This window comes from Hyla sarda, chromosome 7, assembly GCF_029499605.1.
Source record: "Hyla sarda isolate aHylSar1 chromosome 7, aHylSar1.hap1, whole genome shotgun sequence".
Classification (NCBI taxonomy): domain Eukaryota; kingdom Metazoa; phylum Chordata; class Amphibia; order Anura; family Hylidae; genus Hyla; species Hyla sarda.
In genome coordinates, this window is record NC_079195.1 from 116,747,929 (window position 1) to 116,820,017 (window position 72,089).

The 72,089-nt window shown below is 43.3% G+C and overlaps 1 protein-coding gene across 1 annotated transcript; it reads left to right on the forward strand.

The window, feature by feature from the left end:
* The first annotated feature begins 7,345 nt into the window (after positions 1–7,345).
* HIF1AN (hypoxia inducible factor 1 subunit alpha inhibitor) lies at positions 7,346–39,795 on the forward strand. Its single transcript, XM_056530528.1, has 8 exons — positions 7,346–7,738; positions 23,228–23,478; positions 26,144–26,292; positions 29,611–29,756; positions 32,192–32,298; positions 35,170–35,233; positions 37,609–37,719; positions 39,684–39,795. The coding sequence occupies exons 1-8, from the start codon at positions 7,532–7,534 to the stop codon at positions 39,726–39,728; spliced, it is 1,080 nt and encodes a 359-aa protein (XP_056386503.1). The 5' UTR covers positions 7,346–7,531; the 3' UTR covers positions 39,729–39,795.
* The last annotated feature ends 32,294 nt before the right edge of the window (positions 39,796–72,089 follow it).

Consider the following 72,089-nt stretch of genomic DNA (forward strand, 5'->3'; position numbering starts at 1 on the left):
TGCTGAATACTACAGCGGAAATTCTTTTCCGTTTGAAACACAGAGCTGTCTGCTGACATCACGAACGCAGTGCTCTCTGCTGACATGGTAGAAAGAACAATCCCGGCACTCACTTTAGTCTTCTGCCAAGTGAAATGTGTTTATTGACACACGGTGCAAACACAATGTAACGCGTTTCAGCCAAAGCCTTTATCAGACTGACATACATGCTCAAGACATCATCATGGTATATATATACAAGGAAGCCCATCCCACTACCGGTCATTGGGCATTGGCATGGTTACCAAATTATTTACAAACAATACATGTCACATAATATCAAATGGTCATGGGACATAATAAATTACAAATAATCAAAAAGTATATGAACATATATACTGGTCTTATCTGGCTTGCATGCATCTGACAGAAGCACTAAATGATTGCATTATTGACAAGAAGATGTATGGTTATTTGTCTAAGGAATCTCCAATCACTCCTGTATTTTACACGGTACATAAAATCCATAAGGACTTGAACAACCCTCCTGGGAGGCCCATAGTGGCCTCAGTAGATTCAGTTCTATCCCCTTTAAGTATTCTATTGGAAAAAGTAATGACTCCCCTCACGAAAGCAACAAGGGCATTTCTTTTGGATACTTCAGATTTTTTGCAGGTACTGTCCAGGGTCACCAACATGGTTGGTAACTATTGATGTGTCAAGTTTGTGCACTTCAATAGTACATGAAAGGGGCATTGAATCTGCATGTTGGTTACTAAATTTGAGTGACTACACTTCTGCACAGAAGGAGTTTTTTCTAGGCCTATTGCGAACAGTACTAGAGGAAAATTATTTCATGTATGAGGATACTTTTTATATGCAGAGACAAGGATCGGCAATGGGGGCGAACGTGGCCCCCCCATACGCAAATGCCTATATGGCTTATTTTGAGGAGGTTCAGGTTTATCGTCATGTTCTTTTCCATCAGAACATTAAAACCTGGAAAAGGTTTATAGACGATATTTTTTGCGTATGGGAGGGGCCACATTCACACTTTGTACAATTTTTAGAACATCTTAACAATGTTAGACCTGAATTAAAATTCACAATGGCTAGTGATCAAGTCCAAGTGAGCTTCTTGGACACTATGGTATTGAAAGATGGTAGAGGGGACTTAAAAACTGATCTGTTTCGTAAGGAAACAGATCGTAATAGTTTATTACATTACACCAGTTCCCACCCCCCATCTGTAAAGAAATCCATACCTAGGGCACAGAGAGAAAGGATCCAACAGATTGTTACAGATCCCGAAGTGAGACAACAGAGATTAAGGGAACTGGAAGAAAAATTCCGTCAGAGAGGTTATCAAGAACGGATCTTGGATCAAGCGAAGATACCCCCGAGTAGTAATAGGGAGAGGAATGAACAGGTTAGGATCCCTTTTGTCAGACAGTTTCATCCTGTAGTCCATAAAGTAGATACCATTGTGAAGAAACATTGGCAGGTGTTGAAAAGTTCCTATCCTAAGATTCAGGAATTTGTGAGCCCCCCACTCATTTGTAACAAGAGAGCCCCGAACCTCAGGGACAAATGGGTTCGAGCCAATGTGGGGTCTCAAAAGACTGAACTAAAACAGATGGTCCTGAGAACTCAACACAAAGGCACGTATCCGTGCCTACACTGTGCACAGTGTAGTAATGTTATTAAGCGTGATAACTTATTACATCCACACTCTGGAGAGGTTATCAAACTCAAACATTTCAGTACCTGTGACTCAAAGAACGTGATCTACACTATTAAATGTCCATGCGGTCTCCTATACGTTGGGGAAACCACCCAGCGTGTAGGGGACCGCATCAATAGACATAAATCATCAATTAGATGTAGGAATTTGTTGTATCCCATCCCATCCCATTTTGAGAAAATGGGTCACAATGTGTCACAGCTACGGTATCAGGTCATTGATCAGGTACAAAACCCTAGGAGGGGAGGCGATATTAAATCTTTATTGAGGAAAAAGGAGGCGTACTGGATCCACCGCTTGTCCACTTTAGAACCTAGAGGTCTAAATAGGGATTATGAGGTGTCTTCTTTCTTGTAAAAAGGTTTTTATTGCAAAATTTATTTTGCTATGTTTTTAATTAAGATTTTTTCTTATTATATCTTAGATCCGTCAGTAAGGGGATGTACCAGATCAGATGCATGCAAGCCAGATAAGACCAGTATATATGTTCATATACTTTTTGATTATTTGTAATTTATTATGTCCCATGACCATTTGATATTATGTGACATGCATTGTTTGTAAATAATTTGGTAACCATGCCAATGCCCAATGACCGGTAGTGGGATGGGCTTCCTTGTATATATACCATGATGATGTCTTGAGCATGTATGTCAGTCTAATAAAGGCTTTGGCCGAAACGCGTTACATTGTGTTTGCACCGTGTTTCAATAAACACATTTCACTTGGCAGAAGACTAAAGTGAGTGCCGGTGCATTGCCGTAGAATGAGATTTGCCATAGAATGAGATGGTCCGCCTCCATCATATCCTATTGGCTCACTCTTGTCACGTGACATATTTAAACGTCTCGCATCGATGCGCACAGCAGTGTCAGTTTGGCTATCACAGGATCTCCTCTCCCTGTGATAGCTGAACGGAGCTCTCATGGCCTTTGTGGCCCGACAGAAGTTCACACATTTACGCAGCTCATACGTCTGGCTCATATACATTTACTGTTGATCCCGCTATTGGGATCCCGATGCCCGATGGCGCTGTCATCAGTGTGCGTCCCCGCGAGTGCCCCACGCCCTCAGCTCTACTCCCCGTCCCCCGCAGCTCTGCTCCCCGTCCTGTTAATGCTCAGGGAGCGGGGAACAGAAAGTAGAGCATCGGGCGCAGGTTAAGTTATTCGCGTAGTTCTGCGCATGCGCAGTACTACTTTACCTGTGCCCGATGCTCTACTTTCTGTTCCACGCTCCCTGAGCGTTAACGGGACGGGGAGTAGAGCTGCGGGCGTTGGGCGCTCGCGGGGACGCACACTGATGACAGCGCCATCGGGCATAGGAATCCCCATAGCGCTGTGGATCGCTCCCTGAGCGTTAACAGGGGACGGGGAGTAGAGCTGCGGAGGACGGGGAGTAGATGTGCGGGGGACGGGGAGTAGAGGGGCGGGGAGTAGAGCTGCGGGCGTGGGGCGCTCGCGGGGACGCACACTGATGACAGCGCCAACGGGCATCGGGATCCCGATAGCGCTGTGGATCAACAGTACATGTAATAATAGAGTAAGTGTATGTGAGCCAGCCATGTGAGCTGCGTACATGTGTGACCTTCTGTCGGGCCACAGAGGCCATGAGAGCTCCGTGCAGCTTCAGCTATCACAGGGAGAGGAGATCTTCTCCCTGTGATAGCCAAACTGACACTGCTGTGAGCATCGATGCGTGACGTTTAAATATGTCACGTGACAAGAGTGAGCCAATAGGATGTGATGGAGGCGGACCATCTCATTCTATGGCAAATCTCATTCTACGGCAATGCACCGGGATTGTTCTTTCTACCATTGCCACTTATTCCACGTGCACCACCAAGGGACTCGAGTGCCAACCCTTACCCATTTCTACTCTCTGCTGACATCTCTGTCCATTTAGGAAGTGTCCAGATTAAAAGGAAATCCCCATAGCAAACATATGCTGTTCAAGGCAGTTCCGAAAATGGACAGAGATGTCAGCAGAGAGCACTGTGCTCATGATGTCAGCAGACAGCTGTGTTTCAAAAAGAAAATAATTTCCGCTGTAGTATTCAGCAGCTAATAAGTACAGAAAACATTAAGATTTTTTACTAGAAGTAATTTACAAATCTGTTTAACTTTCTGGCACCAGTTGATAAAAAAAAAAAAGTTTTTCACCGGAGTACTCCTTTAAGGACTGAGCCCTTTTTCGCAATTCTGACCACCGTCGCTTTACGAATTAATAACTCGAAAACGCTTTTACCGAATATTCTGATTCTGAGATTTTTTTTCCGTGACTTATTCTACTTTATTTTGGTGGTAAATTCTCGTCGTTACTTGCATCCTTTTTTGGTGAAAAATCCCCAAATTTCATGAAAATTTTGACAATTTTGCATTTTTCTAACTTTAAAGCTCTCTAATTGTAAGGAAAATGGATATTCACAATAAATTTAATTTTTATTCACAAATACAATATGTCCACTTTATGTTGGCATCATAAAATGGACATATTTTTACTTTTTGAAAAAATTTGAGGGCTTCAAAATATAGCAGCAATTTAAAAAATTTCATGAAAATTGCAAAATCTGAAGGGACAGATGTTACAGAACTACAACTCCCAGCGTGCCTGAGCAGTCTAGGCATGCTGAGAGTTGTAGTTTGGCAACATCTGGAGGGCTACTGTTTGGGCACCACTGTAACAGTGGTCTCCAAACTGTGACCCTCCAGATGTTGCAAAACTACAACTCCCAGCATTCACAGACAGCCTTTGGCTGTCTGGGCATGCTGGGAGTTGCAGTTTCGCCTTCCTAGTGGTTGCCACTGTAAAGATCACTTTACTTTCACTTTCATTCCCCCCCCCACCGTCGTTTCCCTACCTGAGCCAGGATCTCTGCAGTCTCCAGCGGCGATCTGCGGTCACCACGCATCTTCTCCTCCAGGTACCAACCTCCATCTTCTCCCCACGACATCCAGAGGTGGGCAGAATGGGAGGGTGCCTTGGCAACCCACTGTCCTGCCCTGCCATTGGTCAGAATCAGTTCTTACCAATGACAGGGGATAGGAGGGGATTGCAGCACTGCGACCTCACTGCTAGCCCTCAGGATGTCACTGACAGCTCCGATCATCCCTATTTTCCGGGTGATCGGGCCCCCCGGCGACACGATCAGCCCGGAATAGCAGAAAATCGCATGTCTGAATTGACATGCGATTTTCTGCGATCGCCGACATGGGGGGGGGGGGGGTGTCTCAGGACCCCCCTCGGCGATGTGCCGGGATGCCTGCTGAATGATTGCAGCAGGCATCCCGGCCCGGTCCACAACCGGCTAGCGGCGGGGACCGGAATTCCCACGAGCGAATGCATACGCCCCACGTCCTTAAGGACTCGGGATGCAGGGCGTATGCATACGCCCGGCTTCCTGAAGAGGTTAATGTATATCGGCACATGTAACATGACTAGATTTGGGGCATGTGACGTTACTGGATATGGGCACATGTGATGTCACTGGATATGGGCACGTGTGATGTCACTGGATATGGGGACATACAGTCATGGCCGTAAATGTTGGCACCCCTGAGATTTTTCAAGAAAATGAAGTATTTCTCACAGAAAATGATTGCAGTAACATATGTTTTATTATACACATGTTTATTCCCTGTGTATTGGAACTAAACCAAAAAAGGTTGTGTGTATTGGAACTAAACCAAAAAATGTCACACCAAACTCCAAAAATGTGCTGGACAAAATTATTGGCACCCTTAACTTAATATTTGGTTGCATATCCTTTGGAAAAAAATAACTGAAATCAGTCACTTCCTATAACCATCAATAAGCTTCTTACACCTCTCAGCCGGGATGTTGGACCACTCTTCCTTTGGAAACTGCTCCAGGTCTCTCTTATTGGAAGGGCGCCTTTTGCCAACAGCAATTTTAAGATCTCTCCACAGGTGTCCAATGGGATTTAGATCTGGACTCATTGCTGGCCACTTCAGAACGCTCCAGCGCTTTGTTGCCATCCATTTCTGGGTGCTTTTTGATGTATGTTTGGGGGTCATTGTCCTGCTGGAAGACCCAAGATCTCGGACGCAAACCCAGCTTTCTGACACTGTGCTATACAGTGCGACCCAAAATCCATTGGTAATCCTCAGATTTCATGATGCCTTGCACACATTCAAGCCACCCAGTGCCAGAGGCAGCAAAACAACCCCAAAACATCATTAAACCTCCACCATATTTCACTGTAGGTACCACAGAAGGTATTTCTTCTCTTTGTAGGCCTCATTCTGTTTTCAGTAAACAGTAGAATGATGTGCTTTACCAAAAAGCTCTATCTTGGTCTAATCTGTCCACAACACGTTTTCTGAGAAGGATTTTGGCTTACTCAAGTTCATTTGGGCAAAATGTAGTCTTGTTTTTTTATGTCTCTGTGTCAGCAGTGGGGTCCTCCTGGGTCTCCTGCCGTAGCGTTTCATTTAATTTAAATGTCGACGAATAGTTCGCGCTGACACTGATGCTCCCTGAGCCTGGAGGACAGCTTGAATATCTTTGGAACTTGTCTGGGGCTGCTTATCCACCATCCGGACTATGCTGCGTTGACACCTTTCTTTAATTTTTCTCTTCCGTCCATGCCGTGGGAGATTAGCTACAGTGCCATGGGTTGCCAACTTCTTGATAATGTTGCGCACTGTAGACAAAGGCAAATCTAGATCTCTGGAAATAGACTTGTAACCTTGAGATTGTTGATATTTTTCCACAATTTTGATCCTCAAGTCCTCTGCTCCTCTTTATGTTGTCCTTGCTTAGTGTGACACACACAGACACACAATGCAAAGACTAAGTGAACTTCTCTCCTTTTTAACTGCTTTCATGTGTGATTCTTATATTGCCCACACCTGTTACTTTCCCCAGGCGAGTTTAAAGTTGCATCACATGCTTGAAACAATCTTATTTTTCAGCAATTTTGAAAGGGTGCTCTTTATTTTGTTCAGCCCATTTTGGAGTTTGGTGTGAAATTATGTCCAATTTTCTTTTTTTCCTCCATTTTTTGGTTTAGTTCCAATACACACAAAGTGAATAACCATGTGTATAGCAAAACAAGTATTACTGCAATCCTTTTCTGTGAGAAATACTTCATTTTCTAGAAAAATTTCAAGGGTGCCAACATTTACGCCCATGACTGTATGACATAGCAGTATATGGGGCATGTGGCACCACTAAATATGGGGGCATGTGACACTGGCTAAGGGCAAATTTGTTATGTCACTTTATATTGGGACATATGACATAGCAGTATATGGGCATGTGACGTCACTAGGTATGTGATGCCGGTTGCTGACACTTATATGGGTATGTGGCTGGCACGCTTTATGGGGAGGCATGTATATAAAACAGTATGTGGGGCGCAGCATCTGGCTGGCGTTAGTGGGGATCCATCTAAATACAGCTGCAAAAAAAGCCATCATATTAGTGTGAACAGAGCCTATTCATAATCCAATTCTCCGTCTGAAGTTGCTGATTTTACGGGCTATTCATATAATACGCTTTACTTTTTATAAGAGATATTTTATTTTCATGGTTTTCAATATAACCAACAAAAGAAGCAACATGAGATCCCAGACAGCCCCCGTCCTTACTCACAGACACCACACTGCTCCCGCCACCGGGAGGAGGTTATATGTAATATCACAGGCTGTCGCTAGGTGTCCCTGTAGTTTGTGCTGGGACGGTGCCGCTCTAGCTCGCCAGCGCCCATCTCTGTGCTCCGGGCCGGGCTGTTGTTTGGGTCGGTGGTTGTTTTTGCGGGTAACGTTGTTACGCCGCCCGGGGATGGCGGAGGCCGGGGTGTCGGCTGCGGAGGTCGGGGTGTCGGCTGCGGAGGTGTTGGCTGACACAAGGCGAGCAGGCGAAGCAGAGGCCGAGCACCGGAACCCCGGCTGGAGCGAGTCTCAGTTACGTTCATATCAATTTCAGACCCGTCAGATCACTCGGCTCCACCATTCAGATCCAAGGGCGGAAGAACTCATCGATAGCGAGGTGAGGGTTATGTCTGTGGAGGGAGCAGTCCATGGAGCCGGCCAGGGGAACCTTCTGATTGTAGATAGGATGGAATGACCTGGGTGGCAGAGGGGACCAAGGTGGACACAGCTGTGACTGGGTCACATGTGATGCCACTGTGCCATGTCTGGGCGCAGGCAGCGCCACGTCCGGGCCACCCGGGCGCAGGCAGCGCCACGTCCGGGCCACCCGGGCGCAGGCAGCGCCACGTCCGGGCCACCCGGGCGCAGGCAGCGCCACGTCCGGGCCACCCGGGCGCAGGCAGCGCCACGTCCGGGCCACCCGGGCGCAGGCAGCGCCACGTCCGGGCCACCCGGGCGCAGGCAGCGCCACGTCCGGGCCACCCGGGCGCAGGCAGCGCCACGTCCGGGCCACCCGGGCGCAGGCAGCGCCACGTCCGGGCCACCCGGGCGCAGGCAGCGCCACGTCCGGGCCACCCGGGCGCAGGCAGCGCCACGTCCGGGCCACCCGGGCGCAGGCAGCGCCACGTCCGGGCCACCCGGGCGCAGGCAGCGCCACGTCCGGGCCACCCGGGCGCAGGCAGCGCCACGTCCGGGCGCAGGCAGCGCCACGTCCGGGCGCAGGCAGGGCCACCCGGGCGCAGGCAGGGCCACGTCCGGGCGCAGGCAGGGCCACCCGGGCGCAGGCAGGGCCACCCGGGCGCAGGCAGCGCCACGTCCGGGCCACCCGGGCGCAGGCAGCGCCACGTCCGGGCCACCCGGGCGCAGGCAGCGCCACGTCCGGGCCACCCGGGCGCAGGCAGCGCCACGTCCGGGCCACCCGGGCGCAGGCAGGGCCACCCGGGCGCAGGCAGGGCCACCCGGGCGCAGGCAGGGCCACCCGGGCGCAGGCAGGGCCACCCGGGCGCAGGCAGCGCCACCCGGGCGCAGGCAGCGCCACGTCCGGGCCACCCGGGCGCAGGCAGCGCCACGTCCGGGCCACCCGGGCGCAGGCAGCGCCACGTCCGGGCCCCCCACCTATAAATACCTTTTTTATTTTGTAGTCTTCGGTAGCTCAGTTCCCTGCCTGTTGTGAGGGGAGGAAGTGAGCGTGGCCCGGCAGGCGCAACGTCATCTGATGTCTGCCAGGGCCAGCTTCCACCCTTCTTCCTGTATGCTGCGATCCCTCTCCGGAGGGCGCATACAGGATGAGTACATGGCAGGGACGGCAGCTTCTGTGTCTCCTCCTCTGTTTGACATTGCACGTGCCATACATAGTGGAGGGACGTCTGAGGACAGAGCTGCCGTGCCCTACAGGAATCGTTCATGAATATGGTGGGTTCTTTTAGTGTATTAGGGTATAAATATTTAGCCAGGCTGGGTATCTCCTGGCAGTGCTCCTCTCCGCTTCTGCTGCATGTGATCTATATTACAGAAGAAAGGGGGAGATGCAGGGGGCAGGGATATGTAAATTAGGTGCGCGCACGACCACTGCGCTCGCTCTCTGTTTCATATACAGGCAGAGAGCAAGCTGTGGACGGACGTGACTTCCTGGGATGGGACCACTGCCCGGCCAGCAGTGGTCCCAACGTGATCTTGGGGGGGGGGGGGGGGTTAGACATTCTGGACCCAAAAGGGAGACGCCTAGTGGACAGCATTGCAAAGGTGAAAAAAAAGTATGCATGTAGAGTCCCCTAAGGGCTTAAAGAAAAAAAAAAAAAGTGGTAAAAATAAGAGATTAAATGTGAATAAGCCCACACCAATAAAAGTTTCAATCACCCCCCTTTTCCTATTTTTTAAATAAAATAATGTATTTAAAAAAATAATCATGTGGTACCGCCGCATGCGTAAATGTCAGACCTATTAAAACATAAGGTTAGCTAAACCGCGCGGTCAATAGCGTACACGTTAAAAAATACCAAAGTCCCAAATTTTGCATTTTTGGTCACTTCATATACCATAAAAATATTAATAAAAAGTGTTCAAAAAGTCCCATCAAAACAAAAATGGTATCGATATAATCTACAGACCACGGTGCAAAAAATAAGCCCTCATATAGCCCTGTGTGCGGAAAAAAAAAAAATTATAGAGGCTCAGAAGTTCATAATTTTAAACACAAATTTTGGTGCATGTAGTTATAATTTTTTTTAAAGTAGTAAAATAAATCAAACCTACATAAATTGGGTATCCTTGTAACTGTATGGACCTACAGAGTAAAGATAAGGTGTCATTTTTACCGAAAAGTGCACTGCGTAGAAACGGAAGCCCTAAAAATATTTTTTTATTTTTTTCCATTTCACCTCACAAATAACTATTTTTTTGTTTCGCTGCAGGTTATACTATAAAATACGTGATGTCAATACAAAGTACAATTGGTGATGCAAAAAACAAGCCCTTATATGGGTCTGTAGGTGCAAAATTTAACGCGTTATGATTTTTAGAAGATGAGGAGGAGAAAAGGAAAGTACAAAAACAAAGATGGTTTCAAGTCCTTAAAGGGAAACTCTGGTGGATTTTTATTTATTTATTTTAAATCAACTGGTGCCAGAAAATTACAGATATGAAAATGACTTCTATTAAAAAAACATTTACGCTTCCAGTACTTTTTAGCAGCTGTATGCTACAGAGGAAACTATTTTCTTTTTGAATTTCTTTTTTGTCTTGTACACAGTGCTCTCTGCTGACACCTCTGTCCGTGTCTGGAACTGTCCAGAGCAGTATAGGTTTGCTATGGGGATTTTCTCCTGCTCTGGACAGTTCTTGATATGGGCATCAGGTGTCAGCAGAGAGCACTGTGTACAAGACAAAAAAGTTCAAAAAGAAAAAAATTTCCTCTTTAGCATACAGCTGCTAAAATGTACTGGGAGGGTAAAAAATTTTTTTATAGAAGTAATTTACAAATCTGTTTTAACTTTCTGCCACTAGTTGATTTATAAAAAAAAAAAAAAAAAAAAAAAAAAAAAAAAAGTTTTCCACCGCAGTACCACTATAAGGTGAAAATGGGTTTAGTCCTTATGTGGTTAAGGCAGAAGGGGCTTCAGTTGTTTTCTGGTCCCCTCCATGGTGTTCTATGACCTTATTGTTAGAACACATTGGGGGACATTTCCTAATCTAGTCTATTCTGGGTATGCTTATAGACCAGCGTATGTGGTAGTCTCCTGTCTATTGTGCTCCTAATTTATCAAAGGTCTCACAGCCCTTGATAAATTCTGTGCTCAGACTTCAGGGTCTACAGCTTAAACTGCATTTACAATTAACCAAGGCCGTAGCCTGGGGTGCAAAACACCTCAATTTTTCTCCCCCCTAAAACATAACTTTTAATAGTGTATATCTAAAAAGTAACAATTCCAGAAAGTGATAGTTAAAAAATGCAATGTCACATGGGAGGATAATAGTTATTGGAGCAACATGGCTTCCAGTGTACAGGGCTCTGCAGAAGCCCAAACTTCCCAATTGTGACACTAATTAAAACACAAAATTGCCGCCTCTTTTCTGATGAGTTTATCTCTTTTACTGAGCACATTTTATTTTATGGTCGCTACATTGACGACATTTTGATGTTGTGGGACGGGCCAATCACCCTGTATCAGGAATTCGTTGACAAACTTAATACTAACAATATCGGGATGGCCTTTACCTCCGAGATAGGTGGGCGATCTATCCATTTTTTGGATCTTAACATCTATATTGATGAGTCCAACCATCTACAGACGGATATTTTCCGCAAGCCCACCTCTACCAATTCGCTCCTGCACTGGGGTAGTTGGCATCCGGAATCCCTGAAAAGGAGTATTCCGGGTGGCCAATACCTCAGGGCGAGGAGGAATTGTTCAGAGGAGAGGAACTTTCAGAGGGAAAGTCAAAATTTGTATGAGAGATTTAGGCAGAGGGGATACCCTCGTAAACATTTGAAAACGGCGTACAAGAGGGCATGCCAAGCAGATAGGAATGCGCTACTTACCTTTACGCGGACAACAGATACATCCAGACAAGTGAGATGCATTGGCACTTACGATGGACATACCGATCAGGTGATGGCAATAATGCGCAGACATTGGCATCTACTCACACGTGATGAGGATCTGGCTCGGGTGATTGGAAAATTTCCTGGTATCACCTTTAGGAAAGGCCCCAGCATAAAAGACCAGCTGGTCCATAGCCATTTGGGCATAACAAACACAAGGCAGTGTTGGCTGAGGAATACCACAACGGGTTGTTTCCCCTGTGGGCATTGTAGTTTCTGCCAACAGATTAATAAGACCAAAAAAGTGACAAATCCTGTGGACGGCCACCAATATGAAGTCAGACAGTTTATTAACTGTAGTTCACATAACATCATATATATAGCCCAGTGCCCATGTCCCAAGTGGTACGTGGGCAAGACGACACAGGAATTTCGCAAGCGGATATCGCAACACCTTAGCTCGATTAGGACGAGAAAAGATACACCAGTATCCAGACACATGAGAGCTTTACATGGAGGCCGAGTCACGGACTTAAGATTTGTGGGTCTATGTCAACTGAAGTTAGGACCACGGAAAGGAGATATTGACAAGTCTCTCCTACGCGAGGAGGCTAAATGGATATGGAGGCTACATAGTCAGGCGCCAAGTGGCCTTAATGAAGGGTTTTCTTTTTCAGCATTTCTGTAGCATTATTTAATATATTTTTTGTTTTTTATTTATTTTGATCTAGGATTTATGTTACATCCAGATTGTGTAAATTCACAGTCCTAATGGCAATCTATTTAAATAATGGTTATCTATAGTTTACTAGTTGTAATATATTTTTATTATTTTCATCATCTCAGACTGAGAGCTTTATAAATTCATATCGAGGGTTGGGATTTGTTGATATGTGGCCAGACACAAATAAAGCACTTACCACACTTAAAAATTGGTGTGAAATTGTGGCTACACTCAACTTACACTTATGTCTTCACATTTACCTATCTTTGCACTTATTAATTCTATCACCACTTATCACATATATATACATATATATTTTTTATCACTATACTCACCTTTGCACAGTTGGATTGTTTATTCACTTTATATTCATAAATTATTATTGTATTATTATTATTTATTTACTTTTGCACCTTGGGCATTTATATTATATTTCATTTTATTTTATTTTATTCTTATTTTATTTCACTTATTGACATATTCCCAACCTACTCTGGAATTTAATATATTAGCGCTGTACCTTTTATATTCCGCAAGATATGACCCATTATGGTTGTTAGGTATGATGTACTATGGTCATTATAATATTATTTAATATCACTATTAAGGTATTATTTCTATACATACTCCTATGAGAGGTTCCTTTACCTCGCTCCCCCTCTCCACATAAGCGCAGTTGCACTATAGATAGTAGATTGTAATCTAAGTGCAGGAGCATGCGCACTAGCCCTCCTGTAGGCGATACAGTGTCTGAGTGCGGGCGCATGCGCGGACTCATTCGCGGCCGACAGAGGACAAGGTAATACTGGTAAACAGACTGCGCGTGCGCGGCGCACTGTTATGATGCGGAAGAACCCGCTTACGTAGTCCCATCACATGACATATCGGAATGATGAGGGAAGATGAGGTAAGGAGCTCTCTAGGTTCTCCCATTGGTTCCTAAATGGAAGCATTCGGGAAGTGCATCATATCTATTGGATCTTGATTGGAGCAATACTAGAACACTTGTGATAGGCTAGATAGAGATGTCGCTGACTGATGATGATGGGGGAATGGTCTATAAATACCCCCTGCCGCCATTTTGGAGTGATGTTGCCACATATTGCCTCTTGAGAAAGCCGTGTGACGGCGAAACATGTAGAGGCGGCAATTTTGTGTTTTAATTAGTGTCACAATTGGGAAGTTTGGGCTTCTGCAGAGCCCTGTACACTGGAAGCCATGTTGCTCCAATAACTATTATCCTCCCATGTGACATTGCATTTTTTAACTATCACTTTCTGGAATTGTTACTTTTTAGATATACACTATTAAAAGTTATGTTTTAGGGGGGAGAAAAATTGAGGTGTTTTGCACCCCAGGCTACGGCCTTGGGGTTTGGTTAATTGTATTGTTTTGGCCTCATAGCCCCCTTTTGGGTCATTTTGTAGTTTTTGGTTTAAACTGCATTTAGACCTGCTCCAACATGGTCTGACATTTCAGCGTATTTTGGGCAGATGCGACTTGTCGCACAAAAGTCGCACTTGATAAATTCAGCACCAATGCATTTTCCAATGCATTTCCGTATAAAATAGACTTGCATGCATCATGTTCTAAAAATCCTCTACAGCAAAAGTCGCAGAAAAGTCGCACATATTTAGACTGCGACTTTCTGTGCGACAAATTTAGACAGGAAAAAACAGTCTAAATCCTTTGATGAATCTCCCCCATTGTGTCATATGATAATATCCTATAAGGCTGGGTTCACACTACGTTTTGTAACTACGGTTCCCGTATACGGCTGGGAGGAGGGCGGTGGGACTTAATCGCGGCGCCCACACTCAGCCGTATAGGGGAACCGTATATAATGCATGTCTATGAGCTGACCAGAGTGAACTGCAGCCTCCGGTCGGCTTAGTTTTCGGCCATATGCGGTTTCCCGACCGCAGGCAAAAATTTGGTCAACCACGTTTTTGCCTGCGGTCGGGAAACTGCATACGGCTTTTTTCCTCCTTCCATTTTAGAAATCATAACCCTTTCAATTTTGCAGCTAAAAATCCATATGATGGCTTATTTTTTGCGCCACCAATTCTACTTTGTAATGACATCAGTCATTTTACCCTAAAATCTACGGCGAAACGAAAAAAAAAAATCATTGTGCGACAAAATTGAAGAAAAAATGCCATTTTGTCATTTTTGGGTGCTTCCGTTTCTACACAGTACATTTATCGGTAAAAATGACACTTGATCTTTATTCTGTAGGTCCATACGATTAAAATGATACCCTACTTATATAGGTTGGATTTTGTCGTACTTCTGGAAAAAATCATAACGGCATGCAGGAAAATGTATATGTTTTAAATTGTCATCTTTTTTTATTTTTCCGCGTATGGGGTGGTATGAGGGCTGATTTTTTGCAACGTAATCTGAAGTTTTTAGCGGTACCATTTATGTATTGATCGGACTTTTTGATTTTCCTGCATGTAGTCATGATTTTTTCCAGAAGTACGACAATGCGGTTTAATTAACAATATATTTTTATAATTCGGAATTTCCGCACGTGGCGATAACACATCTTTATTTACACAGTTTTTTTTTGTTTTTTATTGCGAAAAGGAGGGTGAATCAAACTTTTATTAGGGAAGGGGTTAAATGATCTTCACCTTTTTTTTTTCACTTTTTTTTTTGCAAAAAAACACTGCATACACTGATCTTTTACTTTGATGAATCGTTTCTCATAGGAAACCATTGATCAATGATTCTGCTGCTTGACTGCTCATGCCTGGATCTCAGGCACTGAGCAGTCATTTGTCGAGCGTACAGCATGGAGAAAGGTAGGGACCCTCCTGCTGTCTTTACAGCTGTTTGGGATGCCGCGATTTCATTGCGGCGATCCCGAACAGCCCCCTGAGCTAACCGGCAGTGCTTTACTTTCACTTTAGACGCAGCGTTCAACTTTGAACGCCACGTCTAAAGGGTTAATAGCGCGCGGCACCGTGATCGGTGCCGCACGCTATTGGCCACGTGCCGATGGCCCTGCGTTATAGAAAGGGAGTGGACTGAGGGTGTATAGGTATGCCCTCCGTCCCCAAGGAGTTAACCTTTAAGGGGTTATCCACCATAAGGTGATTTTAGTACGTACCTGGCAGGCAATAATGGACATGCTTAGGAAGGATCTGCGCTTGTCTTGGGGCTAAATGGCTATGTTGTGAGATTACCATAACACTGTGGCTAGCTTTTTGTGAACTGGTATTTCCTGTTTGAGTTTTCTTCTTTAGCCTACAAATCCCATAATTCCATTTTCTTCCCTCCCACACATCAGCCACCCAATCCATTGAAACATAAATGAGCTGCATCCAGTCAAAAGACCTGTTTTTTCAGTCAGGGTGCCTACAGATGTTGCAAAAATGCAATTAGTTGCAAATTGATCTCTTTCCCACCAAGCGATCGCTCCACCCATTGAAGCAGACAGGCTCCCTGTCATCAGCTGACTAGTGAGTCAGGTCTCAGCCGCATTGCAACCTGGGAAAAATCTTTTTTTTTGTTGTTAAAAATAAAAACCGTCACACACAGGTATAGACACTATATTATGAACTACACTAACTTTACAGCCCCTGTAGCATAGTCAAATAAAAAAAAATTCCTGGAATACCCCTTTAATGGAGAGCAACAATGATAATGGCAATAAAAGCTACAGACACTAGGCAAATGCTTAGTGCTCTGCAATGTTCAGAAGCCCCATAGAGAATGAATGCTGGCCATTCAGGGAACATCTGACCTCCATTCGCAGGATCAGTGGGGTCCCAGTGCTCTGATCCCCACTGATGAGTTATTCCGTTTCGTGTATAAGAGAGCTTTTAATGATAAAAGAGGATTAAGTCTGTTTATATCTGTGCTGGAGTGTAGCAGCATTCTATCCCCTGTCAGAACAGTGAATGCCTTGGCAGAATTTCATGGACCCTTATGTCATTCATTGGAGAAATAAATGCTACCTCTCTAAAAATATGGGCACAAATAATCACTCTGAAAAACCTAGTCACAGTGTTTTAGTTCAGACAATGGTTACATGGATATTATATTCCTCCATGAAGCTGCTACAAATAATGAGGCAGTAATGTTTACCATGTGAAGCACTGCACTTGCTGTAGGTAGACCATTACATGACAATGTAGTTCACATGTCGGATTAGAGCCAGTGATATGTATAGTATGTTTGTCAGTGGTAAATGTATAACAGACTGGTGGCGCTCCCAGTAGTACCGTCCCTGGGGAGATCACGAGCGCGTCTAGTCTCTGTAGGGCACACTTATCAGATAAGGCGCATTCTTGGATCCTGGTTAATGAACCACTACATGTTTAGCAAAGCTTCCAGGTTAATGTGGGTGTTTGTTGGCTGATCTCAGGCAGTTCTCTGTATGTTTCCATGATCATCCTACACATAGACTGGTGCTCACAGGCTTTGTGTATGACGGCGTGTATACGTGTATAAACTTCAGATGACGGCGCAAAAAATTAGTCCTCAAAGCGCCCTGAACACAGAAAAATAAAAAAGTTATAGGGGTCAAAAGATGACCATTTTAAACGTATACATTTTCCTGCATGTATTCATGATTTTTTTCTGAAGTGATACAAATTCAAACCTATATAAGTAGGGTATCATTTTAACCGTATGGACCTACAGAATAAAGATAAGGTGTCATTTTTGACAAAAAAATGTACTGCGTAAAAACAGAAGCCCCCAAAGCTTACAAAATTGTGTTTTTTCATCAATTTTGTCGCACATTGATTTTTTTTCCCGTTTTTTCCCTCTTATTGTAGCTGGACTAGACCAACAGTTTAGTCCATTTTTACCTGTCAGTCTCTGACTTCATGTAATTTAAAGGAATTTGATGATCATTCCTGACAGCTGTCAGATCCCTCCCCACCAAGCTTTGCCCTTTTTATTTATCTCTGTCTCTCCATGTTTAATGTACTGCTGAAGATATTATTTGTGCCTTAACGGGAGGAATGCATCCAGCCACTAGGAGGCGCTGACACTAGGAAAAAGAAAAGTCGGCTCCTCCCTGGCAGGATATACCCGCCCACCTGCAATGAGGCAACCAGTTTTAGCTAGTGTCACTTAGGAGGTAGACACACAGGTCTGGAGCTCTCCAGACCTGGTCTTCTATTATTTTCTTGTAAGGGCTGTTTAGTCAGGTTCTTTACTCCTTTTTGTTTCCCTTTTTCAGGTGGGGGTTCAGGAGCATGGCGCCTACCTGCTCCCCACCAAAAATGTGGCTAAGGGGCACGGGACATAAAATACAAATGCACCGTTAACCCCTTCCCGCCAACGGCCAGTGTCTGGGGTTGCACCCCTATTTTCCCTGCTCGTCTTGGTCTGTAGCAGCATGACGTGATGCAGGTAACTAAAATGCTGGCTGAAGATGTCTCCAGGGATTATTTGAAGATGGGTGAGTATGTAAAGCGTATGAGGTGAGTTTACCCCCCCCTTTCCTTCCTCCCACTCCCTTAGCTGTACGAGCAGTAGTGTTATATCCAGTCCGACGGAATGACTATTTCTGGGGCTGTTTTGGGGAGTCCGGACAGTGAGGGGGTTAATCCTCGCTATATTTATTCATGCAGCCTCGACTGCATCTATTGGGCTCAGGGGGGGGGTTGCTTTTGACTGGGGCCTTCTCCCCTCCGGCGGGGGTCCGTTCTGGGGCACTTCGGGGATCCATGGAGGCATATAGCTCCGCCCTTCTTCCCCCTGATTCCCGCGCGAGTCGGAGGGTTGAACGGCTTCTCCTCTCCGTCTCGCGCGCTGCCGGGGTCTATTTTTCAGTGGGGCTGCGGAATCTAGCTCCGCCCCCTCCCCGCCCCCAACTGCGGGCTCGGCAGCGCTCCTTAAGCTCCCAGGGCTTTAGCCCGGAGGGAGCTTTATTGGTACTCTCTTCTTCTGGAGCCGAGCGGCGGCTTGGCAGCAGCTGCCGTGAGCCGTCGCTGCTCCAGGGGATCCTTCTGCTCATATGCGGGCAGCACTTCGCAGGGCGCACTGCGCCTCATTCAGCGGATTCATGTTTTCGTGTTCATGTTTTCTGCAGCTTGTCAGACAATTTGGCGTACTCTGACGCCCTCTTGTGGCCAATACTTGCATTGCCTTAGATTTGGTTTAGTTTTCATGCCTGAAGTCCTGGGTTCCTTATTTCTCTCATCTAGCGGCTGGCCTACCTGTACCTCTCTACTGTGCGAGATGTCCAACGGAATGACTTGCCCATACCTGTGGGCCGGACAGTCATCTGCACAACTGCTGGGTTCAGTGTGTGGAGGACTGTCCCGATATGTCTTCAGGACCCATACCGGTAAGCCAGACGGTGGTCTGTATGATTTCCTCTGCCGCTTGCCACACATCTCACGGCTGATGTATTGTTGCTGCAGTTCCGATACCCCACTGCTGGGTGCGGTATATGTGGAACTGACTGATGTGTCTTCAGGACTCATACCAGTAAGCCAGACAGTGGTCTGCATGGTTTCCTCTGCCATTTATCACACGCCTCACGGCTGAGGTGTCTGGGGCTGCAGTTCCGTTACCTGGGTACGATGTATGGAGACCTGACTCGATGTGCCTTCAGGACTACTTCGTCTTACTTGGACCCGTCCCTGTAAGTCTGGATGGTTTCCTACGTCACCGGTCACCGGATTCACGGATGATGCATCTGTGTCTGGAGTCCATTTCCTCACTACTGAGCGAGGTACCGATGGTATGTATAGTTGTCTTCTGTGGATCCACGTCAGTAGGCCAGACGATGGTCTGCATAGTTGACTACACTGCCTTTCATGCATCGACCGGCTGCTGTTCTGCGACTGTCCCGCTCTACCGGGTAAAGTACCGATGGCATGCGTGATTGTTTTCGGTGAATACATGCCAGTAAGCCTGACTGTGGTCTGCATGGTTGTCTACACCGCCTGGCATACATCAGATGGCTGATGTATCTGTGCCTGGGGTTCCTGTTCCTCACTACTCTGCGCGGTGCAGAGGGTAAGAGGGTTGTCTTCTGTGGCTCCATGCTGGTTGATCAAACAGTGATCTGCATGGTTGCTGCACTGTCTGTCGATCTTCAGACAGCTAGTGTCTCTGCAGCTGGGTTTCCGGGACCTCATTGCTGGTGGGGTGCCGATGGGATGCATCGTTGTCTACTTTGGACCCATATCAGTACTCCAGACTTTCGTCTGCTCGGTTGTCTTCACCGCCTGTCCTGCATCAACCAGCTGGTGCCTCTGCCTTTTTCGGCACCTCACCATTGTGTGAGGCATCCGTCGGAGTATTCCTTTCCCCGCTATGGTCCCATATCAGTGAGCCAGTCAGTGGTCTGTATGGTTGCCCGCGCCACCTGTCATACATCACACGTCTGATATATCTGGGGCTGGAGTTCCCGTGCCTCACTACTAGCGAGGTGCCGATAATGTAACTCTTCTTTTCTGATCATGTACCTGTCTTTAAGGTAGTGGTCTGCATGCTTTCCTGCGCCATTTGTTACTCATCACATCACCGGTGTATCTGCGTTGGTCTTCCACGACCTCACTACGGTGTGAGGTTTCCGCTGGGATGACTCTGCCCCTTGGGGACCCCCACCAGTTAGCCAGACAGTTGTCTGCATGTTTTTCTTCTGCAGAGTGTCTCACGGCAGATGTTTTTGGGTTTAGGGTTCCAGTACCCCACTGTGGTGCGTGGTATTGTGGACACTTTACGGGATGTCAGGGATGCATTCCACAGTCCCTCCACCTTTTGTCTTAGGTGCTCAGTTGTCTCTGGTCCGGCTGCTCCCTGTGATCGGTGGTTCCCCACTGCCATGGTAGTTTTGCTGTGGTCTCTCCGAGAGGCCTCTTGTGCCTTATGCACCGTGCCTCATACTGGTTACAGGGTTTGCTTGTTTGCCTACTACTGTCTACAGGCGGGTATGTTTCCCCACTGTGTGTCTCCATGTGCGGGACCACATGTGCCTCACGGTCTCTAGGCCCCAGGGCCAGACTGTGTCTGCTGGGTGTTATAATCCACCTGTCACCTCCCTCATTCGGCTGCCACTGCAGCTGTTGTCCGGTGTGTCTCTCCCAGGTGCAGTCCCGCAGAGGGTGTGCATGCGGGTTCTTGGACCCTTCTTCCTGTAGGTCACTCTGTGTCGGTGTTTGTCTGTGGGTTCCAGCGCCTGTTGCGGCAACAGCAGCGTCGCTCTGTTCTTTCTTCTTATGTTGCACTGTTGGTCCGCTGTGGGCATACCTCCCTTCCGGCTGGTCCTTTGGATGTCTGCGTTTTCCCCGTGTCCGTACACCACTGTTGTCGTGAGGTCCTCATGTCTGTGTTCCTACACATGCTAGGACCACGTTGTAGGATTGGAGCAATCTTCCTGTTGCTCGGGGACTTCCGGTGACTTTGTCTCTGCGGTTCCGTGGCAGTTTCAGCACCTCTATTTTGACATGGGGCCTGCTGGGGCGCCTGTCGGTTCCGCCCCTTCCGGTACTTCCGGGTGTTTTCTTCCGGGGTCTCTTCCAGGGTGACTCTGGCACCTCCTTGTCATTTTCTGGATTGATCCTCAGCGGGTCTTGTATTTCTTGTCCAGTTTCGGGGTACGGGGCTCCAATCTCTCTTGGTTCGCACAGTGGCTCCTTCAGGCGGCGAGGGTTGCCACTGGTGCCTGGGGGCTTCGTCCACCCAGTATTTGCATTTCCCTGCTCCTTCTGCGCCTAGTGCGTTTGCGGCTCCCCTTTTCGCTTGGAGTGTGGGGACCAAGGTGCTTGTCGTAGGTCTTTCTACTTGAGTTGTCCTCTGAACCACCCCTGTTTTTTCCTCCTGGAGGGATTCTTTTTGGTTTTTGCTAACATGCATTCAACGGTGGACTTTCGAGTCTGGGCTTGTGTGCTTTCTGTCTATCACCCCCTAGTGCTCTGTATGTCATTCTTACCCTTTTTGTCTGGGTCAGTTATACTGCATTGGCTCCACAGTCTTCTGGAGTAATTGTTCCTATGCCCGGACCCTGGAAGCCCAAGCTGCGCTCTCATTGGTCCTCCTCCATTCCCGTTCTGACGGGATGTTTCTTGATGGTGCTCAGGTCTACTCCGTCCACTCTGATCTCTCACTGTTGGTCCCTTTGATTTGGACTCTGCCCTGCAATGCTGCGTTGTGCCTTCTTTTCAGGGGCTCTCCGATTCCTTAAGCCTTTGTGAGGGTTCAGTCTTGGATTTGTAGCGACCAGCCCCCGACTCCTCAGCGACCTGTTGGTCGGGGTGGTATTTCTGTTCTGCTCTCCTTCCCTTCTTTCGGAGCGTTTTTTTGCGGTCATCTGGTTCCCTTTTTCCTGTGTTTTCTCGTCTCTCTATATGACCCAGGTGCCTTGGGTCTCTTTATTGGATGGACCTTCCCCTGGGTGTTCTGGTCCTTCTCCTTGGATGGGAGGTCTTACGGGAACTCATTTGTTCTGGGCTTTGTATGTATCTGACCTTGGGACTTGTCCATAGTCCTTGCAGGCATGCGAGTTCAGTCTTGAACTGTCTCCTTTTCGCTGGTGGTTGTTTTTTCCCACCCTAGATGACTGCTTTGGTACGTCCCATCAGTTAGGTGTCCCCCAATGAAGAGCGACCAAGAAAAGGAGATTTTTTTGTACTCACCGTAAAATCTCTTTCTCGTAGCTTTCATTGGGGGACACCGCACCCACCCATTTCTTCTTTGTACGGTTCTTGGGTTGTTTCCGGGATTCCTTTCTAGGGTCCTTAGGACGTGTTTCCTCTCGGGCTTCTCCTACTTCTTTGTGACAAAACTGGTTGCCTCACTGCAGGTGGGCGGGTATATCCTGCCAGGGAGGAGCCGACTTTTCTTTTTCCTAGTGTCAGCGCCTCCTAGTGGCTGGAGCATGTACCCATCAGTTAGGTGTCGTCCCCCCCCCCCCCCCCCAATGAAGGCTACGAGAGAGAGATTTTACGGTGAGTATAAAAAAATCTCCTTTTCAAGATTTTTTTGATGGACGTTTAAAACAGAAGTATTTTTATAGTGTGAAAACAGCCTCAGTGTCCAGCTCAGCAACTCAAGAATGATTACTTCTTTATTGTGAATAGTTCAAATGGAGTCACATTTAACACATTGGATACAAGGTGACACGTTTCTGACGATCAGACCATCCAAAATGCGTCACCTGCTTGTATCAATGCGTTATCTGTGATTTCAAGTGAACTATTCACAATAAAGATATCTAGGGAGACTTATCACAACCTGTGTAGAAGGAAAGTTGTCCAGTTGCCCATAGCAACCAATCAGATCGCTTCTTTAATTTTTCACAGGCATTCCTAAAAATGAAAGAAGCGATCTGATTGGTTGCTATGGGCAACTGGACAACTTTTCTTCTGCACAGGTTTTGATAAATCTCCCCCATCATCATTCACAAGCAGCTGAGCTGGACATTCCTTTTTTTTAATTTCTTTTGTAATCCTTTCTGTGTGCATTACTTCTTAAATAATCCCAAACCACTGTAGTATGAGACAGAAAATGTTTTGTCCCACTGATATCTCAGGGCAGAGCTGTTTAGTGTGCAGGGCCACTGTTGGAACATCACTGCTCTAAATGAACCCTGGGTGCAGCAGGGAGATCGGGGGTCCCCAGCGGCGGGACCCCCGCGATCAGACATCTTATCCTCTATCTTTTGGATAGGGGATAAGATGTCTAGGGGCGGAGTACTCCTTTCAGCCTGATGTAGAAGCACAGATAGTTCAGCCAATGTGATTAATAACTTCTGTTTATGCCAACAACAACGGCTTTACTTCTCAACACAATGCATGTGTGGACAGCGCATAAATGCTGGATGATAACTCAACATGATTTTTTTCATTCTTTTTTTGAACCAGGAGCCGGTAGTTCTGACGGATACCAATCTTGTGCACCCAGCGCTAAAGTGGGATTTGGATTATCTGAAAGAAAACATTGGAACTGGGGACTTTTCTGTGTACAGTGCCAATAGCCACAAATTTCTTTATTATGATGAGAAGAAAATGGCTAACTTTAAGACTTTCAAGCCCAAGTCCATTAGACAAGAGATGAAGTTTCCAGAATTCGTAGAGAAGCTTAGAGACATAGAACAAAGAGAAGGCAAAGAAAGGTAAGGGAGCTTTCTGTAATTTGTATCTGTTTTTATAAGTGTCCATCCAAATATTTTTCACAAATGCATCTGCCCCTCGAGTATTTATGGGTACATGCATTGTTCCTACACTTAGGGCCCTTTTACATGCCCTTTGTAATATAGCTAGCAATCAGCAGATGTAAGCAAAAGCTCATCCGCCATTTTGACCTGTCATTAAATCATAGGTTTTCAGCTGCACATCTCCCTGTCCAGTAGGGACAAATAGACAGGTGACACATGCGCGAATCATGCGAGCCCCATAATATGACCATCCCAGTCTATTTTTTGTGGATGTACACTCTTTCCTCACTGGTGCCCTAGTAGGTTTCTTAAGCAGCCTTCTATTCAGCACAGTAGGTGATTAAGTTCACAGGGTGTATTTACTCTTGTATTGTCATTTTCTGGTCTTGGTTTGTGTAGCAACAACACATATTTCACAGTTCAGTTACAAGGGAACAGTATACTAGTCATCACGAGTTCAAAGTGCCATATACTAGGGCTGCACAATATATCACAATCATATCACGATATTTGTTTTGTGATATGTCAATTATGCCCTTGCAGCAGGTCTGTGAAGCGATCCGAGAAGTTAGAGTTAGAGAGAGAGTGTTAGAGAGAGAGAGAGATAGAGAGAGAGATATAGATAGAGATAGAGAGGACGCATGTCTGCATGGGGTGCAAATTTCCCTGCCCTGTACTCGGCTTGTATGCGTGCTCCTGAGAGGGAGCGCAGCGTACAGGAAGAAGGGCGGAAGTCGGCCCTGGCAGGCATCAGATGACTTCGCACCTGCCGGGCCACGCCCACTTCCTCCCCTCGCACACCGCTCCAAACTGAGCTACCGAAGATAGTCAGTCAGGGACAGATGGGGGAGGGGGATTAGGGAAAGTTTAGTTGAGGTACTCTTTTTAAGCTCGCTTCATACCTGTTTGGTATCCGTATATAATACCAGACATTGCTGATATCCAGTGTTTAGGAAATACAAGACTTCAAGAAAGGTTCAGGAATTCATGGGCGCTGACCGGGAGTCTTGAAGTCTTGTCTTTCCTCTACATTACATCAGGAAGGCTGCAGACGGGATACCTGTCTCTACACGAGTGTTGTCCATAGTTGTGTATGCAGGTATACAACCTGAGTTGGTAAGCAACTGCCTCCTCCCCTCCCCCTTCACTAGAATACTGGTGACACTCCACATGGAGCCCTCGGTTTCTCTTTTTAGATATCCAATGTTTGGCATTATCCCTTTAGACCAGTTGTCTCAAACTCAAATTATCCGGGGACCACTGGAGGTAGCAGCTGGGTGAGGCTGGGCCGCATGCTCCCATTACATATAATGCCCTCATCATATGCCCCTCATCATCCACCAGCAACACCCTCCACCAGCAGTAGCACCCCCATCATCCACCAGCAACCCCCCCATTCCCCCTACCCCGTGTGGTAATAGCATGGGCTGACTGATGATGGGGGTGCTACTTCTGGGGGTTCCCCACATTAGGTAGGCTGGCCCCACATTAGGTAGGCAGCAGGTTCCCCACATTAGGTAGGCAGCAGGTTCCCCACATTAGGTAGGCAGCAGGTTCCCCACATTAGGTAGGCAGCAGGTTCCCCACATTAGGTAGGCAGCAGGTTCCCCCTAGCATTGTCGATTACCCCCCCACCCCCCGACTCACACACACAGACACCCACACAGACACACACGCACAGGACACAGAACTGCTGCAAGACACAGTTTTCTTCACTACATACCTTTCGTTCCGCGAGCTGCAAACTTTCGATCCGCGAGCTGCAAATGACCCGCGGGCCGGGAGTTTGAGACCCCTGCTTTAGACACTGCGATCAAAATTGATCTCGGCGGCTATAATACTGATCAAGTTCCATTAGCTTAGTGGAGCTGATCACGACACCAATGGCAGAATCCTGGTGTCCAATCAACTGAGAGGACAGGTGGCGGTCCCTACCTGCCGCCTCCCTGTTCGATCGGCGCTCCAATGGTGCAGGCAGCCCGCATTAATGGAGCGCAAATAACAATATGGACCAATTTCAGTTATTCTATATACTTTTATATAGACTTTACTGGATATATTGTTAACAATTGTCATTTACATGATGTCCAGAGCACCACATGTTTTTGTTTGGCCAACTCTACTTCTTTTTTTGATCATATGGTCTCTGCCATTACTGAGGAAGGAGGTTTGCCTCCGAAACGCGTCTTTTGGTAACAAATAAAAAGTGCTTCCCTGCACTTTTATCCTTAACCTGGTGTCCACTTGGATTCTTCTGAAGTTCCTAACAGCGCCCTCTGAAAAGGTTTTTTTCACACTTTATTTTCCTGTTTATTATGGGAGAAGGTCACCTTCAACCCAGATGTACCTTGGGCTTAGCAGTTTGGACTGAAAGGATCTCTTCTAACCCCTTTTAAAAGGGGTGATTTGCGCTAAACTACTATAGTCTGGTAAGCCATTCTATAGAACCTATGTTTCCCTGCCTCCAACAGGGACTGCGTTACCTGCGGTAATACACGAGGCGCTGTCCTCTGTTTTTCTTCTTTTTTTCTTTTTAGGTTCAACATAAGAAATAAACAGATTGCATACTTGACATATGTTCTAAATGGTTGTTCTTCAGTCTTTTTTTGTTTCCCTCTTGCAGGTTATATTTGCAGCAGACTCTTAATGATACTGTAGGTCGTAAAATTGTGGTGGACTTCTTGGGTTTTAACTGGAATTGGATTAACAAACAACAGGCGAAGCATGGCTGGGGCCAGTTAACTTCCAACCTCCTTCTCATTGGCATGGAAGGTAAAGAATAAGCAATGTCCTGGAATCGCACCACAATATATCTGTATATGAGATCAGTAAAACCGTTCTGTGGAAAGTCTTCAGTTATTTATTGTCTATAACAATGTGTGAACTGTAAACCAGAAAGCCAGTAATGGGACATAGAAGGAAGTTATTTTTGTATATTCACCTCAGACACAGTAAAGAATGTTTACAGCCATTGTAATACACCACATACACTCATCTATGTGGCCTTGGCAAGGACATTTGTCATCATTCTGCTTGGTCAATTCTGGTGTGAGCAGGGGCTGGATGACCATGATGATTTTATATAAAAGACAAGACATGGTTCACCAACATAGTGTTCACCCTGGTGGTCACATATGCCTCTCTGGGCAGTAAAAAACCATATTAGGCTGGGTTCACACCACGTTTTTACAATACAGTTCCCGTATCAGGTTTTTGATTTAAAAGGGATTCCTCAAAACCTGACTAATCTGTATCAAAACGTGTGTACATATTTTATTCCGTATATGGTTTGAAAAATGATGTCCGGTTGTATCAGTTTTTATTATTTTTTTTATTTTTTTCAACTGTAATTATTTAGGATTTTACATGGGTACAGAATCAAGGAAAGGGCAAAAAAAAAAAAACAGGCAGATAGCTACTGGGTCTTGACCCTTGTATAGTTAACAGGATAATAATATATCATGGACATATAACAGGAGCCGTAAAAGGCCCATAACAGTACTAAAGCAAAGTGAACGCCCCCGAACCAGGGTCGGACTCTAAAGACAATAATGCGAACCATTAAAGAGACTTATGAAAATTAAAGCCAGTTCCCCAACAGAGATATTCGAATAGGCCCGAAGTGCCACAAACAAGGAGGGGAAAGGGGAGGTGAGGGGGGAGAAATGAACAAGCAGGGGACTACATAGACATACACACAATCAATCACAAGACCAAAAGGGAAAAAGAGAGAGAGATAAGAAAGAGAGAAGCAATAAAAAGGGTAAGGCAGGAGAGATCAAGGTGGTTGTCGATCAGAAAAGCAGTCCCATGGAATGGAGTTATGTAGAGAGGCTATCAGGTATTCCATAGAGCGGATCTCTCGCAGAGGGGTTAACAGATCAGTCTCCGAGGGCGGAAGAGTCCTCTTCCAGCACTTGGCTATTAGGGTTTTTGCAGCTAAAGTAATATGCATGAAGAGCTTAAAAGGCTTTTTAGAAAGAGTAGGATGAGATAGGTTAAGAAGGTAAGTGAGGGTCCAGAGGGACAGAAACGCCCGGGGCTGCAGAGATTAAGCTCTGCATCATTTTCCAGTAGTTTACTATAAGAGGACAGGACCAAAATATATGGAACACCGTACCCAACCCTACCCCACAACGCCAGCACTGAGGGGGAATAGTTGGATTCAGTTTATGCAATAGCTCCGGTGTGTGGTACCATCCCAAAATCATCTTATACTGGGTTTCCTTATAGACGGTGCAAATAGTGGCCTTGGATGCCCGTTCCCAAATAACACGCCATTGAGGTAGGGTACTGGTTGTACCTAAAATGTCCTCTCAGCGACTCATGTAGCGGTGTAATGGAGGATCACCATCAGGTGTGCGGAGGAGAAAGGAGTAAATGTTGCATCCGTTTTTTAAGGAAAAAAAGTATAAGTTTTTAAACTTTTCCTCCATTATGAATAAAGTTTCACTTGTTTGATTGAAATTCCAAGAAAAAAAACTATGCAAAGTCAAAAACTGTGTGGTGAAAACCAGATGGAACCTTACGCATACACGGTTCTGTACAGTTCCCATTGATTCCCATGTTAAAAAAAAAAAAAAAAAAAAAAAAGGTGTTAAATACGGTTTTTCACCAGGACCGTACAGGATACAAAACAGATGCAACCTGATTCATCTTTTGGCATACGGTTTTCAATGGAGAGTCAATTCATACAGTTTTCCATACGGTTCCGTGCGGTTTTCAAATTAAAAATGTACACGGGAACTATATTGCAAAAACGTGGTGTGAACCCAGCCTTACAGGGAAAATATATACAAATTGTCTTCAAGAGTAAAATACACCTTTTGAGAGACCTTGGCCCAGATTTATCAAGCTATGTGAGAGCAGAAGTGGAGTGATCTTCCCACAGCAACCAATCACAGCTCAGGTTTCACTTTACCAGAGCTCGTTAGCTGAGCTGTGATTGGTCGCTGTGGAAAAATCTCTCCATTTTTTTTTTCTCACACACAGTTTGATACATCTGGGCCATTGTCTTACTACAAGTCTTCTGAGAGGGGAGAACAAAACATAAATAAAGGGGTTTCCAACATATAACACGTATCCCCTATCCTGTGGGCAGGGGCTAAGTGTCTGTTCATGAGACACCTCCAACCACTGGGACCTCCGTGATCTCGAGTAACTGTGGATAGGGAATAAGTGTTACCAGGTGGAATACCCCTTTAACCAGAAAAATAAATGACACCAACCCTGTCTGTTTTAGACACATGTCAAAAGTTTTAATTTCTTTGTGTCTGTGTGTTCAGACCCTGACCAATCACCAGAATAAGCTGCCACTCTCCCCACTCTCCCCACTCTGTATCTATGGTCCTATAGACTTACATTATAAAACCATCTCAGTCACGTGACACTGAACCAGGAGAGACCACACAAAGCCAGTGTTTCCCAACCAGGGTACCTCCAGGTGTTGTAAAACCATAACTCCCAGAATGCCTGGACAGCCAAAGGCTAAGCATACACTTCTTATTGCTTGGTAAACACTCCGACCCTGACCGATATATTTGACATTGAAATTTTCCAATTGAGTTCTCTGGTCTGTTTGATCACACACACACTAACTTTATGCCCTTTATTGTTACGATTGTAACATTAAGCTTCAAGCCATTTTTTCTTGTGAGAAAATTTACCATGTTTAAGCATTTTTTGCAAACATTGTGGAATGTATTTTGGGCTATAAAATACGCCCAGTCACCAACAGACCTATAGCTTTTGTTCTTGCCCAAAAAGAAACTGAAAATACAGCTGAAACAATATCAGGAACATGTCCCAAAAACAGCCATTTTCTGAGCAGTAAAAGTGTGAACATAGCCTAAAAAAGAAAAGTCTGTATGAAAAAAAAATCACTGTAGTAAGTCCTGGAAGGAAAAAAGTGAACATGCTAGCAATGAAGTGGTTAATGGTGACATTTTTGTGTCTAAATATTTTCTATGTGAATCAGTAAATATTTGTTATTGCATTGAGATCAGTGAGAGGATCTGTCACATATCGGTGACAGTGTTAGGATGTTTCTTCCGCGGACGTGTCTAAACTCATGTTGCTGTTTGTGTGCAGGGAATGTGACTCCAGCGCACTATGATGAGCAGCAAAACTTCTTTGCCCAGATTAAGGGATACAAACGCTGTATCCTCTTTCCACCCGAACAGTTTGAATGCCTCTATCCTTATCCTGTTCACCATCCCTGTGACAGACAGAGCCAGGTGAGAATCATATTTTGGTCATTCTGCTCTGACTGCAGATGCCTAATGTCCATGTGAACATATCGTATGTTCTGGTTACCGTGAGAAGATATTCCAAAGCTGCATCTCTGAACCTTAATGCGTTATTAACCCCTTCCAGACAATTTTTTTTTTATTTCAATTTTTTTATTTAATGCCTGCTTTCCAAAGGTTATAACTTTTTGTTTCTCTGGCAGTGCGGCTGATGATAATGATTCTTGCCTATCCTCGATCCATGGCCTTGTTCGCCCATTATTCTTTTTATTCAGGTGGCAGGCTTGGTGCACAGGCAATGCTCATGGGGCATGCTGATTTCACTGCTTCTGCTTTCCCAAGCTGCCTAGCAGCTGGGCTGAGTAAGGAAGTGTTGACATTGGTATGCTCCTGGAACAATGCCTATGCACTAAGCCTTCCCCTGTATAAGGAGCATAACGGGTCATTATCATTATTGTCATCTGCACTACCAGCCTATACCAACATGTATGACAGATATTCTTTAATCGTCTGTGGGCCAATTACAAATTCTGGTATTTTTTTTTTTTTTACTGTTACAGCCTTTACCATGCAGGATAAATATGGTTATATTTTAATTTACATTTTTTTTTTTTGGATGCATCAATGCCAATTATGATTCCCCCTTTTTTTTTGTAAAAATTTCTAAATGTATAAAATAGGAAATATTTTATTATTTAATACATTTACTATATACTATACACCCTGTTACCAAGCATATTAGAATACTACTTAACTACTACTCAATTTCTGAAAACTTTTCTTTTTCTATTTTAGATAAGCTTTTGGTGTTAAAGGGTACCTTTCATCAAAAAAAACTTTTGATGCATTATAGATTAATGTATGCAGAATAACTAACTTTCCAGTAGCATGTTATTAAAAAATATGCTTCTTTCGATTTAATTTTCCACTTTGAAAAAATGACCACCAGTGGTCTCCCTACCAGTCCTGGCCGCAAGCCTTTTTTTAAATTTTATTTTATAGATTTCGGACTCTCAGACTGTAGCCAGGACACAGACAAGCTCAGCACTGCTCCCTGCCTGTGAATTAGACAGGCAGGAGCCAGCACTGTGCTCATAGCACAGCAGGGCATACTCCTGACTCTGCCTTACTGCATGCCCTGAGCTCCGATCTTTCTTCTCTGTGCACATGCAGTTGTAAACAGAGAGGAGAAGAGTCAGAGCTGCCGGCTGCTGTGTTCATAGCCTCTATGCTGGACCACGCCCCCTTTCTCCCTCACACTAGGATGGCTGAATGAGCAGCCAAGAAGACAATAAATTAGGTAGAAAGAGGGGGTTTTGAATGAAAAGAAACACAGGGGTAGTGTCAGTGAGAGTCAGGGACAGATGGGGGATTTGGGAGAGTTTAGATCATGATAGGCACACACTAAGTATATGGTAACTCCTGACTTGTGTTGTATAGATTTACATATAGATCTTATGGCTGGGAGAAGTTTGTTCTCCATAAAATCTCTATTACATATACATTGGGCAGCTACTGTACTATTTAATTACCTAATAACTGAATATTGGCTTATCATTCACTAGCTAAAAGCAAACCTGTAGGTTAGTGTATAAGTATGAAAGTTGTTTTCTCCCTTGAGTCATGTCAGTCAGTACCTTCACTTCAGTTAGCAGTGCCTAGTGTTCTAGCATTACAGGTGATAGTCGCTACCCAATGGGACTCTTCTAGCGCCACCATCTCTGCTTTGTTTTACACGACTGTGGAAACGGCAAACAGCACTCAGATTCTGTTCTTACAACTTGGTTGTTTTAAAAACTCGGCAGTCCCTAGACTGGGCATTTAGGTAGGGGTTGGTCTAGCATAGAAATAAAAATATTAATTTTACCTTCATTCCACCATAACATTTGGATTGATGTTTCAGAATGCAGTGAATGGTTAGGTCAGTGCCTCCAGCTGTTGCAAAACTACAACTCCCAGCATGCCCGGACAGCCAACGGCTGTCCGGGCAGGCTGGGTGTTGTAGTTTTGCAACAGCTGGAGGCACCCTGGTTGGGAAACACTGGGTTAGGTGCTAGGTAGTGACATCACTATCTCTGATTATCTGTTTCATTTACCTTGCAAACATCTGTTGCAGGTATCTGAGACTACTGTTACTCCCCATATTTTCACTGGAGCTGAGCAGTAGTCTGAAAGTCACGGTGACATCCATCCCCAAGACTATCTAAGTCTAGAGATTAAAATGTACAGTCTCTCATTTACAGCATTCTTGCAGCAATACAGTTATGGCTAGTGGCTCTTGCAGGTATTGGGGGCACTATATATTTTATATATTTTATATATTTTTATTAAGCAATTTTCATACAATACAAAAACAGCATCATAAGGAGAAATGAACACTTTCCAATATTTTAATATTTCCTTTTTTCCCCCTGACATGATAGGTGGACTTTGACAACCCTGATCTAGAGCGATTTCCTAACTTCAGAAATGTGCATGGTTACGAAACGGTTGTGGGGCCTGGTGATGTTTTGTATATTCCAATGTATTGGTAAGAGGTTTTCCTTAAAGTTAATGACTGTAGGCAAAAAAAAATGGGATTGTATTTTTTTGTAAATGTTTTAGCTTCTTTCTATTTTTCCTGAGGCGATCATGTTGAAGAGACACACGTTCTACCTGTATTGTCTGTTTTGACAGTACAGCAGAGTATGTGTACTTAATGGCACTTGCCATGAATAGAGTCAGTTAACAGAGGGTTTCACAGAATACAATGGTCTCCAGTAAGTACTAATAGAGAAACAATAGTAAGCGCTGATAGGGACTTTTGATGAATAATGATGCAGTATGTTGTTTGTATATACAGGATCTATACACATACCTGATAGTGAAGAAGTGGAGGTTTTATCGGAAGAAGATTTTGAAATAGTGGAATTGAGGTAGATGGATGGCTAGCCGAGCATTCTGTAAGGCTAAAGGTTTCAAATAATAAATGGCGAGTATGTATGATTGAACTCACAACTGCACAACTTATAAAATAGGGTACACTAGCATTGTACCTTGAAAATTGTTCTGCCCGGCGTACAATCTAATCTGCCAGAGTAATATTCCCTAGATATGGTGTGGCTGCGCAGGGGATCACTAATGCTCTGACAAGAAAAACATAGACAGCGTCCTGTGATTAGTATATAGTTCCGTTAAACATGCGCTGTCACTCGTGTATGGAATACCGCAATAGGCACCTATAGACAATCCAGCAATGAGTACATCCAATACGTTACCGACCGCTGCCACGATCCCGTTTGTTGTCCTTCCTGTGATTCTACTGTGGTCTCGTGCATGGTGTCTGGTGTGGTAGAAATCCTCAGCAGTAATGCAGTGGGAGAATGCCCCAGTTGGTGGCATCTCAACCAAGCTGCGTCTGACTTCCAAGCTAGCGGTAAGTAGTGACGTCTCTACGGTGGCTCCTGGGTTCCACAATACCTTCGAAGGTAGTGATGTCACTACTCACCGCTAGCTTGGCAGTCAGACGCACCTTGGTTAAGACTCCACCAACCGGGCATTTTCCCACTGCATTACCGCTGAGGATTTTCAACCACACCAGACACCACGCACGAAACCACAGTAGAATCACAGGAAGGACAACAAACGGGATTGTGGCAGCGGTCGGTAACGTATTAGATGTACTCATTGCTGGATTGTCTATAGGTGCTTATTGCGGTATTCCATACACTTGAGTGACAGCGCATGTTAAACGGATCTATATACTAATCACAGGACGCGCTCTGTGTTTTTTTTAGTGGGAGCATTAGTGATCCGTATCTACACCATATCTAGGGAATATTACTCTGGCAGACTAGATTCTACGCCGGGCAGAACATTTTTCCAGGTACAACGCTAGTGTACCCTGTTTTATAAGTTGTGTAGTTGTGAGTTCAATCATACATACTCCATATTTATTATTTTAAACCTTTAGCCTTACAGAATGCTCGGCTAGCCATCCATCTACCTCAATTCCACTATTTCAAAATCTTCTTCCGGTAAGACCTCCACTTCTTCACTATCAGGTATGTGTATAGATATATACAAATAGCATACTGCATCATTATTCATCAAAAGTCCCTATCAGTGCTTACAATTGTTTCTCTATTAGTACTTCTCATTCTTAGCACGACATACAGGGAGGGGTGCTCATAGTATAGCGGCAGATTGGGCACTACAGTTTATTAGATACAGTTATATATCAGTCTCCAGTAAGTGATGGAGTACGTAATCACAGACCAGGGAGTGACAGAGATGCTGCCTTATCTAGCGGCCTTTATTGTGCCCACCGTCTAATGATAATGTCCCAGCCTATACAGCAATGCTAGCAAGTGAGCTACTGAAAACTGGCAGCATCAGCCAATTGTGACTATTCAATTGGTCATTGTGAAAACTGGTATATTTCAAGATATATAAGTGCAAACACTTAAAATACCACTGAAACTACCCACACTTACTATCTATAGCTTATGGGTGAAGAGGCATGGCCTAAATGTGATTCCAGCAAAACTGCATTGTGTAAGGGCACACCAAAGAGCGATTTACATTAAAGGGGAGATATATCATGTACAACAACTTATCCCCTATCCGCAGGAACGTGTTAAACATGTTCATTCTTTCAGCGGAATCCTCTTGGAAATGCATTGCTGTCTAAGGAGATGGCACATTTCCCAGTGGTCTTAGAATTGCTGGTTATATGAAAGAAATAGACCTGAAAATGGCTTCCACACACGATCCCCATCGAACCTGACAGCTTGAAAGGATTCACAGAAAAGAATTGCAGAACATCCCCAAATCCTGGTGTACAAACCTTGTGGCACCATATTCAAGAAAACTGGAGGCTGTAATCACTGTCTGGTCTTTCAGCTAAGTACTGAGTAAAGGGTCTGAATACTTATGTCACTTTAATATTTAAGTTTTTTCTGTTGTCATTATGGGGTGTTGAGTGCAAAAAGATGGAGGAAAACTACACACAGATGAATAATTTGTCTTACCTGGTTCAGGACTTGGCCTTAGCGCTTCTACCCTTGGTGATAATGTGAGTGTGTGCTCAGCCTAATGTTTAAGGCAATTGCATCCCGTCATGTGCTGTCAAAATAGCAACATAAACCCAACAGATTGGAGACTAGCGCTACTATAACCATAATGTACCACATTCAAACAATATATATTTGTGAAGCACGGTGGGTGATCTAATAGCATCTACCCTTGAAAGCTGATTACTTGGAATCATGAATTCTAGTCTCTGACTCCTTTGGGTGAATTTAGGTAACAGATGCTATTTAAGAACGGCCATCCTTCTGAACCTCAAGGCATACTCTTATTGTAGATTGTCTAATATAATCAGAAGCATATTGTGGAATCAAATACTTTACTTTTACAGGTGGCACCATATAGAGTCACTTATAAATGGCGGGACAACAATAACAGTCAATTTTTGGTACAAGGTATGTTTTATACAGGTGTTATATGCTGATCTGCACTTACTGATGTTGTCGGGCAGTGTTTATAAAGCCTTTTTCTTACCATTTACCACTCTGTGTCTTGTCAAGATATAACAAATGACAACTATGCAACCACACAGAGGTTTTAATAAAGAGACCGCTTTCATATTATGTACTTGAAATAGACATGCTGACCTCTTCCAGTATTAAATATTGTATTAAGAAATCAGGTAGGTCTGTTTTTTTTTTTTTACAATGTGCAGCCAATTTTATTATATGAATTATTATTCACGAGCTGACCTGGTTTATACATCTGGTGTATTTATGGGCCCAGCACTGCCCCTGCTGTCCTCAGTATTGTCAGGTTCTGTTTCACCATTGTATAGGAGCAGCCGTCCGAGTTATTCTTTTAAAATGATCCTGTCCCACTGAACCTTGAGTACTGCATAGACCTCTTCAACCCCTGTAGCCTGCATCAGTCAGTTATATAGAAGGCACTATGCAGGGATAGGGTTAAGACAAGATACTGATATATAGACACTACATAGGCTCTATGGTGCTGACATTTCTTAAAGGGGTTTTTGACATAATGCATGCACTTTTTTCCAAATTAGTAGTAAACTCTGTTGTTACTGCAACAAATATTGTATATAGGGTCTCATCAGGACAACGTATGTCATTTGTTCTTTTAGGGTATATGGATGTAATGGATGGGGTCCCTCGCTCAAAACCCTCTTGTGTCTGCCAGCTAGCAAGCATCAGCACCCACGCTAGTGGGCTCAGGCCAGCAGTCTTAGTAGCCTGACCATTTGCTATAAGTCGACTGCTCTGTTGGACAAAACGTCTACTGTAGCTCTTTTGATTAGATATGCCATCAGTGTCTGACAGGTGGTGTTCCATAGCTGGCACCATCACCATATGCCTAGAAGAAAGGTCCTTTTGGCTTGTGGTCATGATTATATTTCCTTTAGTATTCCTTAAAGGGGCACTCCGCCCCTGGCATCTTATCCCCTATCTAAAGGATAGGGGATAAGATGTCAGATCGCCGGGGTCCCGCTGCTGGGGACCCCGGGGATCGCTGCTGCATCAGGCTAAAATTTTAAGCCTAAAGTCTGTGTGCGTGTTATACGCCGATACACCCCCAGGAAAGGCAGGGGGAGAGAGGCCGTCGCTGCCGGCTTCTCTCCCCCCTGCCTTTCCTGGGGTCTAGAGCGCTGCTGTCGGCCCTTCTCACCCCCTGGCTATCGGCGCCGCTGCCCTTTTTTTCCCCCTGACTATCGGTGCCGGCGCCATAATTACCTGAGTCGGGTCCGCGCTGCTGCAGGCCTCCGGCGTGCGTCCCCGGCGTCGTTGATATGCGCTGAACGGCGCGGCGCATGATGTCAGTGCGCCGCGCCGTGCATAGCAACGACGCAGGGGACGCGCGCCGGAGGCTTGCAGCAGCGCGGACCCGACTCAGGTAATTATGCCACCGGGGATGGGGGGAGGCAACGGGGCAGCGGCGTCGGCAATGGGTGCCACTGCCCCTTCTCTCCCCCTGGCTATCGGCGCCGGCAATGGGGCGCTGGCACCGATAATCAGGGGGACAGAACGGGCAGTGGCGCCGATAGCCAGGGGGTGAGAAGGGCCGACAGCAGCGCTCTAGACCCCAGGAAAGGCAGGGGGAGAGAAGCGGGCAGCGACGGCCTCTCTCCCCCTGCCTTTCCTGGGGGTATATCGGGGTATACACGCGCACACAAGCACCCTCATTTTACCATGGATATTTGGGTAAAAAACTTTTTTTACCCAAACATCCTTGGTAAAATGAGGGTGCGTGTTATAGGCCGGTGCGTGGTATACCCCGATAAATACGGTACTTATTAGCTGCTGTATACTACAGAGGAAATTCTTTTCTTTTTGTATTTCTTTTCTATCTGACCACAGTGCTCTCTGCTGACTCCTCTGTCCATTTTAGGAACTGTCCATAGCAGGAGAAAATCTCCATAGCAAACCTATCCTGCTCTGGACAGTTCCTAAAATGGACAGAGGTGTCAGCAGAGAGCACTGTGGACAGAAAGAAAAGAAATCCAAAAAGAAAAGAATTTCCTTTTGTAGTATACAGCCGCTAATAAGTACTGGAAGGATTAAGATTTTTTTAATAGTCATTTACAAATCTGTTTAACTTTCTGGCTTTCCACCGGAGTACCCCTTTAATGTGGCATTAGCCCTCTGCTTTTATTCTGTTTAGTATAAAATAGTTCTGAAAATCGCCAAATAACTTACCTTTATGCAGTAGCATTGCTGGTTTCCAGACCTAATTACTAAGGCCTAATTTAAAGGGAATTCTTTTTTTAAGCTGTGTCTTTTTAAACTGATCTGTATGGTTCCAATTTATATAGGGTGCACCGACTCCAAAAAGAATAGAATACCCTCTCAAAGCACACCAAAAAGTGGCAATAATGCGAAACATTGAAAAGATGCTGGGGGAAGCTCTAGGAAACCCACAGGAAGTAAGTGACAAAAAAAGCATTTAAAAAAAAAAATTACATTAGGATGTAGCTATCGAGACTTTTCTGGCTTTTTTCTCTCTTTACTACTTTAATGTGAAGGGGCATTATTTCCTGTAACACTAAAAGTGTCTGTCATCTTCCCTTAAAGGGGTTATCCAGGAAAAAACTTTTTTTTATATATCAACTGGCTCCAGAAAGTTAAACAGATTTGTAAATTACTTCTATTAAAAAATCTTAATCCTTTCAGTACTTATGAGCTTCTGAAGTTAAGGTTGTTCTTTTATGCCTAAGTGCCCTCTGATGACACGTGTCTCGGGAACCGCCCAGTTTAGAAGCATATCCCCATAGCAAACCTCTTCTAAACTGGGCGGTTCCCGAGACACGTGTCATTAGAGAGCACTTAGACAGAAAAGAACAACCTTCACTTCAGAAGCTCATAAGTACTGAAAGGATTAAGATTTTTTAATAGAAGTAATTTACAAATCTGTTTAACTTTCTGGAGCCAGTTGATATATAAAAAAAAGTTTTTTCCTGGAATACCCCTTTAATCTGAATTGGTACTTATAGTGATAGTTGAAGCCAAGATGGCCCCATAGTCGCATAGTCTTTCTATAGTCAGTTTGTTCATGAAGTATAAATGGGAATACCAGAAAAAGATTAAATTCAAAATACTGAGAAGCCCTACAATTGTTACTTCATGTTAAAAGAATTATTCACTAGAACATTCATGTCCTTAGAGAGTACAGGTCTCCTTCAGTCACTGTGACAGTCCAGTTAGACCATCTGGGTGATGTCTTCAAAGAGCTATATTATTACATGTAATTACATCCAGTAAATGGCCCTCAAAAGTACCAAAGAAGGGTGTGAGAAGAAAATACATTGGGGGATTTACTATGCATTTATGCCAGGTCTCTGGTAGAGTTTTACTCCGCTGCTCAGCATTTGGAACCCGCGATGTCATCGCCCCGCCCCCTCATGACGTCTCACCCCGCCCCCTCAATGTAAGTCTATGGGAGCGGGCGTGACAGTCGTCATGCCCCCTCCTATAGACTTGCATTGGTGGGGCGGGGCATGACATCATGATGGGGTGGGGCTATGACGTCACAAGCTGCCGGCTCCAGTGTTCGGAACGGTTTGTTCCAAACGCTGACCAGCGGAATACCCCTTAAATGGGCCAGCGCTTATGAAATATGCTTAAGCCAACGATAGGGGAACTTAGGTAGGACTAGCGTGTGATAAACGCATTGGGGGACATTTATCAAAACCTGTTCAGAGGAAAAGTTGCTGAGTTACCCATAGCAACCAATCAGATCGCTTCTTTCATTTTTTACAGGACTTTTCAAAAATGAATGAAGGGATCTGATTGGTTGCTATGGGCAACTAAGCATCATTTCCTCTGGACAGGTTTTAATAAATCTCCCCCATTGTGTCTAAGAGGGATAATGTGATGGAACTTTTCTCTCTACCTAGAGCACTGTACAGATTAGCCTCCAACAGGCTGTTAAGATTTTTACCATTGTTTGTAGCAGAACAGGAATATACTCTGTACAATATATTCTGCTGATTTTCCTTAACCTCCTTCCCCAAACAGCATTTTTGGTCACGTTTTTAACACCACACCTTTTAAGTGCCATATACAAAAGGCTTTGGATTTCTGCAAGACAATTTGTATTTTTTAAGGACACCTTTAATTTTATCATTGTACAGAAAAAATGTTCACCTTATGCAAGACTTTGTTTTTGCATAAATATCTGATATATGCAGGTCTAACATCTGGGACATACGCCTACCTCAAGTTCAGGGCCCCCCCTGCCTTTAGGTTGGAGGGGTCCTCGATCTAAAGATAGGTGCAGGTCCCAAAAGGAGTATCCACATCTATAGCATCCTGTAGATAGAACATAAATGTCTAGATGGAAGACCCACTTATGAATTTATTTACTATTGTGTATTCTTTCTCTTTTCAGGTTGGTCCTTTGTTAAACACAATGATAAAGGGTCGCTATGATTAATGCTGGCTTATTGAGCAGTGACTGTGTGTATGAGACTGCTGCCGCTTTTATGATTTACTTCCGAGATGACTGACAAGAAATAATGCAGATTGGAAGCACTTAACAGGCCATCTGTTCTCCTGTACATTGGTTTACACCACTCACTACTGTGTTTATAGTCTTTTTTTTTTTTGTCCAGTCTTTTTTTTTTGTTAAACAATGTTTTGGTCCGCAAAGAGGAAGAAAACAACCAACAAAACAATGCAACATCTGAAGTTGTTCTTTGCACTCTGTACAGGCAGTGGACATTAGGGCTGCGGCCTGTCACCCACCCTGTCGGCATACGAATAGTGTTTACTTCATCCATTCACTGCATCAAATACAGTATCCAAAGACCTGGATATGATGAGCTTTTGCTTTAACCAAGGCTTTCTCCATGGACTTTTTTTTGTTGTTGTTGTCCTTTCTAGTTCTGTTTAAGTAGTCCATGAACCTGTTTCGGATTTTTAGAAGTGAAACTTGCACCATACAAAACTAAAGAAAAGTAGACGGTTTTAAAGAAGGCAAAGGTGACTACTCAGGCGATTGTTTTTTATTCTTTTCTGCTACAAACTTGACACTTTCCCCCTTGGCAAGCTTACACATAAAGTTTCATGGTAGCGGCTGCTTTACTCATTTCTAGGACCTTTGATTTTGATGGAAATTCTAGTTTTTATCAGCTTTTAAATTGTAAAGCTTACTGAATGGTAAAATCCTATTTGTACCTTCTAATGCTGCTCTTGAGGTGTTTGTATATCAGAATATGAATGGGTGAAACCAAACTGATGATCTTCCCAGGGTCTATAACAGCAAATCCTCCAGGCAATCGACACATCACTATGCCCATAGTCCCACCTCACAGGAGTCCTGATATAGTCAACTAGTGGGAAGACTTTGTGCAGTAAAACATTTCTAGCTAGACATTCTGTTGGTTGAGCAAGTATTCAAGGGAACTTACCGTATTTTTCACCGTATAAGACGCACTTTTTCTTCCCCAAAACTGAGGGGGAAAAGTTGGTGCGTCTTATACGGCGAATACCTGCGGCCATCAACTGCCGGGACCCGCGGCATATACAGGACATCACCGATCGCGGTGATGCCCTGTATTAACCCTTCAGACGCGGCGATCAAACCTGACCGCCGCGTCTGATGCAAAAATAACACTAACCCGGCTGCTCAATCATGAAATCGCGGCGTCCCGAACAGTTTACAGGACACCGGGAGGGACCTTACCTGCCTCCTCGGTGTCTGCTCCGTGCCGGGATCCCTTGAATGGCCGGCGTTCTCCTTCATCGTCATCACGTCGTCGCGCACGCCGTCCCGTCATCCAATAGGAGCGACGTGATGACGGCGACAGAGAGCGTGGATCCCGGGGAAGAAGACATCCGGAGCGTCGGGGACACCACGGGGACGCGGCGACAGCGTTGGAGCGACATCCAGGGCAGCGGTGACTGGTCCGGAGCGGCGGGGACACGTGAGTATTACCTCCTATACCATGCTGGGAGTTGTAGTTTTGCAACATCTGGAGGTCTGCAGGTTGAAGATCACTGTTGGGTTCAGAATCTTTTTTTTCTAGATTTTGGACCTTTAAAATAGGGTGCGTCTTATATGCCGGTGCGTCCTATAGGGCAAAAAATATGAGATATATATATATATATATATATATCGATTATAACCAATAGCCTTTTGAATTCTCGTCCTTCTTTATAAATGTTAGTTATGAAGTGCCTCAGTGGTGTCAGTAATGACTTGACCTGAAGTTTTCCCACAAGTATTGGTCCATTCCACAAAATGGCTTTGTGTAGGCTACAAGTGTTAATGGAAAGAAGCACAACACCTACACTTATGAAAATGTTTAATTCGGCAATAATAGAGAAAATACTCCTTGCCTCTTCTGTGCCCTCAGTTCTCTATCAAGTGTACCCAGTGCTGCAGACGTTAATATTCAGACAAAAACTGGTTGCTGGGGCAATGCTGTCTGACATATTAATACAAGAGGATCTGGTTCCTAGGCAGTGTTTGGCTCAGCATGAACTGGGAAATATGGATGTCAGATCACACCGATTGAGGATGCAAATTTATTCAGATTTTTCTGAATCTATAGTTTATTGGGGAGTCTCTGCCAAATCTTCTAATGGTAACTCAATGTGCCCCACCTTGTGCCAGTCTTCCTATACATTGCTGTTTTGTACTTTTGCAGAGTCATCTTATTCTTTGTAACGCAACATTTTCATTCTGTGGATACAGTGCTTATTGGATGGTGTTCTGATGTCATTTACTGTGAAATAATGGGGGCTTTAGTTTGCCGTGCAAATTTATTTATATATATATATTTTCTGGTGAATGTTGATGGGATTTTGGCTACAACCCTGTTAGGAATGTGCGTGATTCTCTATTGTGTGAAAAGCCGCCGCGAATGCATAAATAAATTTCTCTATTTTATAGCGATTGAACAATTATGTTGTGAATGATTTGCTTAATAAATCATTGGTTCCTCACTATGTATATTTTATAATTGAAGTTTTCCTGCCACATACAGATACAGAGGGGATTATTGAACCTGAAAAAATCGTCTAGTTGACAATGCTTAAGGCAGAAATGAATGTTTTGCTCTCCTCTCCACAGATATTAAAGTGAGAACTTCTGTCATAGCAGATCTATCAGCCTAATCTATGTGTATTGGTATTTTCTAATCAGTAGTTTTAGTATTAAGATATAATAATAAAGATATAGATGCAAAAGAATCCGGTTAAAGCAGACTTCCCCTTTAAAGGGGTACTCTGGTGGAAAACTTTTGCCAGAAAGTTGGAAAACTGGTGCCAGAAAGTTGAACAGATTTATAAACTACTTCTATTATAAAATCTTAATCCTTCCAGGACTTTTTAGCTGCTGAATACCACAGAGGAAATTCTTTCTTTTTGGAACACAGTGCTCTCTGCTGACTTCTCCGTCCGTTTTAGGAACTGTCCAGAGAAGCAAATGTTTTCTATGGGGATTTTCTCCTACTCTGGACAGTTCCTAAAATGGACAGAGATGTCCGCAGAGAGCACTATGCTCGTGATGTCAGCAGACAGCACGGTGTTCCAAAAAGAAAATAATTTCCTCTGTAGTATTCAGCAGCTTATAAGTACTGGAAGGATTAAGATTTTTTAATAGAAGTAATTTACAAATCTGTTTAACTTTCTGGCACCAGTTGATTTAAAAAAAAAAAAAAAAAAAGTTTCCACCGGAGTACCCCTTTAAACCGCTCTCCTCATAAGCCATATACACAGGGATCATTAAAGGGGTACTCCGGTGGAAAACATTTTTTTTTAAATCAACTGGTGCCAGAAAGTTACAGATTTGTAAATTACTTCTATTAAAAAATCTTAATCCTTCCAGTACTTATTAGCTGCTGAGTACTACAGAGGAAATTTTATTTTTGGAACACAGTGCTCTCTGCTGACATCACGAGCACAATTATCTCTGCTGACATCTCTGTCCATTTTAGGAACTGTCCAGAGCAGCATATGTTTGCTATGGGAATTTTCTCCTACTCTGGCCAGTTCTTAAAATGGACAGAGATGTCGGCAGAGAGCACTGTGCTCGTGATGTCAGCAGAGAGCTCTGTTTCAAAATGAGTACCCGTTTAAATCGCTCTCCTCATAAGAAAAATACATAGGGGTCATTAAAACTAATATATGGGGTGTGTTGCTTTTGGCCCTGCAGGTTAAGAATATTCTAAATGAACAAACATAACTGCAGTGTTGGCTCCAAGATACAGGAAAAGTGACAGAGCAGCTTTAGAATGTGAGTACCCTTCCAAAAGCTCCCATATCTTAGTTCTTAATAATTCTGTGTGTCTTGTAAATGGACGACTGATTATAAAGGGGTTTCCTCTTCATAGACAGACCCTTTTCTTATGGGAGCTGTCTCGCCAGTCAGCTATTCAGTACAGGTCTGTCTCCAGAAACATGTCGCAAACAGCTGATCGCGCCAGGGCAAGACTGGCAGCCAGACATTTTACAGGGAAAATGTAGTATTATGTGGCAGCCATTCATATGAATGTTGTATTCTTTTTATAAATGGACTGCCTAGAGCAAGAGATGTTGTCTGCCCTGGCCTATAGAGGGAGGTCTTGAGCAGGGGATGTCTCTCTATGGCAACTACTATATACATTCCTATTGGGACAAAAAATGTCTTGATAGGACAAACGTTTTCATGTGCAGCTTGATTTGCCAAGGACACGGTTAGCCGTTCTATGTGGCTCACGTTTGGACAGGGCTGCACAATATCATGCAGGCATAGAGCATAGGTCATTGTTTGCCAAGCGGGGTACCTCCAGCTGTTGCAAAACTACAACTCCCAGCATGCCCGGACAGCCTTCGGCTGTCCGGGCAAGCTGGGAGTTGTAGTTTTGCAACAGCTGGAGGCACCCCGGTTGGGAAACACTGGCATAGGTAGTAGCTATATGTCTTCACCTTGTATCCTTAACCATAAATACGCTTGCTGCTAGCAGGGATTTTTGGCAGCAGTCCATCAGGTACTTGTTCTTACGATACTTATGGATATTGCCTTGACATTATTTTTTATCAGATATCATGTAGTGTAAGTAACGCTGGTACAAAATAAAAAGCTATCTTATAGCTACAGTAAATCGGCTGGGTTCACATCACGTTTTTACCAATACGGGACCGCATACGGCTTCGGGGGGAGCTAAAACCTTGCGCTCCCATATCCCATATGCCGCCCATATGAAATTCATTTCAACGAGCCGACCGGAGTGAAACGCTGACTCTGGTCGGCTCAATTTTGCCCCGTATGCGGTTGTCCACTGGACCTCAAACCGTGGTCGACTACGGCTTTAGGTACAGTGGGAAAACCGCATACGGGGCAAAAACATGGTAGTGGTAAAAACATGATGTGACCCCAGCCTAATCTAACTTTAAAGGGGTACTCCAAACTCAGGTACTCAGAAAGTTTAACAGATTTGTAAATTACTTCTATTTAAAAAAAATCTTAATCCTTCCAGTACTTATTAGCTGCTGAATACTACAGGGGAAATTATTTTCTTTTTGGAACACAGAGCACTGTGGTCATGATGTCAGCAGACAGCTCTGTGTTCCAAAAAGAAAAGAATATCCTCTGTAGTATTCAGCAGCTAATAAGTACTGGAAGGATTAAGGTTTTTTTTAATTTACAAATCTGTTTAACTTTCTGGCACCAGTTGATTTAAAAAAAATAAAAAATAAAAAAAAAGTTTTCCACCGGAGTACCCCTTTTTAAAGTTTGCAGTTCCTCTAGAATCCTGCCCTGATCACTGCAGCTCCATGTCAGGGATTGCTCTCATTGACTTGGGTTCCCAATTGCATTGGTTTAATGTGCACATTTATTTAATGTACTTTTTGTATTGGATTTTCAGCCCTCAATGTTAGCCGCTTTTTATTGTATTTTTGATTATTAAATAATAAAAAAAATTACCCTGACTCTTTGTAACTGGTGGGAAACATTTTGTTGCCTTTTATATCGCCATGTGTTTGGAATGCATTTCTACCTCCTATAATAAAATGTTTGTAATTTATGTTTGTTTATTTTCAATGCATTTAATTTTCGCCTGAAAGACTGGTATAGGTATAAATGTGGACGCCAGTGACACCAGTCAGGCCATTTTGGACATTATCTGTGTTAATTTATTTCTATTTTTCCAGACTGAAAAGCGCATCAGACTTTTATTTTATTTTTTTTTCTTTCAGGCAAAGAATCCGATACTATCCAAAAATGAACCGACTGTAGTCATAAGCTGACTATCTAATTAATTAAAATGAATGGGATATGCCCCAATATGGTGTGAATGCAAATATATGTCAAAAGGAGCCACACAGCAGGCATTAAGAGTAGTAGTACAGTGAAAAATTACTTATCCTGTCTGCTGTCTCCCCACCAACTACAACTCTACATAGTCAGGGACAATGGTAAGAATATTGTGGGTGCACTGCCTTTAGGCAATATTGTTTCCCAACCGGGGTAACAGTATTGTTTAGGAACATTATCATGTTGGAATAAAGCCCTGCGGCCCAGTCTCTGAAGGGAGGGGGAGATCAGGCTCTGCTCCAGTATGTCACAGTACATGTTAAATATGGATAAAAGGAAAAAATGTGCGCTGGAAGTGGTGCTACGTCTGAATATATCCCCCTGGACTCCTCTGTATTTTGAAGGTATCAATGTGTTTATTGACACATGAAAACAATAAAATGAGTACGCACAATAGAAATGACGCATTTCAGGAGATCTCCCTTCCTTCCTCAGATTGCGGGGGTACATGGTTGATGTACAGAATCACTGCTTAAAGGAAAACTGTCACCTGTTCACCCGCACGATAACCCGATACAATGGGTTATAGTGCGGGTGAACAGGAGACCGATGCAGGGACTCGGACTGCTATACCTACCTGCAATCCGGCACCCCGATCCTCCAAAGGTCTCCAAAGAGCAGGTAACTGACAACCCCTACAGGTGATTGACAAACTTCTTTTAAAGTGGGTTTTCAGCCAGAAAATTTGATTTTTTTTCACTAAAATGCTTGTCACCCCAAATTTTTTATTTTCACGAGGGGTAATAGGAGGAAAATGTCCCCCAAAATTTGAAACCCATTTCTCTCGAGTATTGAAATACCTCATTTGTGGATGTAAAGTGCTCTGTGGGTGCACTAGAGGGCTCAGAAGGGAAGGAGTGACTTTGGGCTTTTGGAGAGCGAATTTTGCTGAAATGTTTTTTGTGGGGCATGTCACATTTAGGAAGCTCCTGTGGTACCAGAACAGCAGCAAAAAAAACATGGCATACTATTTGGGACACCCTACAGGTGATTGACAAACTTTTGTTAAAGTGGGACGTGAAAATGAAAAAAAATAATAATAATTTCACTAAAATGCTGGTGTTACCCCCCATTTTTCATTTTCACAAGGAGTAATAGGAGAAAATGTCCCCCAAAATTTGTGGGAGGTTTAACTGCTGGGATTCTTAGAGAACCTGTGGCCAACGAAAAATTGAGATTTTACATTCATTAAATAGCTTAGATTGCCCAGACCAAACTTTTTATTTTTTTTATTAACAATTTCTTGAAATGTCCTCCCATTCTCGAGATATGTTGGTTTATATTTTTAAAAATGTCTGAATATCTGGTAACAAATGGGATCATACAGTCAAGGGATGTTAAAGGAGAACTCTGCTGAAACTTTTTTCTATCCATTGTGCCCGGGCTGCAAAAAGTAAAATAACAAAGTTTAACTTACCTTCCTGTCTTCTGGGCCCTGTCTTCTTGCGCACCCTAGAGCCCAACGTGTTACACTGTGGTCAGCTTATCGTCGGGGGCATCAATGTCCCACCTCAGCTGGTGATACACTGAGCATGGTGTCATGTAAAAGGCCTGGGCAGCGCACACATCGGGCTCCAGGATGCTGAAGAAGAAAGGGCCCAGAAGACCGATATTGGCACAACGTGGTAGTGGAGGAAGGTGATTAAAGGGGTACTCCGCCCCTAGACATTTTATCCCCTATCCAAAGGATAGGGGATAAGATGTCTGATTGCAGGGTTGGGCCGCTCGGACCCCCACACTCTCCGGCTCGGCACCCCAGCATTCTGAACATTTATGTTCAGAACACCGGTTTGGGCGGCTGTGGTCGTGGCGTCACGATCCCTCCATTCATGTCTTATGGGAGGGGTTGATCACAATCGTCATGCCCCCTCTCATAGACATGAATTTGAGGGGTCATGACGTTGCGACCACGACCGCCCAGACCGGTGTTCTGAACATAAATGTTCAGAGGGCCGGGCCGGAGATCATGGGGGTCCAGTCACTGACCTTTGGATCGGAGTTAGACGTCTAAGGGCGGAGTACCGCTTTAAAGTTTTTTGTTTTACATTTTGCAGCCTGGGCACAATGGATGAATAACGTTTCAGTGGAGTTCTCTTTGAATGTTGCTCACCTATAACATGACAGTCACTCTTTTTATTAAAATTAAGTTCACACCCATCTCATGGATTCCCTCATATCTCAGGAACAGAAGGGTGTAACAATAAACTGAAAAAGGTGTGTGATCAGGGCACCCTAAGCTATTTGATGATTATGCAGGTTCATTGTTTGGGGGAGGTGCCCACAGCTCCTCTTTACTGGAGCGGTACTCCATTCTTTCTATATGGGAGTGCCTGAGATTGCCAAGCGCTATAGTTGGCTCTCTTCTTCACTTCCATAGACAATGCAGTGACAGTCCAGTCTGCAACTGCTGTGAGCTATTTGGATTTCTTGTACTTGTACCTGTTTGCTCAAAAGCCATCTTATGTGAATTGAGAGCTTTATAGGAGATATCTTGGTCTGTTTTTGCAGGAAAAGGAAAATACTGAAATATCCCTCTTAAAATATATGGCAAAAAGTAGAGGTATGGTGAACTAATAAGGCATTCACTGCTTTAATATTCTTCCTTCAAATAATAAACTTGTGCTTGACAATGTTGCAACTATTTCTTTTATTAGTCAATCTATTTTCAGTGATATTTGGTTAGTTTTACTTTATGTTGATTATTTAAAATAGATCCAGTAATCCCATAATTACCAGAATATTATTTTTAAGTATATATATATATATATATATATATATATATATATATATATATAATTATTATTAAGCATACATAAAACTCACCAATCCCTTTAGTTTGTTAAAAAAAAGTTTTAAGTTAAAGTTTAAGTAAAAAAGAGTTTGCAGGGGTATAACAGTTCCTCTTCAGCACACCTACAGTACCTTGGTTGATCACTAGAGGGCAGAAGCAGCAAGCTGTCAAATTCTTCTAGGCACTGGGTTCTAGCTCCTTAGTGAAACATTGCATTTCATGACTCTACGATTTTTACTTCAGTATTGAAAAAGAATAAAAACTGAAAGTTTGTTAAATAATAAATGTTCAAAAAGGTTTTGTGACCAGATCTTATTCCTTCATAATATAATGTACTGTAATATGGAATAATTTTCGCTTGCAACCTTTATACTATTCAGTGTAATGTAACATTTTAAACAGCTACACAGTGAATTTGGTCATGTGACATAAAGATTGCAACGTTGCATGTGACATCACATCTAGTGATTGCCAATGTGGCTTATGAAATAACTGCGATACAACAGTCATCCAAATCCAGTTGTGGTACCAACCCCTAGAACTGTGGTCTCCAAACTGAGGCCCTCCAGATGTTGTGGCCCTCCCTCTCCCCATTGGGGGGGGGGCTCACTATTTACCCATCACATCAGTATGCTTTATAGTATGGGAGGAAGCCCACACAAACTCCTTGGTGGGATATGAACCCAGCACAACAAGGCAACAGTGCTAACACCTGAGCCACCACCTTGTCCCACAGTTTTGTTTTGCCACTTTCCAGGAGACATTGGGGAGATTTATCAAAACCTGTCCGATTGCTTCTTTCGTGTTTAAAAAGGCCATTATCATGTTGGAATACAGCCCTGCGGCCTAGTCTCTGAATGTGAGGGGGGGATCATGCTCTGCTCCAGTATATCACAGTACATGTTAAATATGGATAAAATGAAAAAAATGTGCGCTGGAGGTGGTGCTACGTCTGAATATATCCACTGGACTCCTTTGTATTTTGAAGGTATCAATGTGTTTATTGACACATGAAAACAATCAAATGAGTACGCACAATAGTAATGACGCATTTCAGGAGATCTCCCTTCCTCAGATTGCAGGGGTACATGGTTGATGTACAGAATCACTGCTTAAAGGAAAATGGTCCCTGTTCACCCACACTATAACCCGTTACACCGGGTTATAGTGCTTGTGAACAGGAGACCGATGCAGGGCCTCGGACTGCTATACCTACCTGCAGTCCGGCACCCCTATCCTCCAAAGGTCCCCTTCTTCCAGCGCTCTCTTGCGCTCTGAGGCAGTAGATTTAAATATTCTAGGACCAAACCCATTATGACCTTAAAAGGGTACTCTGCCCCTAGACATCTTATCCCCTATCTAAAGAATAGGGGATAAGATGTCTGACCGTGGGGGTCCTGCTGCTGGGAACCCCCACGATCTCTCCTGCTGCACTCCTGTACATCAGCAGCCTGGAGCTATGTTTGCTCCATGGCTGATGACGGGCGATACAGGGGACGGGGCATTGTGACGTCATGGCCCTGCCCCCTCTTGACGTCACGCCCCGCTCTCTCAAAGTAAGTCTATGGGAGGGGGCGTGGTGGCCATCATGCCCCCTCTCATAGGCTTGCATTGAGGGGGCGGGGTGTGACGCCACGATGCCCTGTCCCCTGTATCGCCAGTCGTCAACCCCGGAGCAAACATAGCTCCAGGCTACTGATGTACGGGGGTGCAGCAGGAGAGATTGCGGGGGTCCTCAGTGGTGGGACCCCCACGGTCAGACATCTTATCCCCTATCTGGGTATTTGGACTGGGGATAAGATGTCTATGGGCGGAGTACCCCTTTAAGGACAAAAGCATTTTTTTTCAAATCTGACCACTGTCACTTTAAGCATTAATACCTCCGGGATGCTTTAACTTATGAATTTGATTCCGAGAAAGTTTTTTCATGACATATTCTACTTTGTTAAAGGTACATTTTCGTCGATACTTGCATAATTTCTTGGTGAAAAATTCAAAAATTTCATGAAAAATTAGAAAATGTTGAATTTTTCAAAATGTTAAGCTCTCTGCTTGTAAGGAAAATGGACTTTTGCAAATAAATAATATATTAATTCAGATATACAATATGTCTACTTTATGTTTGCATCATAAAGATGACATGTTTTTACTTTTTGAAGACATTAGAGGGCTTCAAAGTTTAGCAGCAATTTTCCAATTTTTCACGAAAAATATTAAATCAGAGTTTTTTAAGGACCAGTTCAGTTTTGAAGTGAATTTGAGGGTCTTTGTTAGAAATACCCCATAATGGACACCATTATGAAAACTGCACCCCTCAAAGTATTCAAAATGACATTCAGAATGTTTGCTAACCCTTTAGATGTTTCATAGGAATAGCAGCAAAGTGGAAGAGAAAACTCAATCTTTTTTTTACACTAACATGTTCTTGTAGACCCATTTTTTTTTTCATTCTTACAAGGGGTAAAAGGAGAAAAAGCCACCAAAATGTGTAACCTAATTTCTCTTGAGTAAGGAAATACCTCATATGTGGATGTAAAGTGCTCTCTGAGTTCACTACAGAGCTCAGAAGGGAAGGAGCGACAATGGGATTTTGCAGAGTGAATTTTGCTGAAATGGTTTTTGGGGGGCATGTTGCATTTAGGAAGCACCCATGGTGCCAGAACAGCAAAAAAAAAAAAAAAAAATATTTGGGAAACTACACCCCTCAAGGAACATAACAAGGGGTATAGTGAGCAGGTGTCTGACAAACCCTACAGGTGATTGACAAACTTTTGTTAAAGTGGGTTTTCAGCCACAAAATTAGATTTCTTTCACTAAAATGCTGATGTTATCCCCAATTTTTTTTTCCACAAGGGGTAATAGGAGAAAATGTCCCCCAAAATGTGTAACCCCATTTCTCTCGAGTAAGGAAATACCTCATTTGTGGATGTAAAGTTCTCTGTGGGTACACTAGAGGGCTCAAAAGGGAAGGAGCGACTTTGGGCTTTTGGAGAGTGAATTTTGCTGAAATGTTTTTTGTGGGGCATATTGTATTTAGGAAGCCACTATGGTGCCAGAACAGCAAAAAAACAAAACAACATGGCATACTATTTGGGAAACTACACCCCTCAAGGAACGTAACAAGGGGTATAGTGAGTCCCTACAGGTGATTGACAAACTTTTGTTTAAAGTGGGATGTGAAAATAAAAAATAAAAAATTTTTCACTAAAATGCTGTTACCCCAAATTTTTCATTTTCACAAGGAGTAATAGGAGAAAATGTCCCCCAAAATTTGTAACACTGTTTCTCTTGAGTAAAGAAATACCTCATACGTGGATGTAAAGTACTCTGTGAGGGCGCTAGAGGGCTCAAAAGGGAAGGAGCCACATTGGCCTTTTGTAGCAGATAAGGAAATAAAAAAAGAAAGCGATACGCGCCCCTGGTGAAGTACACCACAGTAATGTGCAGTAGGTAGATGGAAAACCCCTTACCAGATGGTGTTGTGCTCAAAGCACAACACCTCAGAAGACCTTTAGATAGAGATATGGAGCCTGCAGCCTCAGCTCGTCCGGTCCTAGCTCCGCTGGTCCCGTAGGAAGCCAATTCAGTAAAAAAAAGTAAGCTTTTTCTGGGCACTGTTTCTCCAAAATAAGCAGTTGGACACGGTTTCAAGTCCAAAAGATATTTTATTGCACTAAAAACAACGTGTTTCCGGTCCGGACAGGACCATTCCTCAGGTAACAGACATGTGAGACACTGATATACCCTTGCAGTGTCTGGTAAAGGTCACATCCATTTAGGTATTCACCAACATTTCTTAAATTCGTAAATCATTCGAAATATATTAAAACAAAAAGTGGTATAAGAGCATATGATAAAAGAATGTAAACATTATATTAAAATCACATTTTGTGTAGCTTAAACCTTCATATCTTCATATTAGTGCAGATCAGTGTTTCCCAACCTTTTTTGGGTCGGGGCACACCTCGGAAAAAAAAACCCTACTGAGGTTGACGAGCAAAAAAAAAAGAGGAAACAACGGTAAAAAAACGCAATGCACTATATCTATTTATCAGTGGGTATGTAGTACAAATGATGTCTTCTCTAATTTGCATCGTTGCCTTCTCTTCTCCATCTAGTCCGGGCCATCATCAAGATTTCTTCCACACACAATTCTTCACTGTTAAACCTGCAAAACAAACCTATTAGGCTCTGCACTTTTTTTTGACATGGGTGACAGAGGGGTGTAGAGGAGTGTACATGGGTGACAGAGCGGTGTAGAGAAGTGTACATGGGTGACAGAGGGGTGTAGAAAAGTGTACATGGGTGACAGATGGGTGTAGAGGAGTGTACATGGGTGACAGATGGATGTACATGAGTGACAGAGAGGTATAAAGGAGTGTACATGGGTGACAGGGGTATAGAGGAGTGTACATGGGTGACAGAGGGGTGTAGATGACTACATGGGTGATGGACGGGTGTACATGGGTGACAGGGGTGTAGAGGAGTGTACATGGATGATAGATGGGTGTACATGGGTGACGGGTGTAGAAAAGTGTAGGGAGGTGTACAAGGGTGACAGATGGGTGTAGAAAAGTGAATAGGGGTGACAGAGGGGTGAATAGGGGGTGGACATGGGTGACAAAGATGTGGTCAGAGGGGTGGACAATGGAGGGTGAACATGGGTGACAGGGATGGGCACGGGTGACAGAGGATTGGGTGGGGGGGTGGACATGGATGACAGGAGGGTGGACATGGGAGACGGGGTCAGAGGGGTGGACAAGGGGGTAAAAGAGGGACAGGATTGACAGAAGGGTGGACTGGGGTGACAAAGGGACAGAAGGGTGGACATGGGTGACGGGGTAGACTACGGGGGTAGACGGGGGGGTAAACATGAGTGCCAGGGATAGACAGGGGAGTGGACAAGGCGGACATGGATGACAAGAGGGTGGACATGGGTGACGGGGATGATAGGAGGGTGGACATGAGTGACAGGGGGGTGGACATTGGGTGACAGGGGAGGACAGGGTGGTGGACATGAGTGACGGGAGGGTAAAGGTTGGACCTGGGGGGGGGGGTTGGACAGGGTTGAGAAGGGGTAACAGAGGGGTGGAAAGGGTACGGTACTTTAAGCAAGCCAGCCCGCAGCTTGCAGTTCCACGGCAGGCACGGGAGTCTGGCGCAGAAGGGCACCATTTTCGGCTCACTGCGCCGCAAGGGAGAGGAGGAAGCAGGGGGATGCTGTGTGCACAGTGCTTTCCTTCCCCCGTGTGCCATCAGTCATAAGCGTGCAGACCTGGGGCAGGACATTTAAAAAGGAAAAAAAAATCACGGCAAAATCCTGCGGCACCGCGGTTGGGAATCACTGGTTTAGATCTTGGTGATTTTGATTATAGATGTATAATAATACAATAATATAGAGATTGCGTATCTTACGCTGATTGCGTAAATCCTAGTGTATCAGGAACGCAATCAGCGCAAGACCTAATGTGTCAGAGTGTCAGGAAATAGAGGCAGGGATCGCTGGTACGCGATCTCAGGATTTTGCAGTGGGAGCGCTACATAGCTGTAGCGCATCTAGTGGTGGGCGTGGTGAGCCAGTAACTATTGAATGAAGGAGAGGGTATTCTCAAACCCTGCGCTCACTGCCTCGAGCGATCCCCAGCAGTGGTGTAGCTAGAGGGAGGCGGGGTTATGTGTGTAACTGGGTGATGCTGCGCTCGGGACCAGAGCGATATGCAGCAGTAACGTGGCTAACACGGGGCGGGATTACCATAACTAAATGGTATCAGGGAGAGAAGGGGATGGACCGAAAGGGCCGCTGGAGCCACTCAGAGACCAATAGGTAAGTAGGAAAATGCCGGACCGATGAATTACAGGGGAGGCAGGGCTGGATTTACGAGCCGGTTCAACAGTATGATGGTATATATGGATTCCCTGTGATCTATATGTTGGTATACATAGGCAGGTTTAAATTATGCAGGTGATAGCAACATATACAATTATATATCCAAATATCATTGGATTAACAGCAGATACCAATGACTATAAGTTGGTTTAATGTTGTATTGATTCTAGTGGTTAACTGGTGTTTGCTACATAGAGGTTATTGTGATTCCATACAGGTAATGTATTCCATAAATGAACAGAGGAGTAGTATGAAATGGGTATATAGTGTTTAACGGATTTGACTGGAGATAATGGTGTAATTTATTTCTGGAGGGTGTTTTTATTTTTTATTTTTAAAGAATGGGTGGACTTAATTCGGAAGAAAGATTTGGAGTATTTGTTTACCGTAAAGGTCATATTAGGAAGGTGTTGGGGCAGAGATTTTATTCAAACCGAGTGGTTGTAAGGAATTGCATTTGTATATCCATTAAGACTTCTAATTTCTTTAGGAACTCAAACTGATTAGACTTGTTTTCCAGAACGGTAATACCCCAATCATTCTGGTTGATATCTTGAATTAGAGTTCAATTCAAGATATCAACCAGAATAATTGGGGTATTACCCTAACCCCCAAGTATTCAAAAGATTCTATCGAATTCCTGGATCTTCTTATTTCCTCACGAAGAAAACAGAATTATTACATCTACATACTTCAAACCGGTTTATTTGAATAGTCATATTCCATTTTCAAGCCATAGGGCCAGTTTCGCAGAATCAGAAAAAACTGTACTAAAGATTCAACTTTCCACTCCCAAGCGAAGATTCTACAAACGCGCTTCAGTGAAAAAGGCTATCCGAAACAACTAGTGGAAGATGCTCTAATTAAAGCCTCCTTGCTTACACAAGATGATTGCCTTGCGATCACTTCCCTGACCCTAGTTCCCAGGAGACTGATGATGGAAATGGAGAATCTGTGAAAATAAAACAGAGGAAAAAAGATAAGAAAAGGCATCAAAAATGTACTACAAATTTTGTTACAACCTATTCAGGGGGACATAAAAAGATAAAAAACGTCCTGACAAAATACTGGGGTATTTTAAAATCTAACCCCTACTTGAAAGAGATTCTACCCTCTAAACCAGGCCTCACGTTTCGGAGAACCCCATCATAACAGAACCTTATTGCACCTAGTCGGATTAAAAAACAGATGAAACATACTTCGAACATAATGTCCCCTTCTAGTGGTCAAAAAGGTTTATTCAAATGTAATCGCTCTAGATGTAGATGCTGTCTAACTATTGAGGACACGAAAACTACTTTCTCCATCACACACACGGGGGAGGTTTTTTCCATAAAACATCACATGTCATGTCAGTCATCATATATAATTTATCTAATCAACTGCAAGTGCGGCCTACAATATGTGGGTCGCATGACCCAAAAACTGCATTGTCGCTTGAACCAACATCGCAATAACATAAAAAAACTATTTATGCTTCATAGCCTTTCTCGGCATATTACACTAGCACACAAGGATGAAAATATTGATTCCGTTATTTCTATTATGCCTATTGAATTTATCCCCCCAAATCTACATAATAGATTTGAAACCCTATCCAAAAAAGAAATGTTTTGGATGTATAACCTACACTGTTTACAACCATACGGTCTCAACGAGGTGACCAAATTAATTCATTAAAATTAGACTGCTTATTTTTATGAGTATTCTTTTTTAGATGAAGCGCGAATATTGAACTAAATGAAAGATATATTGATTTTAACTAGTTAAATGAATGGTCACCATCTGAGCTACCCCTTGAGGTTTTTCCTTGTGGTCCCCCATACAGTCTGCTGCCGTGGTGCTACCTGCTGCGGTTGTTTCCTAAGTTTGGTGAACTATGCACTGAGCCTCCTTACTGATGCTTTTAATATCTGGTTTGAGGTTGGCATGGTTTAGCTAACTTGATAATCATAGTAGGGTTTAATCTATTTTATGTTTGTTGTTTTTAAATTTTTATATTATATACATATATATTTTAGAGGCTCATTACCCATATATTATGCTGCTATACTGTTTTATGCAAAAAAAAATCTGTTGAAATGTGCTATATTTTCCTTGGATTTACCTGTCCATATTTTCCTGTTAACCCACGGATCGCAGGCTTTTTTCCATATATATTGATGTCATGTAATGCTGATAGATCACTGGACCTGATGAAGAGAGGGTCCTGCCCCTCGCAAAGCGTAGTCCCTTATTAAATAATCTTTGTTTCTTTATTTTATCTGTCCGCATCGGTTATTGTACACTGAGGCTATACATACCTCTCCCGGCTACCGTCAGCTAACTCCGAGTGAGCGCCGCAACGAGGATCTTCTTTCCCGGACCCACGGGACACCTTCAGCATTGAAGTCAATATAACTATTTGTGTCAACTTTTTTGAAAAAAACATTTCTTAACCAGATAAAAGAATTCGATACTTACATTGACGGCCTGGAGGGTGAAAGCTATACCCCAGTTGTTATTAATTAGGTACTCCAGTAGCATGTTGGTGGTAGCTGGTGGTCCTCGCTAGATGAATATCAGGACATCGATATATCGACGATAGCAGATGATATGTTTGAGAAGAGTGGAATTTTTCCAAATATATTCAGCTTCAAATGCTCCCATAAATAAATGAGTTTCCTTTATTGGTATATGGCTCCATTGTATGTAAAAATTTTATTTTCTAGGATGTATCTTAATCCTTGTAGATGGAAACTGTGTTGTGATTCTGGTAGCTCATCATCATTTTGCAAAAAGGATTGGACCAATTGATGGTCAATATTGGTAGACAAAGACATGACATCGAACATAACCATGGTATACGCAGGGTCCCAGGTTAGACTTGACAATTGAGTGATAAGCTGTGGGTAATCACGTAGAGAACTGGGTAAGGAGAGTACATATTTCTGTAAATACAGATCAATATAATGAGCCAAGTTGCTGGTAGGAGAATTGGTGCACGCTATAATAGTTCTACTGGGGGGTTGGGTTAATGATTTATGAATTTTTGGTAGGTAATAAAAATACGGATTATTTTAATGATTGGTGGTGAGGAATTCCAGTTCTTGCTTGTTAAGGATATTATCCTGGGGGGCTTGTTTGAAGAAGGTCTCAAGTTCTCTAATCATTTTTTTGAAGGGATCCACGTGAATTCTCTGATAGAATTCAGACAGTATTCTTTGCGCTTCTTCATGATATTGAAGGTAGCAAAAAATTACTAAGCCTCATCCCTTGTCCGCTGGACGGAACACTAGTTCCGTATTTTTGGGGAATTTTCTCAGGGCTTGTTTTTCTTATTTACTCAGATTAGATTTCTTTTGAGTATTTGCGGTAGGAGTAAGACTTTTTAGTTCACGGGATATGATCTCATGGAATGCGCTAATGAACAGTCCTCGTGTGTGGACAGGATAGAAGGTGCCTTGACTGGCTGATGGATGATATTAGAGTTGACTGTCGTTCCATCCTCCTTTTCTTTTTGTCCCCCTTTGGATAGTATGTTAAAATGTCTTTTCAGGGTTATTTTACGGGTGAACCAGTGTAAATCTAGGAATAATTGAAACTGGTCCAACTGATGGTTGGGACAGAATGATAGTCCCTTTTTTAAAAGGAATAATTCATACGGATTTAGATGATATTCTCAAAGGTTAAATATTTTAAAAGACTCAGTTTGGGTAAGTGTTTCTTGGTCAGTTTTTTCTTTTTCTCCTATTCTTGTGTCAGTCTTACTCTTTTTACCTCCTCTTTTTCCTCTTGTTCTTTTTTGGGTTTTCACTAGGGTTTTCTGAGTCCCGAAGATTGGGGCTATAGGGGGAGGATCCATCTTCTTGGGGGCCAACCCTAAAAAATCTATCTGTGTTGATTCATTTCTTTCAGCTTGGGTGCTCCCTGGGGGGCCTCTTGTAACTGGATTGAGGAAAGGTACCAGCGCTCGGGAATCAATAGAATTATCAACGGTAATCACACGTGTCGTGGGATTTTCTTTCGGGGTATCTCCCATTCTTTCAGTGCACTGACTCTCACTTTTTTCATGGATAGCTAGATCAAGCAGTGGTTGTAACATGCATGTTGGATCTTTGATCGCATTTGATGGGGATCCTAATGGTGATAAGCTATTCTTCTGCAGTATGGCTTCGTATTTCTTTTTAAAGCTTAGTCCTGCTTAGAGGAGCTTAAGTATAGGGGTGTGTGGTTCTTCTGGTGTTTCAATATTATCCTGATTTATTCCTGTTGCTGGGGTATTGAATCTTGGAGGGGGTGGTTATTTATGTATTGTCACATGAGATGTGGATCTCTCCATGGAAGTCTTTATGACCTCTGGTGTCTCAGTGTCATTCATTACTTCCTTGGAGTGATGTTGGGGCTCGTCCTTTTTTTCTTTTGAAGTTGGTATTAATGAAGGATTTCGAAGTTACAGCTCCGTTTTCTAGTGGTTTCTTGCTGTGGTTGAATCGATAATCTCGATTCCTAATTTCTCCTTCTGGCTTCAGATTGTATGGGCCAAATTGATTCCTGGGTCCTTTGTTGGCCCCCTTGGTGAGATTTTCTCTGGCGGGATTTCTCAGGGTCCCATCTCCAGGGGGTTGCTGATATCTATTGTTTTTGTGAGTGATGGATTTCCCGGACATATAATCTCTGGGGATTGGGGTGACAGTGTTCTGAGACCCTCCATTTTCTTTCCATTTTCATGTATTATCTTTTAAATAATCAGCCCTATCTCTCTTGAGTTTTTGCACTTTTTTTTAATCAATGATATCTGACTCGAGTTTGATAAGCCTGCTGGTGAAATTCTGATTGAAATGTGAAGTATTGTTGGAGTTTACTAATTGTGTCTACAATGTGATCATCTGCATTTTTACCCAAATGTAACCTTTTATCAATAAACATTTTCATCATATTAAATGTACTTTGATCTAATAATTTATACCAGCTTTTTTTTAATACACTTCATCATCAGGAAAAGCTGGATTTACACACAGTCTAAGACCCCTTGGGGTGATGTCCTCTTTCAAGTAAATGTTCAGAAATGAAACCTCAACCTGATCTTGTAGTTCAATTTTCAACTGTTCGACGTTATTAAAAAGTTCAGTCATAGTTTTGGTCTCTATATCAGTAAAGGTATTACCCGTATCCTTGACCTCTTGTGATAGTTGATGCTGTATATTTCCTTTTGTTAGACAGATGATCTGTTGGTTGCGAAAGTCCTGTCTATGCTGGTAGTAATCCATATTGAGGGGCTTCCAAGGTCACACCTGGGACAGCGTTATCCTGAGCTTCAGCTCACACCGGAATGGATAGAGGATCCATACAGTGAATTACAGGGGAGGCAGGGCTGCATTTACGAGCCTGTTCCACAGTATGATGGGATGTATGGATTCCCTGTGATCTATATGTTAATATACATAGGCAGGTTTAAATTATGCAGGTGATAGCAACATATACAATTATATATCCAAATATGATTGGATTAACAGCAGATACCAATTCACTGGTACAGCATTTTCCTCCTTACCTATTGGTTTCTGAGTGCCTCCAGAGTGCCCTATCCGTCCATCCCCTTCTCTCCCTGATACCATTTAGTTATGGTAATCACGCTCCCTGTTAGCCACTTTACTGCTGCATATTGTTCTGGTCCCGAGCGCAGCATCACTCAGTTACACACATAACCCCGCCTTCCTCTAGCTACGCCACTGCTGGGGCTCGCTCGAGGCAGTGAGCGCAGCGTTTGAGAATACTCTCTCCTTCATTCAACAGTTACTGGCTGACCACATCCACCACTAGCTGCGCTACAGCTATGTAGCGCTCCCACTGCAAAATCCTGAGATCGCGTACCAGTGATCCCTGCCTCTATTTCCTGACACTCTGACACATTAGGTATTACGCTAATTAGGTCTTACATGTTCCTGATACACTAGGATTTACGCAATCAGCGTAAGATACGCAATCTTCGTATGTATATCTATAAGTAAAATCAGCAAGATCTAAACTAGTATGAAGGTTTTAGATACACAAAATGAGATTTTAATATAATGTTTATATTTTTTTTATCATATGCTCTTATACCACTTTTCGTTTTAATATATTTTGAATGCTTTTATGAATTGAAGAAATGTTGGTGAATACTTAAATCGATGTGACCTTTAACAGACACGTGAAAAACAAACATAAATGTGTCCCCGAGGGTCTTAGGGTAATTCAATACTAAACAACCTTTAAGGGGTTGCCCCCTCACGGGGATAAACCCTTACTAGATACCCTCCCCATAAAACAGACTTTATTTGAATTTGTATTAAAATTCCTATTAACCCCTTCACACGTTTTAAAATTATCAGCAATGCAGTAACTGGTACTTGCAGTGGGGGTATTATAATAACCCTCTACTGAATCAGGTATCACTGGAGCTATGGTATCCAATCTGTATATGTGATTGGTGTGCTAGATATACCTGCATCACCTAGCCATAGACTACCAGTCCTGTTACTATTTTTGTGTCTGCCGCTGGTTAAAACAAAGACAAAAGCCTCCCCGACGTTTCGCGGATGAATCCGCTTTGTCAAGGGTTGCAAGGGAATCCGCTTTGTCAAGGGTTGCAAGGGTATTTCAGTGTCTCACCTGTCTGTTAAAGGTAATCACCTTACCTGAGGAAGGGTCCTGTCCGAACCATAAACGCATAGTTTTAAGTGCAATAAAATATCTTTTCGACTTGAAACCGTGTCCAACTGCCTATTTTGGAGAACCAGCCCCCAGAAAAAGCTTACTTTTTTTTTACTGAATTACATTGGGCTTTTGGAGAGCGAATTTTACTGAAATGGTTTTTGGGGGGATATGTCACATTTAGGAAGCCCCTGTGCCAGAACAGCAAAAAAAATAAACAAGAAAAAAAAAACACATGGAACGTAACAAGGGGTATAGTGAGCCTTAACACCCAACCCACAGCTGATTGACACATTTTTGCTAAAGCAGGATGTGAAAATGAAAAACTTTATTTTTTCACTAAAATACTGGTGTTACCCCAAATTTTTCATTTTCACAAGGGGTAATAGGAGAAAAAGCCCCCCCCAAATTTTGTAACATCATTTCTTTTGAGTAAGGAAATAGCCCATATGTGGATGTAAACTGCTCTGCGGGCGCACTATAGGGCTCAGAACAGAAGGAGCACCATTGGGCTTTTGGAGAGAGAATTTGGTCGGAATGGAAGTCGGGGGCCATGTGTGTGCCAGAACAGTGGACGCTCCCACATGTGACCCTATTTCTGAAACTACACCCCTCACAGAAAGTAACATGGGTTGCAAAGAGCATTTAAACCCCACTGGCGTTTGACAGATCTTTGGAACAGTGGGCTGTGCAAATGAAAAATATATATATATTTTTTTTTTCATGGACCACTGTTAAAAAAATCTGTCAGACACCTGTGGGGTGTAAATGCTCACTGCACCCCTTGTTACAGTCCGTGAGGGGTGTTGTTACATTCCGTGAGGGGTGTAGTTAGTTTCCAAGAGGGCGTCACATGATGGGGGGGTTCAATGTTCTGGCAGCATGGGGGCTTTGTAAACGCACATGGCATTCAATTCCAGCCAAATACTCTCTCCAAAAGCCCAATGGCGTTCCTTCTCTTCTAAGCCCTCTAGTGCACCCGCGAAGCACTTAACATCCACATCCACATAGGGGGTATTTCCTTACTTTTTACTCCTTACAAATTTTGGGGGTCTATTTCTCCTATTACCCCTTGTGAAAATGAAAAATTTGGGGTAACACAAGCATTTTAGTGAAAACATTTTTATTTTTCATTTTCACGTCCAAATTTAACGAAAATTCAGCCACCCCTGTGCAAATCACCAATTTAGGCCTCAAATGTACATGGTGCGCTCTCACTCCTGAGCCCTGTTGTGCGCCCGCAAAGGACTTTACATCCACATGGGGGTTATTTACATACTCAGGAGAAATTGCGTTACAAATGTTGGCGGTCTTTTTTTTCCTTTCACGTCTTGTGAAAATTAAAAGTATGGGGCAACATCAGCATGTTAGTGTAAAAAAAATTAACACTAACATGCTAGTGTAGACCCCAACTTTACCTTTTCATAAAGGGTAAAAGGAGAAAAAGTCCCCCAAAATTTGTAACGCAATTTCTCCCGAGAAGAAATACCCCATATGTGGCCTTAAACTGTTGCCTTGAAATACGACAGGGCTGAGAGAGCGCCATGTGCATTTGAGGCCTAAATTAGGGATTGGCGTAGGGACGGACCCGGATGCAAGCATTACACTTGCCTCCGCCACCTAAATACCCTACAGCAGTGTTTTTCAAACAGGGTGTCTCCAGCTGTTGCAAAACTCCCAGCATGCCTTGACAGTCAGTGGCTGTCCAGCAATACTGGGAGTTGTTTTTAAACAGCTGGATGCTCCGTTTTGGAAACACTGCCGTACGAGACGTTTTTTATTTTTAATGGAGGGGGGATACCGATAACTGTGTAAGCATGTGTATATGTAGTGTTTTACTTTTTTTATTTTGTGTAAGTGTAGTGTAGTGTTTTTAGGGTACATTCACCAGGGCGGGGGTTCACAGCAAGTTTCCAGCTGGAAGTTTGAGCTGTGGTGGAAAATTTGCCGCAGCTCAAACTTGCAGCGGGAAACTTACTGTAAACCCCCGCTCGTGTGAATGTACCTTGTACATTCATATGGAGGAGGGGGGTGTAAACCTCCAGCTGTTGCAAAACTACAACTCCCAGCATGTACGGTCTCTCAATGCATGCTGGGAGTTGTATTTTTGCAACAGCTGGAGGCACACTGGTTGCAAAACACTGAGTTAGGGAACAAACTCTGTGTTTCACAACCAGTGTGCCTTTAGCTGTTGCAAAACTACTACTCTCAGCATGCATTGACAGCCAAAGGGTATGCTGGGAGTTGTAGTTATGCAACAGCTGGAGGCCCACTACTACAACTCCCAGGATGCTCTTTGGCTATCTGTGCATGCTGGGAGTTGTAGTTATGCAACAGCTGGAGGCACACTTTTTCATGGAAAAAATGTACCTCCAGCTGTTGCATAACTACAACCCCCAGCATGCACAAACTACCAAAGGGCATGATGGGAATTGTAGTTTTGCCTCCAGCTGTTGCACAGTTACAACTCCCATCATGCCCTTTGGATGTGCATGCTGGGATTTGTTGCTAAGCAACAGCTGGAGGCCAACAGGCCTCACCTCCTGCTGTATCCTGATGCCCGCACCGCTGCCGCTGCTGCTGCCGTCGCCGCTCCTGAGGGGCAACGGGAAGGTAAAAGACCACCGCCTGCCCCGACCGCCACCCCGATCACCGCCCAGCACCTGAGCCACCTCACTCCTGCTGGGTAAGGGTGATTGGGGCTGTCTCGGACAATAACCCTTTTTCTGGGTCACCGGAGACCCGATTGAACCAGAATTGCCGCAAATCGACGGTCTGAATTGACCGGCGATTTGCGGCACTCGCTGACATGGGGGAGGGTGTCCCAGGATCCCCCAGGGCTTTGCACGGGATGCCTACTAAACGATTTCCATTCAAAGCCTGGTTACCGCCAGGGCATACAGTTACCATTACCGGGTTACCATTCAGGGCATACAGGTATCAAAACCTGTCCAGAGGAAAAGTTGGTCAGCTGCCCATAGCAACCAGTCAGATTGCTTCTTTCATTTTTGAAAAGGCTGCTGAAAAATGAAAGAAGCAATCTGATTGGTTGCTATGGGCAACTGGCCCAACTTTTCCTCTGGACAGGTTTTGATAACTCTCCCCCTTGGTCCTTAAGTCCCATGACGCGAGGGCTTATCTGTACGTCATTAGTCCTGGACGGGTTAAAATACTTAAATGTATAAGTAAATATTGACATTCATGGTTCCATAAATGTACTGTAGCTCACCTGCAAGCAGCCCCAGACCATGACACTTCCACCACAATGCTTGACTGATAGCTGTAGGTTCCAGTAATCCATGTCCTTAGTCTGCTTGTCTTCAGCAGGCTTTTTTATGGGACAAACAATTCGATGCAGTGTGCAGAATATGGTCTGAGCACAGACAGGCTGACCCCCCCCCCCTCTTCCCCTTTCACACGCCTTTAACCTCTGTAGCATTGCTGACAGCATTTATACATCTGTTTTACCAAAGACAACCTCTGAATATGACGCTGAGCATGTGCACTCTACTCCTTTTTGTCAACCATGGCGAGGCTTGTTCTGAGTGGAACCTGTCATGTGAAACTGCTGTATTGTCTTGCCATCATGCTGCAGCTCAGTTTCAGGACGTTGGCAATCTTCTTATAGCCTAGACCATCTTAATGTAGAACAATAATTCTTTTTTTCAGATCCTCAGAGAGTTCTTTGCCATGAGGTGCCATGTTGAACTTCCAGTGACCAGCATTAGAAAGTGTGAGAGTGATAACATCAATTATAAGACACCTGCTCCCTATTCACCCTTGTAACACGAACAAGTCACATGATGCTAGGGAGGGAAGATGTATAATTTAGACACTTCCACTTAGTGGCTGTGTATTAAGTTATTTTGAGGGTACCATGGTATACAGGCTGTGCACCCACTACTTTACATTGTAGTAGAGAGTCATTTCTTCAGTCTTGACACATGAAAAGATATAATAAAATATTTACAAATATGTAAGAGGTGTATTCACTTATGTGAGATAATGTACATATATACAACTTTAAAGGTGAACCATTTGTTACATTTTATCATGGAGACTAACCAGATGTCCGATGAAAATCCGACTTGTGGCTGGATAGGCGCACGCCCGAGGATGGACACAGAGCCGAAATGGATAATTAAGGCTTTATTTCTGGTGTGGATATATATATATATATATATATATATATATATATATATACATACACATGTTACAGGAATATTAGGTAAACTCTAACAAGACATTTGTGTCCAATAAAAAATGGTGAGCACTGTGAAAAATAAAACCTATATATGATATTTATTTCCTAGCTAAAGCCCCTTTCTCAGTACCATTGACATCATTCTTAGATTGTGGTCCTTTCTCTTGACAATCCATCTCCTTCTTGTAGCCAGTGAGATATACTTGAGTCACCATCAATGTCTGCTTGTTTTTCAGAGTGAAAAACCGAACTCAGCAGTTTCTCTGCCTCACTGCTCCTGTTGTCCTATTGCCGCTGCGTTAGAGCACAGATGTGCATTGCTATGCAGATCCAATTTACACAAAATAAATCACGTGTCCATGGATCCACAGGTTTCTAAAAATGTACCTTTAATGCCCTTGGAAAACTTGTTGGTTATGGCCCAAAAACTTCAGACCTGGGCTTCATCTTTTAATAACTCATCTTGGACTTTATCATTATTTTCTGGGACAATGAATAGTCAGTGGTTAATACAGACCTTGAGTTGTACTCTTAAGTAAAATACAAAAAAAACCTTTAATGATAGTTTGTTATATTCATGCCTCAAAATTATAGAGGAAAACTAGAGGTTATGTTCTCACACACTTTTGTGGCTGTAAAATTACCTAAAAACAGCTGAACTCGATGGAAAAAATGGCCTACAGACATTAAAGGGGTATTCCAGGCCAAAACTTTTTTTTTATATATATCAACTGGCTCTGGAAAGTTAAACAGATTTGTAAATTACTTCTATTAAAAAATCTTAATCCTTCCAATAGTTATTAGCTTCTGAAGTTTTCTGTCTAACTGCTCAATGATGATGTCACGTCCCGGGAGCTGTGCATAATGGGAAAAAATCCCCATAGGAACTGCACAGCTCCCGGGACGTGAGTCATCAGAGAGCAGTTAGACAGAAAACAACAACTCAACTTCAGAAGCTAATAACTATTGGAAGGATTAAGATTTTTTAATAGAAGTAATTTACAAATCTAACTTTCCGGAGCCAATTGATATATATAAAAAATGTTTTGGCCTGGAATACCCCTTTAAAGCAGTAATAATTATAGACATAGAAAGGGGTATTCCAGTGGAATTATGTTTTTGTAAATGAACTGGTGCTAGAAAGTTATATGGATTTGTAAATTAATTCTACTTACTGTCCAAAGTAGGAGCAAATCTTCATAGCAAACCTATCCTGCTCTGGACAGTTCATGACATGAACAAGGTGTCAGCAGGGAGCACTGTGGTCACACTGGAAAGAAATTCAAAAAGAAAAGAACTTCCTGTGGCGCATACAGCAGCTGTACTGGAAGGATTAAGATTTTTACAAAGTAATTTACAAATCTGTTTAACTTTCTGGCATCAGTTGATCTAAAACAAAATATTTTTCTACCAGAGTACCCCTTTAAGGGTCAGGAACTACTTTGGGCAGGTAATTTCATGTATATTTTGGGACACAAAAGCTTCAAAAATATCCCAGTGAAAAACATGTTTTGAGCTATCACTTTTTGCTGTAGCCCACAATAGATGTATACAAATGTGCCCCAAAAAGAGGCAAAAACATAGCAAACATTTCTGAATGAAAAACTTGGTAACTGCGCAGCAAATGGCAGAATTATAATAAAGTTATGCTCTCTTGAGTCTCCATTATCTGGCGGACCCCTACCTGATCGCCAAGGGAGACAAGTAGTCACACACGTGTATTTCTCCCTTTAAAAGTATATGGGAATTTCTGGCTCAGCTGCTGCTATAACTCCTGTAGACTTCAGTGGAGAGGGCCTTGTGGCTACATCCTATTCATAGTCAAGTGGAGTCTAGGTAAAACCTGAAAAATCAGTTCTATGCAGTATTTTAACAGCCCATTTTGGCCATAAGGACAAAGCCAGTTTCTTTTTTTTTTTTGCGCCGTTGATCTGTAGTTTTTATCTGTGACACTTTTGCATATATGTGACTTTTTGATTACTTTTTATTTCACTTTTCTGGGATGTGATGTGGTCAAAAAAGCAGCAATTTCTGACTTTTATATATTTTTAACGTTTACGCTGTTCACCTTACAGGATTATTAACATATTTTGATAGTTTGGACATTTACACACGCACAAATATCAAATATGTTGATTAATTATCTTTCTCTTTTTACACTTTTTTTTAGTAAAATTTGAGAGGGGCTTTTTCTTCACATTTATTTTCACAATTACTTTACACTTTTTATGTCTTCATAGGGGACTATTTATAGCAATTATTAGATTGCTAATGCTCTTCAGTGCTATGCATATTATTGGCGATCTTCTTCTCTGGTCTGCAAGAAGGTCAGACCAGAGAAGAAGACCCTGGGATGATGGCCAGAGCAGGTGAGGTAACCTCCGTCCGCCATCTTGACTGATCTGGTCCCCATGGCCGTGTATTGTATGGTGAAATTGGAAAAAAAAAGGCTTTTTGCAGGGTTTTTTTTTTGGGAGCGGACATTTTGCAAAATGATCAGTAGTTTTTATCGGTACTTGTTTAGATGGGACTTTTTGATACATTTTCTTTAAATTTTATTCTGATATATGAAGTGAGTAAAAATTACCAACTTTGGCATTTGGCTTTTTTTTTTACGCATCATTTTTTATGTTTACACTATTCAAAATGTGGTTTCATTATATTTTAATAGTATGGATATTTACAGATGTAGCTATACCAAATATGTTTATGTTTGTTTTTGTTTACATTTTCTTAATTTAAAAAAGGGAAAAGGAGAGTGATTCATTTTTTTTTAGGGGAGTGCTTTATTTATATTTTTAATCTAATTTTTTTTAAATTATTTTATGTATACTTTTAATAGCATTCAGGTTGATCGCTGATCTCCGGTGGTCAGTCTTGACTCAGTACTCACCGGGCATAAAGTTAACTCATCTCTTGAGCTTGCTTTAAAGTCCCTTAGCAGGTACAGGGCATACATGTAAGCCCTTTGTTATCTGAGTGTTAGGCTAAGTTTCCACTTGTTTTTTTTTCTGGCAGTTTTTGGATATCTGCCACTGTAGTTTTTGAGCCAAAGTCAGAAGTGTATTCAAAAGGAATAGGACATACATAGGAAGGACTTACACTTCTCCTCCCTTATGGATCCACTTCTGACTTTGGGTCAAAAACTGCAGTGGCAGTTTTCCAAAAACTGCCAGAAAAAAAAGCAAGTGGAAACTTGGCCTTACAGGGGTTTTCTGGTGAAAGACACCTTATCCCTATCCACAGGATAATTGTCTGATCACTGGGGCTTTAACTGCTGGGATCCCCAATGATCTCCAGAACGGGCCCAGCTCTTAGAGAGAGCAAGTGTTACAGACAGCACACTCTCCATTCATGTCTATGGGAGCGCCAGAGATGCCTTAGTGCTGGACTCGGGTATCTTAGCTTTTCCTATACAAATGAATTGAGCATGTGCTGCCTTTACCATTCACGGTCCCAGTTTGGAGATCCAAGAGGTCCCAGTGGTCAGACCCCATCATCAGACACTTATTCCCTATCCTGTGGATACATCAGATCTAGATGGTATTCACCCCCATGTAGGTAATCTGATCCTTATTTCTAAAATGTATGACTCCATATCAGCATGGGTTTATGAGGGATCGGTCCTGTCAGATTAACCTGATCAGCTTTTATGAAGAGGTGAGCTCCAGACATTTCGCGTTGTGCTTCATCAGGGGGCGCCCCCTGATGAAGCACAACGTGAAACGTACGTTGGGGTTGGACTTGGTAGGTGGTAGCATGCATGACGGATAGTCTTCTAGTTGTTGCTGTTTCTTTTGCATTGCAGCTTGAATTATACAGGATGTCTCTTTGTTATGATTATTTCTCTCTATCCTTCTGTCACATTTCATTCCACTGAGAGTCAATTGTATCATATTTTGTTCCTGTCTCCGCATTCCATGTAGTGTTGTACCTCCTGTACCATCTCCAGTCATCTGTTTTTGTCATTGAATGTGCCCATATTTAAATTTTATTTCAGTTTTTTTATAGTGTATGTTTTTTTATATATGTTCAATAAAAATACTCCACAATTCCATTGCGGGGTTCGGATGGTTGTCATAGTGACCGAAGGCCACACTTTGAACAGAGCTTTAGCTAAACATTAGGGATCACATGATGTGTGTGATGAGCTACATGATTACCACCATGTTTAATGAATTTATTTAGCTCATAGGTTGCTTCACAATGGGCTAACCTATTTAAAGATATGGGAGATTAATCAAGGGATTGAAGCATTTTTTTTTTTTGCTTACAATCGCCTAAGCAATTTTTTGTGTGACTTTTGTGGGTAAGCAAAAAATACCTGCCCTACCTAAGCAATTTTCAGTTTTTACTTTGCAGTGGTCTTGGATTTATCATTGCGAAAGTCGCACATAAACAAAAATTAAAGTCGCACACCCCCTTCAAAAAGTCGCAAGTGTAAGCAAGTGGCTTACAAACCTGCCTATGACCGGATTTTCAAAAAGTTGCACAAAAAGTCACACTTTTTGTGCGAGTTTTTCTTTCTTTCATTTTCACAGGCACGGTTTGACGAGCGGGTAGGAGATGTACAGGAGGGTGACAAGCTTGGTACCGCCCGCACATCTCCAGCCCACAGAACACTACTACAACTCCCAGCATGTCCTTACTGTAGGGACATGCTGGGAATTGTAGTTGTGCAGCAAGGGGGGAGTGTGTTAGATGGGCAGGCGGATGACAAGCTTGTCACCCGCCTGCGCTGCATAACTACAACTCACGATTACAACTTACTGTAAGGGCATGCTGGGAGTTGTAGTCATGCAGTGAGGGTAGGTTACAAGCTTGTCACCTGCTTGCACATCTCCCCCCTAACCCTGCAGCATGACTACAACTCCCATTATGTCCTTACTGTAAGGGCATGCTGGGAGTTGTAGTCATGCGGTGCAGCGCGGGCGGGAAATGTGCAGGTGGGTTACAATAAATGTACTAACCTATTTTCCTTGTTTTTTTTTTCTTCTTGTTTCAGATCCATGTATCCTGTGGACTATGACAATACCGAGTATTTTTTTTGTTTAATGTTAATAAATTGGTTAATGTGAGGGCTTGTGAGGGAGTGTTTTTTAGAATAAAAGTTTTTTAAACATGTTTTTTTGTTTAATTTACTTTACAGGCTTAGTAGTGGAAGCTGTCTTATAGACGGAATCCATTACTAAGCCAGGGCTTAGCGTTAGTACCAAAAACAGCTAGCAGTAACCCCCAATTATTACCCTGGTACCCACCACCACAGGGGTGCTGGATTGAGCCACTACCAACAGGCCTGGAGCATCGTCAAATATGGTGCTCCTGGGCATAGGAGGAAACAGGCTGGCATTATATAGGCTGTGGAGGGCCAGTAACAATGGTACTCGCCCACCCTGGTAACGTCAGGATGTTGCTGCTTGGTTGATATTTGGCTGAGAATGAAAATATGGGGAACCCTATGTGTTTTTTTCATAAATATTTAAATAATCAAAGAAAAACACAAAGTTCCCTGTATTTTTATTCTCAGCCAGATGTCAACCAAACAGCAACAGCCTAACGTTACCAGGGTGGGCAAGGACCATTGTTTCTGGCCCTACCCAGCCTAAATAATGCCAGCCTGTCACCGCCTAGGCCCAGGAGCGCCACTTTTGATGCTACGGGCCTGTTGGTACCGACTCTTCCCGACACCCCTGTGGCAGGGTAATACGGGGTAATAATCGGGATCATCGCTAGCTGTTGGCTTAGTAATGGCTTAGTAATGGATTCCGTCTATAAGACGGCTTCCACTACTAAGCCTGTAAAGTAAATAAAAAAACACACATTTAAAAAACCTTTATTCCAAAAAACACTCCCCCACAAGCCCTCGTTACAAAATGTTGTTAATATTAAACAAAAAAAATAAAAACGCTGGTCATTGTACTCCACCGAATCTGAAAGGAAAAGAAAAAAAAAATGTAAAAAATGTAATAAACACACATAATTTTTTTTATTGGTTTTTGCTTATGTGAGCCAAATTTATCAATCCCTTGTGATAGTATGATAAATATGTCACACATAAGCAAAACTAAAGCAAAAAAAAAAAATGCCTAGAAAACTCACTTACCAAAGCAACAATGATAAATGTCCCCCATGTACCCTATAGGGTACACTGCAAGTCATATCTCATAAAGATATGCAATAAAGAAGAAAGAAAGCAGATGCACTCACTTAGGTATTCGTGCCAAACAAAGTCTTTATTCGGTATCCGTAGCAAGGTACAGCCTCGCAGCAAACTGTTCAGTTTAGAGTGCACCCTCAGTGTTCCCCCGCAGGACTTTGTTGCCGGCTAAGACATTCCCCGGAACGGGATTCAGGTGGCTTGCAGTGCCGGATCCATTCTTTGCCCTGTTTTGTTTGCTATATCTCATAAAGATATGTAAAAAGTTACTGATATTTTGAGTAAGGAACCCTTCATTTTCTGTCTCACAGCGATCTACCCCTCTCTAAGCCACCAGTATAGGCAACTTTCTGCCACCTCCATGTAGCCAGCGTAGAATAGCAATGCTGCCTGTGCCAGGAGTTCCCTGTCATCTGCTCTACTTTTTTAACCTGTGTGCGTCTTTAAGATGTATAAACATAGCTGAAGGGAATATCCCTCTGGGCATCTGGGAAATATATGCCACCCTTGGTTCATGGGTGGGGCAATATTTCTCTGCAGGCACACTTGCTACAAAAAGTGTTCCTAAATATATACTGGGGGACAGGCCTGGGGCCCTGATCTGTCAATATATTCATGGATAGTGGTAGTATGAGTGGCTTCCATAGAGAACATAAATCCTCTTTTTGGATGAAGTTGATATTAGATCTTATGTAGAGTCGGAATCAATTTAGGAAAGACACCAAACTTTGTGATTAATGAACCCTTCACCTCATATGGGTAAAGGGAAATGATAACTG

Coding starts and splice junctions, on each gene's coding strand:
- HIF1AN (XM_056530528.1), top strand. CDS start 7,532: ATGGCGGAGGCCGGGGTGTCGGCTGCGGAGGTCGGGGTGTCGGCTGCG. Junction 7,739..23,227: donor AAGAACTCATCGATAGCGAG/GTGAGGGTTATG, acceptor TTTTTGAACCAG/GAGCCGGTAGTTCTGACGGA. Junction 37,720..39,683: donor CTCTAGGAAACCCACAGGAA/GTAAGTGACAAA, acceptor TTCTCTTTTCAG/GTTGGTCCTTTGTTAAACAC.